Below are 72,089 nucleotides of genomic sequence, written 5' to 3'. Positions count from 1 at the left end.
TGTGGAGGTGGAGACAATGATATTAATGATCCTGAACCTAGGTAGGCCTAAGCTCCTGTGTGTGTGTCTTAGTTTTTAACAAATAAGCTTAAAAAATAGAAAAAAATTACACATAGAAAAAAGCTTAAAAATAAGGACTTAAGTAAGAAAATATTTTTGTACAATTATACAATGTATTTGTGTTTTAAGCTAAGTATGATTACAAAAGAGTCAAAAAGTTAAAAAATTAAGAGGTATATGAAGTTAAAAAGTTACAACAAACTAATGTTATTACTGAAGAATTTTTTTCATAAATTTAGTGTTGCCTAAGTGTACAGTGTTAATAAAGTCTACAGTAGTGTACATTAGTGTCCTGTGTATTCACATTCACTCACCACCCACTCACTGACTTACTCAGAGCAACTTCCAATTCTGTAAGCTTCATTCATAGTAAGTGCTCTATGCAAGCATACAGTTTTTTATCTTTTATACTGTATTTTTACTGTACCTTTTCTATATTTAGATATGTTTAGATACACAAATGCTTACCATTGTGTTATAATTGCCTACAGTATTCAGCACAGTAACCTGCTGTCCAGGTTTGCAGCCTAGAAGCAATGAGCTTTTCCATATAGCCTAGGCATGTAGTGGGCTATGCCATCTAAATTTGTGTAAGTACACTCTGTAATGCTTGCATAAGAATGAAATTGCCTAACAATGCATTTCTCACAGTGTATCTCCATTGTTAAGCAAGGCATGGCTGTATTCCTAAAACTTTCTCTGTTCCATTTCTGGTACAATACCTCCATAGAATCTAAAAATGAAAGTGATGCAATGCCCTTTATTTGTGCCACAGTGTTGCAAGAGTGTCTAAATGGGCTACATGGCTTAGGAGATAGGAATTTTCTTGGCCTTCATGCATTTTGGTTAGAAGAAAACAAGAGGTGTCAGAGCCCCGAGCACCCTCTCAACACAAAAGCTCCCTACTCTAGGCTTACATATGGATTCACTGAATCAAACACTCCTTCAATTATGTCTTCTTGCTGCCTTATTTGACCTTTTCATCTTCACACATAGATGACTTTCAAAGCACTTGTAAATAAAAAATTGGTAGGCAAGTATGAACTGGATTGTTATTGTAGTATTAAAATGAGATCCTGTCTCTGTTTCATCCAAGATTTTCAGACAAAAGATCTTAAGAACAACATTCTAGAGAAAGTTGTGAAGCAACCCCAAAGAGACCATGTGTGAGCTACAGGAAAGAGTGTTCACCGGGGATTGTCTTCAGTCCTGCCCAAGAGGCCACCTGGAGGGAAAGGAGGCGCTGAGGACAGAGCTTCTTGCAGTTGCCCTCAGGCTGAAATGTGAGGTTTTAGGGACCAGCTGGAAGATAACTGCAAGGAGAGATCATTAGTGATGGGAGAAGACCTTTCAAAGATCCCACAGAAGCATCCAGAAGAGAAAGAACCCAGAGAGTATTGACAGCAAATCCAAGAATACCAGTTGAATAAGGCCTTTCCTGCCATTTACCTCACATCTCTTTGCTCTCTCCATTCCTGGGGGAAGAAATCGGCAGCCTTGGCTCTCAGCTGGAGGAAGAAGGGTACAAACAGAAAGCAGGAAACTGGAGAAGACACCCACCGCAGTTCCCTTTCCCACTACAAGGCTTTGCCTGCAAAAGGCCCAAACTGGGAAAGGATAACTATAACTTTAAGTGAAATTTGGAGTTTTGACTACTACAAATGACTTAACATTTTCCTTACCGAAACAATACTGTTTTGTGGCTAGCAGCGAATTAAGGAATTTTCATTAATGGCAAGTGCATAAGGAAAGTCATGGACTGTGCCACATTTCATGAAAGAACAGGGAAGAATGAGTCCTGGGGAGCAGGTGTGTCTGGGGTGTGGTGGGTGGACTCAGGCCCCCTGGTTTAGAGCATTGTATAAGCACCAAGGGTTGTGAATAATGAGCGGAGCAAAGACATGGACTCAAATGCTGTCTGTCTTCTCTCTCCAATGGCACAGAACTCTTACTGCCCTGAGCACAGTGATTAACAGCAAACCAAATAGATGTCATCTGTGATGACATCTGCTGATGGTCCTTCAAGCAAATGAATGAAAGGTAAGAAAGCTATCTTGCTCAACTTCAGGAATGCCTCCTTTACACAGCGGCTCTCATTTGGTATTTTAAAGATTGTCGGCCCCAGAGAAATAATTCAAACACTGTCCGTTGGCCTTAGAGAAATAATTCCTTTTGAAAAGATTTCACAAATACCAAGGGCAAGACCTCATTTAGATGGAGTAAAAGCTTCCCAAACCCTAAGGGAACATTCCTCCCAGGGCTGTGATTTCTGCTGAAGAAAGGGAGGTGTCTGAGATAAGCAGCGCAGACTGTGCTGGAAGAAACAAACATGTTTGTTGTTCCCCTGGCGCATATATTTCCTAATATAGTCCTGGGCCTTGAGAACTCTGGCTGCCCCTGCGGCTACAGAGAAGCCCAGAGCTATGTCCTGAGGAACCCTGGGGCCTGTGGCCACTGAGAATCCCTGAGCTGCCAGGAAGACCTCCTGAGAACAAAAGCGATGATCCAGAATGGCCAGGGCAGGGGCAGTGCATCGCAGATTCTACGTGGGTGAGGACCACCGTGGCTCTCAGCACGGCTGAGGTTGAATTGATGAGATGACCATCTTGCTTTCTACCCCTTTCCTTGGGCCTTTAAAGAGGAAAAGCTTACTGCATTGAAATGCATTCCTTAACAACTGTTCTGCACTTTTATCAACTTTTGGCAGTGGGATGTGTTCAACACTCATGGAGCACCTGGGCACGAGATACAGCCAGAGAGGAAAAGGAGTGGGCATTGTCGGTAGATAATTTTAATACAACATTTTTAAAGATAATGCTTTTTGTTCTTGCCTTGTACCAGCAATTCTAGGCTACAATGATGACAGCATACTCCTTCCTGAAGCAAAACTCTCTGGGTCTAAATTCTAAATGATTGCTGTGGTTACTGTCGGATTTTAATTACATATACATATATAATTATATGTAAATTACATATACATATATAACTATATGTAAATTACATATACATATATAACTATACATTAATTAATACTATGTTTATAATTATCTATAATTTATATTTATTAAATATGCAACATGTTACATAATGTTTAACACATATTAGTCACATATGGTATACATAATATATAGTAAAAGTTTTTAATTTTAAAAATATTTAAATATAAAACACTTAAAATAATTATTTAATATTTGTTTACTTAAAATATTTAAAGCTATTTAAAAATAAATATATGACACATATAGTTATAAAGTTCATTTATATATAAAAACTTAAAAAGTGCATATTTATATTAATTATCCTTGAATAAACATTCCATTCTATGTACCTTAATTCAGAGAATACTCAGTTATAAGTTGGTGTTGATACACATACATTCAGCTACATGTGTTTGTTTTGAAAATCTATGAATTGAGACTCAGAATTGTTGGAATTCATTTTAGGTATAATTTGTGTCCATCTCCTGTAGTATTAGCCATTGTTGCATTTACATAGCAGATTTGAAATAAATAATGATAACCCATGATTTTTCTTACTTTTTTTTTGCTTCTTATTAATTACCTTTTTTTATTACACTTTAAGCTCTGGGATACCTGTGCAGAACATGCAGGTTTCTTACATAGGTATACACGTGTCATGGTGGTTTGCTGCACCCATCAACCTGTCATCTACATTAGGTATTTCTCGTAATGCTATCCCTCCCCTAGCCCCTTATCCCCTGACAGGCCCCAGTGTGTGATGTTCCCCTCACTGTGTCCATGTGTTCTCGTTACTCAACTCCCACTTATGAGTGAGAATATAAAGTGTTTGGTTTTCGGTCCCTGTGTTAGTTTGCTGAGAATGATGGTTTCCAGCTTCATCCATGTCCTTGCAAAGGACATGAACTCATTTTTTATGGCTGCATAGTATTCCATGGTGTATATGGGCCACATTTTCTTAATCCAGTCTATCATTGATGGACATTTGGGTTGGTTCCAAGTCTTTGCTATTGTGAATAGTACCACAATGAACATACGTGTGCATGTGTCTTTATAGTAAAATGATTCATAATCCTCTGGATATATACCCGGTAATGGGATGGCTGGGTCAAATGGTATTTCTAGTTCTAGATCCTTCAGGAATCACCACACTGTCTTCCGCAGTGGTTGAACTAATTTACACTCCCACCAACTGTGTAAAAGCGTTCCTATTTCTCCACATCCTCTCCAGCATCTGTTCTTTCCTGACTTTTTAATGATTGCCATTCTAACTGGCATGAGATGGTATCTCACTATGGTTTTGATTTGCATTTCTCTAATGACCAGTGATGATGAGCTTCTTTTCATATGTTTGTTGGCTGCATGAATGTCTTCTTCTAAAAAGTGTCTTTTCATATCCTTTGTCCACTTTTTGATGAGGTTGTTTTTTCTTCTAAATTTCTTTAAGTTCCTTGTAGATTCTGGATATTAGCCCTTTGTCAGATGGATAGATGGCAAAAATGTACTCACATTCTATAGGTTGCCTGTTCATTCTCACGATATTTTTTTTTCTTTAGTTTAATTAGCTCCCATTTGTCAATTTTAGCTTTTGCTGGAATTGCTTTTGGTGTTTTAGTCATGTATTCTTTGCCCATGCCTGTGTCCTGAACTGTATTGCCTAGGTTTTCTTCTAGGAAATTCAGGAGCTGTTTTTTTTTAAAAGATTAACGAAATACATAGACTGCTAGCCAGACCGATAAAGAAGAAAAGAGAGAAGAATCAAAGAGACACAATAAAAAATGATAAAGGGGATATTACCACTGATCCCACAGAAATACAAACTACCATCAGAGAATGCTATAAACACCTCTACACAAATAAACCAGAAAATCTAGAAGAAATAGATAAATTCCTGGACACATACACCCTCTCAAATCTAAACCAGGAAGAACTCAAATCCCTGAATAGACCAATAACAAATTCTGAAATTGAGGCAGTAATTAGTAGCCTACCAACCAAAAAAAGTCCAGGACCAGACGGATTCACAGCTGAATTCTTCCAGAGGTACAAAGAGGAGCTGGTACCATTCCTTCTGAAACTATTCCAAACAAGAGAAAAAGATGGCCTCCTCCCTAACTCATTTTATGAGGCCAGCATATCCTGATACCAAAACCTGGCAGAGACCCAATAAAAAAAGAAAATTTCAGGCCAATATCCCTCATGAACATCAATGTGAAAATCCTTAGTAAAATACTGGCAAACTGAATCCAGCAGCACATAAAAAGCTTATCCACCGTGATCAAGTCAGCTTCATCCCTGGGATGCAAGGCTGGTTGAACATATGCAAATCAATAAACGTAATCCATGACATAAACAGAACCAATGACAAAAACCAAGTGATTATCTCAACAGATGCAGAAAAGGCCTTCGATAAAATTCAACACCCCTTCATGCTAAAAACTCTCAATAAACTAGGCACTGATGAAATATATCTTAAAATAATAAGAACTATCTATGACAAACCCACAGCCAATATCATACTGAATGGGCAGAAGCATTCCCTTTGAAAACCAGCACAAGACAAGGATGCCCTCTCTCACCACTCCTATTCAACATAGTATTGGAAGTTCTGGCCAGGGCAATCAGGCAAGAGAAAGAAATAAAGAGAATTCAAATGGGAAGAGAGGAAGTCAAATTGTCTCTGTTTGCAAATGACATGATTGTATGTTTAGGAAACCCCATTGTCTCAGCCCAAAATCTCCTTAAGCTGATAAGCAACTTCAGCAACGTCTCAGGATACAAAATCAATGTTCTTACATTTTTTTAACTTTTATTTTAAATTAAGTCAGTACACATGCAAATTTTTAATCTGGGTATATTACATGATGCTAAGGTTGCATTAATAATGATCTCATTACCCAGGTACTGAGCAGAGTAACCAATAGATAGTTTTTCAACCCTTTTTCCCCTTCTTTCCTTCCCCCTCCAGTAGTCCCCAGTTTCTACTGTTGCCATCTTTATGTTCATGAGTACCCTATGTTTAACACTCATTTATAAGTGAAAACATGGCTTTTGGTTTTCTCTTCCTGCATTAATTTACTTAAGATAATGACCTCCAGCTGCATCCACATTGCTGCAAGAGACACGATTTCATTCTTTTTATGACTTTATAGTATTCCATGTTATATAGGTACCACATTTTCTTTATCCAGTACAGGGCACCTAGGTTAATTCCATATCTTTGCTATTGTAAATAATGCTGTGATGAATTTTTGAGTGCATGTGTCTTTTTGGTAGAATGGTATGTTTTCTTTTGAATATATACCCAGTAATGGGATGGCTGGGTTGAAGGGTGGTTCTGTTTTAAGTTCTTTGAGAAAGTTCCAAACTACTTTCCACACTGGCTAAATTAATTTACAATCCCACCAACAGTCCATTTTTTTTTCCCACAGCTTTGCCAGCATCTGTTGTTTTTTGACATTTTAGTACTAGTCAGTCCTACTGGTGTGAGATGATATCTCATTGTGGTTTTGATTCCCATTTCTCTGATGATTAGTGATGTGAAGCATCATTTTTTCAAACGTTTGTTTGCCAGATGTGTGTCTTCTTTTGAGGACTGTCTGTTCATGTCCTTTGCCCATTTTTTAATGAGGTTGTTTTGTGCTTGTTGAGTTTATAAATTCCTTATTAGATTCTGGGTATTAGACCTTTGTAGGACTAAGGTCTAGTTTGTGAATATTTTATCCCATTTTGTATGCTGTCTGTTTACCTTGTTAATAGTTTATTTTGCTGTGCAGAAGCTTAGTTTAATTAGGTCACACTTGTCAATTTTTGTTTCTGTTGCAATTGCTTTTGAGGACTTAGTCATAAATTATTTCCCAAGGTTGATATGTCCAGAATTGTATTTGCTATGTTTTTTCTAGGATTCTTGTAGTTTGAGGTCTTACATTTAAATCTTTAATCCATCTTGAGCTAATTTTTGTATATGGTAAAAGGTAGGAGTCCAGTTTCATTATTCTGCATATGGCTAGCCAGTTATCCTAGCACCATTTATTGAATAGGGAGTCTTTTCCCCGTTGCTAATTAGTGTCATCTTTGTCAAAGATCAGATAACTGTACGTGTGCTGCTTTGTTTCTGGGTTCTCTATTCTGTTCCATTGGTCTATGTGTCTGTTTTTATACCAGTACCATGCTGTTTTGGTTACTGTAGATATGTAGGATAGTTGGAAGTAGGGTAATGTGATAACCCCAGTTTTCTTTTTTGTTTACTTAGGGTTACTTTGATTATTTGGACTCTTTTTTCAATACCATATGAATTTTAGGACAGTTTTTTTCTAGTTCTGTAAAAAATGACATTGGTAGTTTGATAGGAACAGCATTTTTATCTGCAGATTGCTTTGGGCAGTCTGGCCATTTTAACAATATTGATTCTTCCAATGCATGAGCATAGAATGTTTTGCCATTTATTTGTGTAATCTGTGATTTCTTTGAGCAGTGTTCTGTAGTTACCCTTGTAGAGATCTTTCACCTCCTTCATTAGCTGTATTCCTAAGTTTTTTTTGTGTGTGACTATTGTAAACAGGATCACGTTCTTGATTTGGCTCTCAGCTTGAATATTATTGGTGTGGGTGCAGCACACCAACATGGCACAAGTATACATATGTAACAAACCTGCACGTTATGCACATGTACCCTACAACTTAAAGTATAATAATAATAAATTAATTAATTAATTAAAAAAAAAAGACATAAAAAAAAAAAGAAATGCTACTGACTTTTGTACATGGATTTTATATCCTGAAACTTAATTAAGTCATTTATCAGTTCCAGAGCCTTTTGGCAGATTCTTTAGTGTTTTCTAGGTACAGAATCATATTATCCACAAAGACTGACAGTTTTATTTCTTTTCCTATTTGGATGCTTTTTATTTCTTTCTCTTGCCTGATCACTCTGGCTAGCAGTCCCTGTACTATGTTGAATAGAAGTGGTGAGAGTGTTATCTTGTTCAGTTTTCAAGGAGAATGCTTCCACTTTTTCCATTCAGTATAATATTGGCTATGGGTTTATAATAGATGGCTTTTATTATTTTGAGGTCCCTTTGACACCTAGTTTCTTGAGAGTTATTATCATGAAGGAATTTTGGATTTTACTGAAGCTTTTTATATGTCTATTGGGATAATCACATGATTTTTGCTTTTAATTCTATTTATGTGAAAATCATGACTTTTAAAGGCAAAGAGACAAAATCTGAGTCATTCCTGTGACTGCTTGGAGTGTTTATTTATTCATTTATTTATTTGTAAAATTTAAGTCAATGGTCAGAATAGAAACTGTGAAGTGAGACATGATATTTCTGTTTGATAAGTACACATTAGTTCACCTACAAATATATAAATATTTTACTGAATTTAAATCGTATCTTCATAAGCTGTGAAGATACTTTATTCTTTAGCATTGTTCATTGTTGTAAAACAAAAGAATATGTACATAAAATCAAACGTTAATGACATGACTTAATTGTACCTTTTAAGATATTTTGTTTTTCTTAAAATTCGGTTATTGGTTATTAGATAATTATTTACACAACATTTTTATATCAGGCTGCAACCAAAGAACCAAAGTTCAAACTCTTAGGTACATATAATAACTGTTAAATAGTTATGCAGAATTGGGTTTTTTGAACTTTAAAATTAATTTATATTTTTAATAATATGATTAAAGATATGAATGAAATAAATTAGTCAGTGTCTGCTATTTTTGGCTCTTATTATCTTTTGCCTTATTTCCTGACCATAACTTAAAATAATTTTGTCATACAGAGGAAATGCATCTAAAAAATGATCTTCTCTGTGTCTCAAATGCATTAGCTATGCGACTGACCACAATATTATCAACAATGACCAATATTTACTAAGCAGATTCTGTTGGATCTAGGGTTTATTCTAAGGTTTCTGATACAACAGTAAACATAACAGACAAAATTCTTGTCTTTGTTGAGTTCACATCCAAGTGAATGGGGGAAAATAAATAATAAATACAATAACAATATACATCACATAATATGTTAAGAAGTGATACATGCTCTAGAAAAAAAGTAAGGCCGGGAAAGAGGATCAGCATGTGTTTTGGTGGGGCTATGATTTCAAAAAGGGCCAAAGTAAATCTCAATGAAAAGCTGACATTTGGCCAAAGAATGAAGGAAGAGACAGAGCGAGACTCCACTGTCCTCCTCACAGATCTCATGGTCAGTGTCCCATATGTCATCTCATTTACCAATCTCATCCTGTTTGCTGTAGTTGGTGTCCATGGATAGGACTTAGTTGAATAGCGAAGTATAGCTATATACTGTACCAAAGCAACACAGTGCTGTGAAGAGCAGAAGGAAGACTAAGTTAAACCTGGCATCTAGACATAGGAGGAAGCTTTGTGAAGGCAACTGTGTTTTGGTCTTAAAACATATCTAGGATGTGTGTAAACAGAGGTTAGTCCTGTGTAGAAGCTATTTGTGCTAAAGTACAGAGGTGGGAACCTTGAATATTTAGGAAGTCAGAATAATGCTCTGTGGATCTTCAGCTGAGACAGAGACAGGAAAGCGATGAAGAAGATTTGGGAGAAATCAAGGACTCTTGCTAGGTTGTTGGCATTAGGTCTGAAAAAGATAGATTGAATCAGAAGAGTGGGGTGTTCATTGTATAGTTTATCACAAGTAGACATGTGTTTATTCACTGATGAAAGTCAAAGGGTGGCTGTGCTTGAAGTTGGCTGAAATACGCTAGATTTAAGGAGGCTGAGGATAAATGGGTTGGGGGCAGGGGTGGTCATCAATGTGGAGTTTAAGTTCAATGAAGAGGACACCAGAGGAAAGGCAGGAAGAGAAGATTGCAAATCTAGCACTGGTATAAGTGAGAAAAGTGGGAAAATATCCTAATCTGTTTACGAGGAGTGAAAGTGAGAAAGAGAGGTAATTATAGTTCAACTTTTAATTTGTGGTTCCTTATAGGGTAAGACTAGTGACCAACCTCCTTTCTTTAGTTTGGTAATTCCACTGTGTTGATTTGAATTGGGAGGGAGAAGAAGGGGAGGGGGAGGAATCAGGAAACATATATTCTTCACAATATCAGATTCAGTAAATGTAAAACTCAGAGGTGAGGTGATGCCTGTAGTTAAACACCAATTGACTGATAAGCTCAGAAATCCCCGAATATGTACATATCATCCGAAGCTCAGATGATGATATGTACATATCATCCGAAGCTCAGAGATCCCCGAATATGTACATATCATCCGAAGCCAAATGACAAAGGATGTGTTACATAAACCAAAAATAGACATTCTCCACAAATACGACCCTCTAGGGAAATCCCAGGGGGCCCTTGCACAGGGCAAGGTTTACATAAGAGGCTGTAGAGTCTCTGCCCTCCTTCTTCTGGAAAGATGTGTAAGGAAGGATTGTCTCTGAACACTTGAGTACATTCCCTTGGCAGTACACACTACATGCTCTCCCCAAACATGTTGTTCTTCTTCCAGGACAGTTTAAATATTGTAATTTTCTTATCCAGCTGAATGATATCATTTAGGAGGACAGAGTAGGGGCTCTTGAACTGAGAACAGATGTATTAGGAGCTGAATTCTAGGCCAGCCCTCTGCAAGTTGGTAGGGGAAGAAGCATCTTATTTGCAGAAAGACCATTTATTTAGAAGTCCACCATTTGGTGAAGCATTCAATACACTCAATGTATAGATGTTTTATTAATATTTCTGAGTTGTATCAAAATAGCTATTTCAAAGCAATTCATGACCAGTTTAGAGGAAAGGTGTCATGTTATGAGAAAAAAATAGAAGCACGTAACAATGACTTTGAAAACTGAACTGTCACTTGGCATGAGCAGAGGCCTCAGAACATGTGGTTAAAGGAGAATGCTCTTCAAAGTACCAGCTCTCCCCACCCCAACACACACACACACACACAGACACAAACACACACACTCATCTCTTTTCTCTTCTTCCTTTATTAAGGCATGTCATTTAAGTGTCCTTCACAGAAGCAGAAATGGCTTTTGGTAGGGTGTCTCAAAACCTTTTCAACATCTCTTCTCTTTGATGTTGGGATTAGCACCTCAAATATTAGATGTGTAACATTTTCATTAAGACCAGATTCAGAATTCAGAAGAAACAATAGCAAGTTCTCTAGGGAACTCCTAAAGATCCATTTTTGGAAGAGAATGTCTGTGTTTATACTTCCAGTTTATAAAACATTTACCAATCACTTGGCCTCAGAACATGTTTACAGAGGGAAAATGCACCCACAAAACAAACAAACTGCTTCTTTCACAGTGTGGACCAATAGTCCTTGGCTCTTCCCTTTTGAGCATTATTTTTTCCTGTCTGATAGAGGGATTCACTCTCCCAGTCACGTGATTTCTGCACAGCATCCATTCTTATAGCCACAATTAGGTTCTGATTCCCTCCTGTCTTATGTACTGACAACTGGTTAAAATTAGAAAGAAAGCTTCTTACTGATGAGTGCCTCTCACTAACTAGCAAACCTTGGATGTTTCACCCTGAGGTGGCATCCTGGGCAGTGTGGACAGTTCCCTGAGGCTGTTCTGCAGAAGAACATGGAAGCCCTATTATCATGGTTCCAGTTCTCGGCCTGGTCCTCTGTTCGGATTAGCAGATAATTGAATTAGTAGTGCTCACTTTGATGCAGTCCCTCAAAAGGAGCATGGAATCCAATTTACCAGTAATTTCAACAATAACCTTAAGTCCTACTCTGTGGGTCCTAGCAAACAGATTATTGGGGGATGCATTAAGCTGGTCTCATCCAACAGTTAGTTTGTTTATAAAAACAAAGATATAGAAGAAGTTAACCTGTTTCTTTTCTGTGAGCAGAAAGTAAAGTCAAATCAAGATGAAAACTTGTGAGAAAGAGCTCAGGAATTAGTGACAATGAAGTTATGTAGTAAGAGAGTAAGGCCGAAAGAGAGAGTTGTGAGGACTAACTACAGAGGAATCAGAGTTGTGCACAGGAGAAAGTGAGGATGCCCATAACCTGGGTAGTTCTCAGGTCTTTCATGTCAGACTCAGCAGCTCTAACCTTTTCATTAACCAGAGTTAGAATTTTGAGCTTTAAGCATGCAGCAATCAGCAACTCCCCCAAATAAATTGCAAGGAGTCATGCTTTATGCAAACCTGTTACCTTCATGAGTCATTAGGAAAATATCTTGTGTCAACCTTGCTGGCTGTGTAGCTTCATATGAACTCACAAATCTGTACTATTTGAGACCAAATCTCTTCTGCAGTCATTGCTGCTGGGGCATGTTGTTAAAGTTTCAGAAACAACTGTTTAAAGCCATTCAAATTCAAGCACAGGGACTCATGTATAGTTGGGATTCAGTATATGTTTATTAATAAATTCATCAATTAAAATAATCAATTTCTTGGTGCTGGAAGAGGAGCTGTGTGTAAGTGGTGTGAAGTAGTTACCAATGTCTTTATATTTTCTACAAATATATCTTCTGAGTGTTGGTTTGGTATGCTACGCTCAGGTATCTATGAATTTGTTATTTATTATCAACTTGGATTTGTTTTACAGAAGTCCTGCTGAACTTACAAGTTACATACAGGAAGAAATTTGGGAAGACTGTTTCTTTCCATTTCCAAAGATGAATGTTATTGTCCTCATTAAGATAGAAACACTTTTTGGATCCTAGTCTTCTCCAGAACCTTTCTCCCATTGGAACACAAGCCTTTTGAAGGTAAAAGTCATGTTTGTCTGTTCCATTACTACCCTTATACTTATACCAGAGCTTTACACCTAATTGGTGCTTAATAATTTTTAGCATTTAACAGCATTTAATATATAAATATTTAATACTATTTGTTGAATGAATAAAGGAATAAATGAACTTCCACCCTTGTGAAACACAGCTCAATTGGATCTTGAAATTGCTTTCCTACATACTAAGAAATTATCATTCTAACTCCTGTGTTCATCATTTTCTTGCTATATTTTTATTACATCTCTATATATTATTTAAATTCTGTATATTTTTACTGCATCTCTATATGTTCTTTATTTAGTTCAATGGCTTTTAATTTCACAGAAATGTAGCATGCCATGCCATAAGAAAAATTTAGTGACTTATTTAGCTGCTGCTTAATATCTTAATATTATATTACTAAGGTGACTCCCTATTGTTAATTGCTATACTTCATCTGTTTAGATTGTTGTGTGAAAGTCCTTTGCTGAGGCCTTGTACATTTTTCTGTTGATGAGTACCTAGGCTTTAACCGTTAAAAATAGGGCTGTTGTGAACATTCACGCACACATTCCCTCTCGTGTATGTGCAACTGTTGTTGGGTACATATCTAAGAGTATATTTGTTGTGCTATAAGATATATAAATGTTGAAATTTGAAAGGTCGTGTAAAGCTGTTTTCCAAAGTGGTTGCACCAATTTTACAATCCCATCAGCAAAGTTTAAAATCTTCCTCCAATTTATCCTTTCAAACACTTGGTAATATCAGACTTTTAAAACATGTGCCAATTGCAAAATGTATCTGTTTGTTAAATAATACCTCAGTGTGGTCTTGATTAGTATTCCCCTAATCACTAATGACATTGATCAGCTCTTTATATGTTTATTACTCAGGAGATTGATTTCAGTGTTAATGCTTCCTTTCTGGATTCCCACGACTTGCAAGGTTTTGGTTGCTTTTGGTCATTCTTTCTCCCAAATCGTCCTAGCCCAGTTGATGATTGTTTGCCTGAGACAGGGAACAGACTTGTTTCAGTTTCTTTCTCATGTGGACAGTCCTTTCAAGTTCTGATTTCTAGTCTCAGCCCCGTGACTTCTAGCTTGAGTATCTGTGACAAATGGACAAGGATTTGGTGTCTTAGGTTTCTTATGTGTAAAATGGGGGTGATAATAAAACCATCAAGGTATATGATGGTCATATACTGATATCAAATGACATTTCTATCAACACTTGGTCTGTTTTGTACTTTGCTTCTAGCTCAATGCCAAGCTCTTAGATTTGACTTCTTCCATCCCTGCTTCTAGAATGGCCTATATCGAGTTTCTACTGGCCTGTTCCTCCCTATGTTTGCAACTGTTGGAAAATAATTAAGATACTATAATGATGATAATACCTAACAGTTTGACAATTAATATATGCCAAAGATGGTACTAAGCGTTTTGTAGATGTTACTTAATTTAATGCTTATAACCACTATATAAAGTAAATACAATTAGTATTCTTATTTGTGTGTTTTCCCTAGAACAGTGGACAGCAAACTTCATATATAAAAGACCAAATAGAAAATATTTTGGGCTTTGAAAGTCCTTAGTCTCTGCCATTATTCAAACCTGCTATTGTAGTATGAAAGCAGACATTGACAGTATAAAAATGAATATTCCAATAAAATTATTTACAAAAAGAGATGGTGGCAGACAGACTTGGCCTATGACCTATAACTTGCCTGCCCTAGAATGTTGCCTTCTATGCAGGAGTGAGAGCTACATCTCAAAATTGTCACCATGCCTGTAGGCTTACCTAAGGAATGGCATGATTTTTTAGAACCTGCAGCAAATGTTCTTTAACTTCATCAGATATGTATTGAGTATTCAGGGTGTGCTAAGCACTACACCAGGTGCTAAGGATACAGAAATGAATGAAGGCACAGTCTCTGCCCTCTAGGCTCAAAGAATCATGGTAGGAAAGTCAGATAGACAAACTGGAATTCATAAGTGCTATAATATAAACACACAGTCAGTGCCACAAGAAAACAGAAAGGTGGCTCCATGAGTTCACAGGTATCACAGGGCACCTACTGTGTTCCAGTCACTGAGATGGACCCTGAGGAAACAGAATACATGAAGCAGACACAACCCTTACCCTCACTTAACTGGGAGTTTAGTGGGAAAACTCTGTTTAAACAAATAATTTAGCAAATATTTTCAAGTGTGCAAAATGCTGAGAAGAAGTAGTAAATACTATGAGAGCATATTGAACATGTGGAATCTGGGAATAGGCAATTTGTCTGGTATGACCGGATTATGAGGTGGTGGAACATGAACTAAAAGGTGAATTAGGGCCAGACCAGAGGGTTTTGAACACCAGGTTAAAGAACTTGGGCTTTATTCTGGAGGCACCTGGTAGGCATCAAAGATTATTGAACAGGTGAATGACAAGACTAGTTCTTTTGAAAGAAAACTCTGGCAACCATATGTAGAGTAATTTGAAAGTAGAGAGAAATGAAATCAACAGACTCAGTCTCACCATGGCCTTAATGGAAAAACCATTTAATGAATGCATGAAGATAGCAGAAGAGAAGATGCTGACAGTTGTTTGGCTGTTGAATAATTCCAAAAAGAGAAGTGGGTGCTCCCTATAAAGGCTTTAGTAAACATTTTAATGAGTAGCATATTAATTGTCTGTATTATTTTTGGTATGGTAGTGGATCATTACTTATCTATAAATAATATTATTTGCCAAAATACACTGAGCTAAACCTTTAGTCTTTTAAATATTTCAACATAATACTTGCCGAGTATCGGCCTGTTAATTTTCTTCAAATCTACTTTCTGCAAGTACTGTTCAAGACCAAAATGATCGTAAGTCAGTGCAATTACAGACTACAAGGTAGTGACATCCAAATTGTATGAGGTTTGCCCTATGACATGACTATTTGTTATTCTGGGTCAAATACTTTGTAAAAAGGATACCAATAGTGTGTTTTCCTGCTCTTTCGGACTTAATAATGGAAAAGATTTCTAACGGTGCTTGTCTAATTCAGTGACTTCGCCATTGATATGATCACTAAAACTCAACCCTTAGAGTAACATTTGATTATTTTCTACATTTATTAATAGTTACCAAGTGTAGTTGATGGCCCATGTAAAATGTTTCTCCCCTTAATCTTTTCTGTTCCACTGTTACTTCCACTATCTCAAAGGATTCATAAATTTTGTTTCGGGAGCATGTCAGAAAAAAGAGATAGTGAGAGATAATAAGAGTCTTGACAAGGACAGTGGCTTCTGGATAAAAGGCCTTGGCCCAAGCAACGCCAAGGCTGTCATCTGCCTGCTGACACCAAAGTTTCACTGTAAATATATAGCAAAGCAGGAATCCTCTTTGGAAGCCAAAATATCTCACAGGCAGCAAAACAGTTGGAAAAGCTGTGAATAATAGAAGGTCTTACAGGACTGAATCCAGGAAAGAAGACTGAAATGCTTGTAGGTGAGGAAAGGGTTACAGGCCCCCCACGGCTCTGTTCAGCCACACATACAGGAACAGGGTATACACAAAAACACCATCCTAACTGACAGACAGCTGATCATTTCTGCAGCAGACATTGGCCTTAATATCTGCATCCTAATTTATTTGACATCTGCAGAACATCCAAAGACAATATTCAAGTATGGGATGGGCAATCCGGCTGCTTTCTGAGTTCATCAAATATCTCACACTCCTTTTTCAAATGTTTTCAGTTTTGCAAAACTCAGAATGCATTTTGCCAAACATGTTCTCTGTTAATGTTTATTTAGAAGGGAATTTAATCCGTATGCTGCTGGTACATTTACACTTAACTCATCGAAATGTTTTACTAGAGTCATTTGATGTCCAAGAAACCTTTTGAGTCTTTTTTATAAGCCTCTTCAAGCCCATTTTGCTTTGAAACAGGAAGTCGCCTGTTGCTAACCATAAACGAATGCACTCCCCAGAGGATTTGGTTTCATTTAAGACGCTGAGAGACCACAAGGTCTCAGCCTACCCTGAACTCTACAGAAAAGATTCTTTCCTGAACCTATCGAGAATGAGCCATGCACAGATGAGGTACTGTTATTATTTTCCAAAACAAAATCCTTTACGAAGAGGCATCTTTCATACAACTCCTGGGAAAGACGGTTACCAACTCAGAGCGCTAAATCACTGGCTTTGCGAGCTGCACCTGGTCAATGTCACTGTCTCCTGTGAATCCACTTACCATTCAGAGCTCGTTTGCCAGTATTAATAGAACAAATAAAATGGAATGGGAGATAAAGATACTGGCGTAGTGATTTCTTACTTCAGGAAAACCTTCCTGAGTTACAGACCAATACAATGTTCCCAACCACAAGCCAGGGAGCCAAAGCTGATATAAACACAGCATCCAAGCCACAGAACATGACTTGTTTAAGGCTTAATTCTGTGAAGTAAGGCAGGAAACAAGATTTATCCTTCTGGGAAACTTTTGGCATTTGCCTCGGGCTGGGCCTGATTACTCTCTGCCGTCCTCACCATCCATTACAGCTATCTGAAGGACATCAATTTTTTGCCCAAACTAAGGCAAGAGAGAAATGTCTCCATCTGAGTCCTGTAGAAATCCTTCTGTTTGACGTGGCATTAAACAACCAAGAGCGAACTGCCCTGTTGTGTGTTGCTGTGAGGATCATCGTTGCTATCTTAGGCCTTTTGGCTGTGAAGGGGAGTGAAATTAGTTGGGCGAAAGCCATTTTACAAACATAGTAAAAATAAATTACTACACTTAATAATTGAATCTTAAACTTGTCATTATGGCAAACTCTAAATTATTCCAAGAGCCTTTACTGAGACTTGGCAAAAATATTGGGTGCTGGAGGTCAGTTTTCATGTATGAAATCCAACTTAGGTTATAACTGCACAGGCTACAGAGTAAACGTTCAAAGGATGAATGGGCCATTGAGAAGTAAATCAGACTCCCTGAGACTCTTAAATGAGAGCTGGAAGATTTCAAGCCATCAGTGTGGTGGGCTACCAATAGAATTGAGTTGTTAATAGAAGATAATTTGGGGCTGTTTAATATCAAGTTTTTTTCTTTGTCGTGTATGTGTAAGAGTTTGTTTTTCAACGTGTCTTGTGTCTTTATGTCATGTTATTTTAGTTGTTTTAACTGCATGCTCATTGGGCAGTGAAAGCTGTGTGAGTTGGTCCTTGGCCCACACTGTAATTCCTGGGCACAAGGCTGGAGTGTTTACACTGGAGGGGGATGTTCAGACTCTGACCCAACTGGGAGACATTTCAGTTAACATTTGGCTTAACTTACTTGTCCTAAATACTACATTATTAATGGGATATTAATATTAGATCATTTCATTGGTTCCTTTCTTTTCTCTCTAAGATCATATTTAAAGGCCACTGTCCTTAGAATAAGGTTTAAACCTCTCTTTAATGTCACTGCCTCAGAATTTGGCATACATAAAACTTCTCAGGACACTCAAGCAAAAGAATTAAACAACTCAAGCAAAAAAATAAGAAATAAAAGACTAACAAATATATATCTTTTCAGTGAGGTTGGAAACACGAATTAATTCATTCTTCAAATTGCTTATGTAAAAACTTTTATACCCAAATTCTAGTGTCACTGCTAATAGTTCATTAGGCCCTGGGAAGTGACCTGATTGCATATAACCCTAATATAGTGGCTAGAAGTAAATATTTTACCATTTTTTTCCATTTTGGTCTTATGAATTGTTTTTCAAAACAGGTCTACACAGTCTCAATTGCCTTATTAATTTATGTAAGATCATTTGTGGCTCAAAGCTACATGTACACATATTTATTGATTCAATGCCAGTCTACTCTTGACAGAATAAGTCATGGAAACATCATGCCTAATGGTAGAAATGGTCTCAACTGGGAAACTATTTTATGAATTTACCAAGATCATCACAACACACATAACCATGATATCTAAATGCAACAGCTTCAGAAAGCACGTGACTGTCTTACATCATGGCATAGATGGTATATATTTTACTACGTGGGTATGAATAATTAGAAAATGACCCACTTCATTTTAGTGCCATTTTGTTCCCAGAGAAATCATCGTTTGCTTTGGGTGCTACTAGCAATTCAAGCTTGTGTCATTTTGTCCCCATATCTTCTGCTCCTATTGTGTCTTCAGTTTTTGTTAATGGTATCAATGCTGCCATTAACTTTGATGTCTCCCAATTTGAAGGTCAATAAAAGAAATGGTTCCTGTTGCACAGAACATTGAATCCAAAGACACTTTCTAAGTGGCCCCATTCAATATTTCATTTTTCTTAGTGGCTAGAATTTCTATTTTATCTCTCACTAGCATTATTAGGTAAGCAATTTTTGTATGGGTACATTAATATATATTATGATTTTTCTGTGCATTTAGAGATATATGTGCATAGAATGCCATACTTAAGCAACTGTTTTTATGAGTGCACTCAAAACAGCAAGCCAAAATTATCAACAACAAAAATAATAATAATAATGAAGTACTATTTAGGGCTGTTTTCTTATATGTAATTCTAATCAGTCCTCATAAAAAATCTATGATTATTATCTGCTTTTCTTTCCCCCCTCCTCCTTTTATTTATTTATTTTGTGTGTGTGTGTCTTTTCATTCTTATTATTCTACAGCTTTGCCAAATAATATGTAGAGGTTCAGTTAAGATTAGCTGGCAAAGAGTGAAGTTAGGCTTTGATGCCAATTAGATCTGACTCAGAGACAAGTTCTTTTCACCAAAGCCACACCTTCTTTGAGGTTGAGGAAGGAGGTGGCATCTTAACTCTACTATTTTTATGTTTTTGTCACCATTGTAGAGGGCCATCCTGGAGGAATTAGCCCCTTTGTATGCATACACACATGTTGATCTTGTTTATGAATAACTATGGGAGAAACAAAGCCAATGATTATTCCTATGGTGGAAATACAGATCCTGCAAACATGCTTCATAATACCATCCAATTATGGCAGCTTCTAGGGTGAGAGGAGCAAAGCATCTGGGACACAGTCTAAGGAGGCACTCACTCTTAGGGTCCCACAAGTGCAGGGTCCACAGCTGAGAGTGAGTGCCACCTTAAATTTTATACCCTAAGCACCTCACTTGCCTCATCCCTAGTCCTGGGTCTGCATTCACAATTACCGTATGCTCTAGTTCCATTGAAATTAACACTAACAACTTGGAGATTTATTAAACATTGAACATTTATAAACCATGTGCCCTCTCTTGTAGGAAAAGTAAAAATAGTTCCAATCACATTGCATAGGACTGTACTGGAGAAAAATGTCAGCCAACTGGACAAAACAAGGCCTGCACTTAGGAAACAGTCAAATCAGATATGTCGTCAACTCTATAAGCTAGCATGACTGCATGAGATCACAGAATGAGGGAGTCAGTATGGGGGATATGGAGGACTTTCTTGAAGAGGTCCTGAAGGAAAAACCATTGTGCTGCAAATCGGGGTGAGGCAGGGCCCTGCTGGGGAGACTATGGATCTCCAAGCAGAGGCTGATTGATGTTGGCTGTAGGAAGCCATTTATGTTTTTGAACAGGGGAACAATGTGCAGAAAGCTCTGAGATGGATTACGCATCATTTTGCTGGAGTGGGTCAGAGTGATGGATGGATGGTGGGTCCATCCAAAATAAGAACATTGTTTTAGAGTGGGTGCCTATTAGTTTAAAATTCATTTTAAAGTGATTACTGCTACAAAGTGCTTTTGAACTGTTACAGGGAAATTGAAGTTGGAAGAAAGGAAACAGTGGAGGTTGAAATATCCAAATCAGGCATCTTATTTATACCATTTTGTCATATTCCCATTTCTCTCGGAGTTGGCTGTACAATGCACTTAGCAGTTGTTGTTGGCTCTGAACTCTATTGTCTGAACCACATGGCTGGCAACTCTGTCATAGGCTGCCTTGTTCACTGAGCAGTTTGTGTGGGTGACTCTGGTCTCCCAGACTAGCTCACAACCCTGTAAAAGCTCATTCTGGATGGTCTGTCTGTAAACTCTGGCAGCAACTGGGTACACAGAAGGCAATTAATACAGGTTTCACAGCTGTCTGCTTTAGAGGAACAATGTGGAGAGAAATTGAACTTGATTACCAAATGTGGAAAGGTCTGCATTTGTTGTACTTTGCAGCATTTGGACTGACCTGAATGAAATTTCCAATGGCTAATTTCATTTCTAAGCCATACATGAGCCAGAAAACTCCACCTGCAGGGGAATGGTTTTTCATTGCCTTTCTTTTGAAAAGGGTCAGCACCCCATTTCCTGTCAACGCGAGTTGCAGTAATAAGCAGGGATTGGCTACTTCTGTGACAGTGGTGGTTGCTTAGGAAGAAGCCCCAGGACTCAGGCTTCTGTAAAAGGTTTTGGCTTAAGGTCAAACCAGAATGAACAATGCAAGATCCACATACCTCTCGATATATGGATATCTGAGCTGGGGACACCAAGGCCCAAGACAGTTCACCAAAAAGGTAGAATTATGTAATCCTGTCCCTCAACAGGGCTTCTTTCCAGTTCAAGGTATCCTGGGACTAAACAGTACACATAGCAACAAAACAAACTTAACGTGGACACTCTTTGCATTGTTAAATAAAATACGCTCCCCGTAGTGTGTGCAAATCAACAAAAGTATAATGGAGTGATGTGTCATTTATTTACCATCACTAAGTAGTGGACTATTTATTACAGATCAATATTACAGGTAACTAAAACCTGTGAATTTAAGTGCCAAAAATTCCAAAAATGTTAACCACATATGATGAAAATCATTGTAATCATTCCCTAGTGTCTTAAACATAGTCCTCAAAATATAGTTTGGCCTTCAATATGTTTAGAGGAGAAAAAATGGAAAAAGGAATGGCCAGGCACATGGCCAGATCTAATGTTTTAATGCTGAGAACTAACTAGGAGAAACAAACTTCTTCTAGTCTGATTCCATTTCTTATTTTCTATTTCAAGAGGAAGGTATCCTTCTGTTTTTATATTTATTTTTATATTTATTCTTTATTTCCCTCTGCTCTTAGCTCCTCAGTTATTCTTTCTCATGGGTGGTTTTCCTTTTACATTAGATGATTCTTGGCTGTCACTTCCTTCTTCCCCCTTCTCATAGCTGAGATTCCCTGCTTGTCTGATTATGTATACTGTTTCTGTATTGTGCAACTCGTTCTGATATTTTGCAAAAGAGGCAGAGCATTGCATTCTAAAGAGAGGGCAAATCAGTAGGGCCACCAGTATAAAGCTCCTGCTTGTAATAAATCTCTTGAATAATATCTCATGGAATGTGTTCCTCTGGTCTCTGAGCTGGCACCAGAATGCTCATATCCATGAGCCCAATTTCTCTGCTTAGACACTCCTTCCTTGCAACCTTCCTCCTCTCTGATTCCTCATGGTGACTCAGAGTTCCTGATTTCAAAATATCAGAGGAGAGTTCTGCAGTTCTGATCAGCAGGCGAAACAATTGATCTTTTCCTTTATATGCTTCACTTACTGCCCATTATGAAGAGACAGAAATGGGAATGGGTATACAGGAAACTTACCCTTGACATATAAAAGTATACCCTGAGATGATTTCCAAAAAGTGAGGACTCTTATTAAATAGACTAATTTTTTTTTCCTTTTAGAGTTAAGCTGCATCCAGTTCTTGTAGGTATGTATACATTGGCCTTCTCTGACTCCCTGATACAGGTTTTAATTCTGGACGACTTCTCAAAACCTCTTTCCACTGGTATCCTCATGTGTCTGAGTGATTAGGAACATTGGCTCTAGAGGCAGATCATTTTGGACTTAAATCTCAGGTCTTCCTTTAACTCATTATATAGCCTTGTGGAGGTCACTAACCATTCTTTGCTTCAGTCCTCTCATCTGTTAATTGGAAAAGAAAATATGTCAGTGACTACCACACAGGGTTTTTGTGAAGATGAAGTACGAAAATGCATGCAAACCACTTAAAACTGATTAGAGTATGACAATTGCCATGGAAATGTAGATGCCATTTTTATTTTTTATGTAAGACAAAGAAGGAGGTTAAAAATCATATATTGTCATCTAAATAAAATGCCAAATGGTTTTAAATACAATAAAACTTTTATTTTTATTGAGAAAATCTAAAATTAAAAATATACATAAAACATGATAAGTAATACTTTACTAACCTGACAACCTTCACTATGCCTAGTTGTGAAAATCTAAATGATATCCATGATATTTAGAAACAAAACACACATACATGCTCTGCCCTTTAGTACTCAATGGTTACAGAACTTGTGGCTATTACTATAAGATATTGAACGCAAGTAGGAATACAGTTTCCATAAGAAATAACAACTAGAAAACTCAAGAAAATTAACTGTAACCACTTAACATTAGTAAGAATTCAGTAGAGTGTGCGGATACTAAAAGTAATCAACAAGAAAATATAATGAGAAAAAATTAAAAGTCATCCAAAAACAGTAAAAGCATTGCAAAATCCAAAATATTAAGGAAAAAATTACATCTAGAAACATAAAGGCAATTTTAATAAGTCTTTAAATGAATCTTGCAAAGATTTTGAGGCAGCTTGGTAACTTTTAGAGGCAACATATCTCAGTGGTGAGAGAGCCCCAGATTTCTGAAGACAGATGGACTGAGGTCAAAACTCAGTTCCAACTAACCACTGAGTGATTGTAGCAAATTACATAACATATTATGCCACTTGGATGCTCTGCAAAAAAATGGTGATAATAATAGCACGTGCTTCATAAGGCTGTCATACGATTTAAGCTAATGAGTTACATCAGTCAACTCAGTGCCTGGCAGAAAGCAGACACTCAAAGAGATGTAGCTACAAGTTGTTTGTTTGTTTGTTTGTTTTCTTGTTTTTTTCGTTATGATTGCCATTGATGTTGTTGCACCAGTTATTCCAGACTTCATGTGTAGGTCCTAAACTGTCCTATGCAAAACTCCTACAAGACTTTTCAAGATATAGTACTGAAAATTTTACTAAATATTTCATGAGATGTTCACTGAAATCTCAAAATTACTGACTACATCGTAGTTAGTTGAAAATCAAATAAAAATTTAAATAAAAATAAATTAAATATGTCTCTGTACAGAGATTTATAATTGTATATTTACAAAACAGAATTTAAAAATAGATGTGAAGCTAGGAAAAATATTTGCAGCCCAATATGATAGATAAAAAATTAAGTTTCTTCATGACGGTCTCAAATATTGATCAATTTGTGCTATATCTGAATGTAAAAAAATAATTTACACAAGTAACTGGAAAGTACATTCAGTTGTATCAGTTTTACTAACAAGCAAAGAAATGAAAATCAGTAAGCAATGCTGTTTCCTTCCTTACAAATTTATTGATGATGATGATGACGATGATAAGAAGGTGAAGAAGAATCAATGCAGAAGATGGTGTGATAGCACAGAGCCATTCATCTCCTACTTCTATGAATGAATAGTAAAGCAATATTAAATTTCACAATATATGGCAGGTAGTTTTAAATGTTCATTCTGTTAATTTCACTTCTGAGACTCAATCAGAAACATAGACAACAAATGTACAAAAATAGGAAATAAAACATTACTTACAAAAGTACAATAATTTAGTCCAAGCATGGTGGCTCACACCTGTAATCCCTGCACTTTGGGAGACTGGGGTGAGCAGATCACCTAAGGTCAGGAGTTTGAGGCCAGCCTGGCCAACATGATGAAACCCCATCTCTACTAAAAATACGAAAATTAGATGGGCATGGTGGCATACACCTGTAGTCTCAGCTACTCAGGAGGCTGAGGCGGGAGAATCACTTGAACTCGGGAGATGGAGGTTGCAGTTAGCCAAGATTGCACCATTGCACTCCAACCTGGGCGACAAAGTGAGACTCCATCTCAAAAATAAATAAATAAATAAATAAATAAAATTTTTTTTTAAAGTACAATAATTTAAATATTGGGATGTGGTTAAGCAAATTATGGTTTATTCATATTATGAGCTCTCATTGAACTTTTAAGTTGGTATTTCTATAGTTAAAAATGCTTTGGTCCTATTTTTGTTATAAAAATAAGGTATATTATTACATAATACGATCTCAAATATATAAATATTGCATAAAACAACTAAATATATTAATTAGACCTTTTCTGATGTTATTTTATATATTTTTAAATTTTTTTCCTTTATGTGTATTTTCATACATTTTTAAGTGTAGAAAAAAATAAAATACTATCTTAACCATTTTTAAGTGTATATTCAGTAGTGTTGAGTATATTCACATTATGATGCAACATACTTCCAGAAATTTTTATTTTGCAAAACTGAGACTCTACATGCATTGAACAACTCCCCAGTACTGCCTCCCTGTAGCCCCTGAAAAATCACATTTTATTTTCAGTCTGTATGAATTTGACTAATTTGGAGAGCTCATATTAGTGAAATAATACAGTATTTGATTTTTTGTGACTGGAATGTTTTACTAAAAATAATGTCCTCAAGGTTCATCCATGTTGTAGAATGTGACAGATTACCTTCCTGTTTTAAGATTGGGTAAGATTCCATTTCTTATTTTGTTTTTCCATTAATACCCTGATGGACATTTGGGTTTTGCCTCTATAAACAAGGGCATGCAGATATCTCTTCAAGACCCTGCTTTCAATTCTCTTGGATATATACCCAGAAGTAAAATGACTAGATCATGCTGTGATTCTATTTTTAATTTTTGGAAGAACTGTCATACTATTCCATAGCAGTTGCACCATTTTACAAGCCAACTAACAGCACACAAGGGTTCCAGTTTCTCCACATACTCACCAATATTTGGTAGTTTCTGGTTTCTGCTTTGCTTTCCTCATAAGTTTGAGGTAATACCTCATTGTGGTTTTGATTTACATTTAATGATTTTTCAAGTTATCTTTTCATGTGGTTGCTGGCTCCTTTATGTATGTTTGAACTTGTCAAAATGTTTGGAATTAACATGGACTACTTTTATATCATATAAACATAATTGGTATCAGTTTTATGATATAGCAAGAGTAAAGAAGCTTCCTTCTTCTGGTCCCTCAAATCCCCATCTGTGAAATGAGGAGGACAGACTAGCTAATAATCCCATCTGTGAGTTTTTAATAAAGGAAATAGTTCCTGATTCCTATCAGTGTTGTAAAGATAGTACGTACAATTTCTTAAATTTTGGAGTTATTCTGAAAGGAACGGTGGGTGGGTAAATTAACAATTTGGTGGTGAATTTTCAGCATATACTCTTTTATTTAATATTTCTAGAGCTCCAACTTTGTGGTAGACATTGAACCAGGGGCTCAGAATACAAACATAATGCAGTCTGGATTTTGCCTTAAGTTGCAAGTCTATTTGGGGAGGCAGACTTGTACGTAAATAATTACAATAAGACTTGAAGTTGATATAGTACATGTATAAATAAGGTTTATTGGTGCTGAAAAGGAGAGGACATCTGCTTCTAAGTTGCTAAAAATATGAAGATTCATCTAATAGTCAGAAAAGGGTCATAATGGTTTTCCCCCAGACCTTGTTGTTTACAAAATCTGTGACATTTAAACTTAGTGAGAAGAAATTTAATATTCACTAGCAAAGGCAAAGCAGAATGTCCATGAGCATTTACCCATTATGTTTTCTTTTAAACTAAGAAATGGCTAACCTGTTTTCTATTCAATCAAATGGTATTTTAGAAATTGTGGTCTACACAAAGGATGTCTCTTGCTGGGCAGGGTAATATAATACATTCTGTGTGGAGTAGGAAGCTTTAATGATATATGCAGTTTTGTTATTAAAACTGAGTTATATATTTTGCTCTGCTCTGGAAAATTGTGACCTAGTATAACATATCTTCACATTGTTTATAACTTGAGGAAAATCAACATTTTGGGTTCCCAGTTCACACAGTAGGAATTACATTTGTTTTGGCCAAATATAATTTATATAACTGCAAGGAACAATAAAACATGAACTCTACAGTGTTTTCTTACCTAAAAATAATATAGACCTTGTAAAATGGAAAAGATTATTATTATAAAGAAGACAGTAACTTAAAAGGCTGAAGCTCATTTTACAATACTTTTTAATGCTTGTGCAAATAGGCAGACACCTGTGTCCCCATTTTTCTTGACCCCAGCCCCAGGAGTGAGATTCCACACAGTAATAAATAACCTTGCAAGTAAAACTTTGAAATAGAATTTGCTTGATCAAGCCGAGTCCTTCCATGTTCAAAAGTCATTTTCTATGTGACTTCTTAAAATGATTCAGTACTCTTTATTGCTCCGCCTACAAAGATTTTTTTTGTAGGTGATAAAAGTATCTGGTCCATCTTATTAATATAAGAACCCCATAGTGAAGGGGCCATTATGGATTTAATTTAAAAGTTGAAAATGAAATGAATGAATGAATGAATAAATGGGTATTTCTCATTAAAGTCAACTAGCCTATTCAGGAATTGACTGTATTACTTCATTATCAAAATAAAACTATGATGCCATTCTCAAAGATATGTGAATGACAAAATGAGAAAAATATTCAAATTTGTTTTTATGAAATATATGCGAGTCACATTGAATGCATATTATAAATGTATTGAATGCATAATATTAAATTGCTGATTGCAAAATCAATCACACAACTAGAAAAAATAGTAACATTTTGGGGACAAGTACTTTGTTCAAGGAACTAGTCCGTTGTATCCTATGTAATACTCTAAAGTCTAAACAATTCTATGAAGTTGGCAAAATCATCACAATTTTACATGTGAAGAAGCAAAGGCTCATAAATCTTTTGTGATGTGTTCCAAACCACATGGCCAAGTGACTAGTAGAGTTGACCCCAAACTATGAGTCTTATGATTCTACATACCATGCTCTTTCTACTGTACCACTTGATAATTTACTGGGTGAAAACTACAGGCTAGTATCAGTCACAGCATAATCAGATGGCTGATGGGTCTATGATTCCTACTAGACAACCCCTATCTACTCTTGCTAGTCTTAATTTTCCTCAGTTCAAAACCTTTTCACACACAAATCAGGATTCTTCTTCCTAAGATTTTAAATTTTGCTAATTCCAGTACAATTTTCGACATGTTATTTTAAACCCTATTATCTATTTTAAAATGGAATTTAAATTGCACTCAATATTATTAGTGTTTGTACCTGTATTAATTTTTCTACAGCAATCCATTTTTAATCCTTATTTAGAGAGACATTCCTAAGGCATCCTAAATGATGCCGACTTGCTTCTCAAGAGCAGACGTGAGTCTATTTTACTTTGAAAAAGTCTGTAGCTTCTCCAGGCGTTGAATCATCTGGCTTGGGGCCAGACACTAGAGGGTGCTTTAGAAATATTATTTGATGATGAACTCGGATGTTAGCCACTTGCTTTTCAGAATTCATTCCTGTAAATCATGGCTTTGAAAACTTGTCAGTATTTTGCTTTTTCTTTTGTGGATTTCTTCAAAGGGAGAAGGAATGTCTGAAAAGTAAATATTCAACAGTCATAACTACATCCCAAGGAGGGTAGAATAAAAAATATTATAGAAATGTATAGATATATAAATATTTCTGTGAGATAAAAAGAGAACCCTGTGGATAACTCACAAAGAGCCTACTGGAACTTTATCAGTCGGCAGGGCTTTGTCAGAAGAAAGTGGGTTTGTGAAGGGACAGGAGAACACGTGTTTCTCCCCATTCCAAACCCTCCTTTCCTGGAAGCTTGCTGTAAACGCTCACATTTGTATGAGACATTTTTTTTTTTTAAGAGGTGCTTTTACATATATTACCTTAAGGGATATTTACAACAACCTATGTGGTGAGCATTACTATTTTTATTCTACAGATAAAATAAAACAAAAACAAATGACAGGTTTAGTGACAATAATTAACTCACGTAGATCCAGAAAGCAAATTAACAGAAAAAGAATTTAATTATAGGACTTTATTCTACAATGTGCAGCAACCCCATCCTTCCCTCATATATGGTTGATATAACTCTATTAATTCATTTTCACTTTCAGATTTTGTCACCAATTGTGTCCTTCCCTTTTTATTCTTTTATTTTATCTTTAATGTCCCTAAAACTTAAAAAAATAAATAAGTAAAATAAAACACACAAAGAAGAAAAACCAGAGGTCATGAAATATGAAAATTTCATGCTTCCCCTGACCTCAAAAAACTAAGTTAAAATCTTCCATTTTAACTTAGCATAACCAACTACTGGAGCAAAAAAAAAAAAAAAAATCCTCTGAAGACTTAAATTTTGAACTCAGCAGTTCACAATTTTTTAAGGCTTATCTGCTCACATATGCTGTGTTTGAATAACTGAACATTCATTGCATCCAACTCTTGTCGCTGAAACAGAACTCTAAGTGAAGCACAGCTGAGGCACAAAGTGTGCTCTCAGATTCCAGAGGAGTCAAAGCTCTCACTGAGAAGATTAGAAAAGGCTTAATGGGTGCAGCACACCAACATGGCACATGTATACTTATGTAACAAACCTGCATGTTGTGCACATGTACCCTAGAACTTAAAGTATAATAATAAAAAAAAAGTGAGGGATAAATAAAGGCTGTGTGACAAACAGAAAAAAGGAAAGAAAGAAAAGAAAAGGCTTCGTAAAAGAAGGGGAAACAATTCTTTATTCTAGGCCTTAAATGACAATAGGATTTCAAAAGAACACTTGAAGCTTTGGAAATAGGAAAGCCCCCAAGTCAGTGAAGCTCAGAATATATGCAGAAAACAATGAATATTTAACTTATTGGAGACTCGCTTGCCTGAGGAAACTATGGGGAGAACAGCCTGGCAAGCGAGCTTTGAACTGTGCATTAGAGCAGATCTGTCTCAGAGCTTTCTGAGCCAGTGGAAATACCAGCGTCCTTCACCAATAGTAGCAATGGGCCATATGTGGCTGTAGGGCACTTGAAAGGTGATTGGTTTGAATAAAAAACTGAAAGTTTAATTTTAATATTAATGTAAAAGCCAGATGTGGCTAGGGGCTACCATTTTGGACAGTGCCAATCAAGAGAGATTTGAATTACAGAGTGACAGGTTAGTACAGGATTGTAGATCTACCCACAGGAAGCAGACACTGACTGACTGAAGAAGAGAGATGAACTGAGATAATTTGGAGAGGCCAAGGTAAGAAAAGTATAAGATAGATGAATTGGAAGTTGGTATCAAAGAAGATATTAAGGTTGTAACTGATAAATTTGTGAACTGCTGAGTTTAAAATGCAACTTAAGCTCATTTAGCTTGTATGACAAATGTTTGTTCTCCATCAAATTTATGAATTTTTCCAATGTCAAAATGATGTCCATTCTTTCATCTCTCAGTCAACATCCAGAACCCAGCATCATGCCTTACACAAATATATGTTGTGCATGTGATATTGTCTTACAAACTCAACCATAGCTCTGTGTTAATGTTATTAGATATTGTGTTAATGTTAAATATTGATGTTAAATGTTAATATTAGATATTTAATGTTAAATATCTAAGATGGATGAAAGTGACAAGAGTTGGATGTAGTGAATATTCATTTAAACACAACATATGTCAGCAGGTAAGGCTTAAAAAAGTATTTTTTTTTTCTGTATGTGTGTAAATGTGTGTGTGAGTGTGTGTGTGAGTGTGCAGGTGTGTACTGGTTTATTCTCCCTCAAATTTTTATCTCCAAAGCACTTGTAATGAAAATACATCATCTATATTATTTTAAACCCATAAGAAACAATGTTCTTTTTTCAGCTTCATTAGATTCTTAATTATGGATAAAATATTCTGTAAAGTTAGCCAGTGTCCACTCCTTCATTCTATAAGCTAAAACGATTGTTAAAACAAAAACAGAAAATTTGACTTCTCCAACTGTAAGGCTTGGGATCAAAATATCAAAATCACAAGTAAAATCTCACATTAAACTTGGTAAACCAACAAAATTATTTTCCTACAGTATTTTGCATAAGAGCAAAGAAAAAGAATAAAACAACAGCAGCAACAGCAACGCAACTTCTCATCTCCAACACAACCATTCTAATCACTAATATCTTTGTATCCACAAATGGACTCATCACTTGGGTGACTTCTCAAATAAATCTTAAATTGTTTTTGGCTCAGTAAATCCTCATATGAAGACGTTCTGGGGATGACTAGGCACCAAATAGCCTTCCATAAAATGTGTTATGGGCCAATATTCACTCTGACCTGGCTTCTCTTCTATATGCTCATATGACATGGGCAAATGCACAGGCAGAGTATCAGGAAAAAACATCAAGAAGTTAGTTTTTCCTTCACATTCATTCAAATGATGCCTGGGCTAACCATGTTTGATGAAGACAGAGTGAATTTATCCAGTTCTCCAGGCAAGGGCTATGTGTATTCTCTCTCTCTAAAAGTCTCATTTTGGAGAATCCTCAATTCATCAGTAACTCCTGCAGCTATTGCTGAAACCTTCCCCCTCCTTTATTTAAACCTGAAAAGAAAGTAAAGCCCAGCTGGTGAGGGTTATTGGGTTATCTGGAAGACAAGACTATGGAGATTTGTATTCTTATGCATTCTTTGTCTCACAACAATGGAAATCCTTGAACTTCCAGAGATACTATGTTCTAGCATCTTAATCCTCTTAAAAACTCATTTGCGTTATCTAACACTTACTTGAAATGTTGGGAGCAGAACTTTGGAAAGGGTTTTAGGTCTGGATCTTCCATTTTAACTTTATTGTGTTTTTAAGACTCATTTTTGAGTTTTCTTACACACACATACTGATCCCACATTTTTCTACATATATATTTAAATATGGGCAAATAGCTGTATAAACTCAGGAAAATAAAGCAGTTATTGATATTAGTATATTAATTAATGAATTATCCCTTCATTCACAGAATCCTAAAATCTTAAAATTAAAATTGACCTTAAAGGAAGCTACCTTAAACCATTCTTACAAACTACTGTACTACTACAAGTATTGAATGCCTGGGATCAGAAATGGGAAGAATGCTTCCTTTTTCATGTTTTGTTCCTTCTATTTTGTTTCCAAATGTCCAAGTAGCCAAGTCTCTGGTATGTATCAGAGGAACAGTCAATTTTCAGAGTGAAGTCAAGTGAAAAGTATGCAGATGGCAGTGTAAATGTTAGGAAAGTTTGGGGAAAAATATGCCAACTATGTGCTGTTTTGTTACAGTAACTATAGAACCGTCTCTCCAATGCCACGGACAAGACCCTTGCCAAATGGAATACCCTATTTATAACCCTATTGGGAAGAGGAAATGGTGCCAGGAACAAGATAAAACTATTATCTGTATTAAGAAAAATACTTAAAAGCATGTTTGTATTTGAAAATAAATGTTAGTGGTTAAGAAAAATAATAATGGTAGTTGTAGATCTGGGTGTTGAAACCTGTTGCAAGGCTATTAATTAGTCATCATCTTATCTTCACTGCCATGTCTCTGCCAACTTACCTGTTTGAAGTCATAAATGGAGCTCATAAATGGGCTGTTTGGGAGATATGTGGAAAATAAACAATTTCCCCCACTGGGTAAATAGTTAAGAAATCTCCCTGGGCTCATATGTTTTCCTCCTGTTGGCACTGTTGACTCAGTGCCCATGTGGGATGTACTCCCAAACTGTGCTGCTGCTGGCAATGTTTCCAGTGCCAAGTATTTAGCCTGCAGTCCCAGAGGCAATGAAAAAATAGCTAAGTCCAAGGGAGTGCCATGAGCATATGGACCCTGGTCACAAAAGTGTCACACTGGGAGGGGCTTGGACATATGCCACAGGCTGCATCAGGACTTATGCCATGGGCTGCCACCCCAAATAATTCCCTCTTCCCCAGGACCCAGAGGAACAGCTTGTTGAATAAACAAGAGACTGAGAGAGTGGTTGAACTGGCACCAGGCCAGCGTCCCTTGCCTTCCCCACTGAATCAATGAAAACTTGGCATATACTACATTTTCAAGGAGCAGGGAAGCATGAAGGCATAATCTCTTTGTCCCTCCTGTGCTTTGTCACTTCATCTTTTCTCCACCTACTTATCTGACTTGGTAGAATACAAACACTTGATATCATTTGGAATAAGACGAAATAAGGGTTGATTCCTGGCTCTTTTGCTAGCTCTGTGCCCCTAAAAGAAAAACAAAAAAGAATATTTAACTAATAAAAGCCTCAATTTCTTTTCAGTGAATGGTACCTACCTTGCTGGTTTGTGGAAAGGTTTAAAAAGGTGATATATAAAGTGCTTTGCACTGTTTCTAGCACATGATAGACAATAAATGTGAACTTGCGTATGACCAGATGCACACATTAAACTCTGGACAGTCCAGTTAATTACTCCATAATATTATTATTTAATGATCAAATTTATTTATTGAGTTATATTGTAATATAGACTATTGTCCTATAAGTATATACTTATTAAAATAATCTAATTTTTAACCCTGTATCAAAATTTCTGATAATTCTGTTATGCACAATTATTAAAGACATAATTTCCATGTATTATATATCATGTGTTGTGTATTGTATACAAACACATTATATATATCACAATATTATGTATTACATGTTTTATATATCATATTATGGCTTGTATTACATATTATGGATTTGTAGGTCTCATGTATATGTTACATACATATCACATTTAATATACTATATATTTATTTGTATTATCAATTTATGTTTATATCAATTACAAATTGTGATATATTAGCTTATTTCATGTAAATAACAAACTATAATCATATGATTAATATACTATTAGGGGCTTATTAGATTGTCATACAGATAATTAGATATAATTATTTAAAATAACATGATTTTTTACTATTGTATATGCTATTTATATAAATGTAGGTGTAAACATGCACACACAAGTTTAGTTATTTAATGATCTTTGGTGTGCTTAAGCCACAATTCTCCTGGTTTAGAATTATCACAAGGGAAGAAAATGAAATGTCATGGGACAACCATGTGTCTGAATGAGAAAAGTTTCAGTCGAGGTCCTGACAGGTGTGTGACCCTGGGCATGCCGTTCACCCTCTCTGAATCCTTATTTTCTTACTCTAGTAAAAAGGGAAGGGAACATTTACAGATTTAAATTGGAATAACATATGAAAAGTCTGCAACACACTTCTTAGCTCATAATTAATCAATAAGTGGTAGATGTCTTTATTATCAAAAACTAATTATCATTGTCTATCATTGTAATTATCATGAAGTCTCAGAAATAACATCTGAAAAGCAGCCATTCACTTATTGAGGATTTCTACATGCAGAGCCGGCTACTGCGATTTCTGTTTTGCTTGGGCCTCATTTGGAGAACAGGGCCAGTTGTTCTCACTTTCTAGTGGTTGGAGAATATTCAAACTGATATCCCTTGTGGAGTAAGATCTTGGGGACAAATATTTCTTCTATTTCAAGGTTTCTTAAATTTCACATGTGATTTTAAAAAGCAAATAAGCCCCTTAATTGCTTCGTTAAGCTAGTCAACACTAATTAAGAAAAGTCAAGTGGAAAAATATTAGAAACTGCTGTGCTTGACTTGAAGCCTCCTCTCTTTCTCCCAGAATATGTTTTGCTTTGCTAAGGAAAGGGAGTTTGTGATTTTCTGTGATAGAATCCACTCTGACCTCCTGGGTTCTGAGCTTGAAATTGAGCTTCAGTCTTTGGGGGTTGATCCTGTTTATTACTGATGAAACATGATTTCCCAACCCCATGAAAAAATGCCTAAGTGCCTTGTAAAGTAGCACAGGGGGTAAACCAAACTATTTTGATGAGTTAGAATTCAACAAGCTTGAAACATCAGTTTCTTCTCCTTTGATACAGCATAGGAGCTTAAGAACAGTGGGCAAGGGAGGTAGCTCAGTCTTGGAGTGGGAGCTCCATATGTGAATATGTGCACGTATGCATGTATGTCTGCACCTTTGTGTTTGTGCACTTCTGTGCACACATGCGGTGTTGAGTATGCCGTAGGGAGCTTCTACTTGTCTGCAAGACAAATAGGTCCTGAATTCAGCCTTTTGCTCTTCTCCAAACTTTAGGGCAGTTATTTCTCTTAGTTCTGCTGAAGCTTATAAGAAAAGTGAGTTTTGTTATAGATTTTCCTAGAACTAACTAGGCCATATGTCTGGTTATATCAGCTCCTTTGGAATCTCTCAGATCTAGAGAAAATGATGAAGTAATTCCAGTAACCTGCCTTAACTCTCCTTTATTGTAGTAAACAGCTTCTATATATTGAGCCCTTACTGTGTACCAAATGTTGTTTAGATATTTTATAACCATGGCCACATGTAATTCTCAGGGTACCTCCTCAAGATGCATATTATTATCTCTATTTAATTGATAAAGATATCAAGGCTAAGAGAAATAAATGGCTCATAGCCCCTGAGTTGGTAAGTTGTTGAGCAGGGATTAAAACCCCAAGATGCCTCCTGCAAACTCAGTCTGATTTCCTCTTTACCCCATTATTGAAAAGGCTCTCTTACTGTAATCCTCTGAGTCATACCAGTAATCTTTCCTGGTCCTAGATGAGAAAAACTCAAATTCCTCTTCACTCTAAAAACACTCCTTGGCACAGTGTCTCTGCTAAGCCTGCTCAGCATGCAAACATCCCCTGAAGCTCCACGGTTGGCTTTACCCACAGCCTTCAGGAGCTCAGCACATGTCAAGCCCTTCAGAGGATTTTGGGCTGCTTAAGGGAATCTACTGGAAAAGCAAGAAATATGGAGGACTTTGGGATTGGAATCAGAAGTAATTTTACCTATATTGGCACTTGTGCTGGGGAGACCAGACCTGAGTTATCGAGGGTAATAGGTGATCTCCCCTTGGGGCGTCAGCTCCCGTGGATGGCCTTTCTCCTTGACTATGGATGAGTGAAAAGGATAAGAACCTTGCCTTCATCAGAATAAACTCAACAGAGCCAAAACCATAAGACTCAGTCTATTTTGCAGGCATTGAAGCATGCTGTGACACTAGCATGCCAGACCCCTATTAACTTCAGTAGGGATGGCACTGGGTTCAAGAGGCTAGAGAAGAGACCTAGAGCCAGCAAAAGAGGCCTATGGTTTTATTTGCGGGAACTTACATACAGGGACGGTCCAGTGGTGGCAGGCTGGACAGGAAAACCAGAACTGCTGGAAAAAAAAACATGCAGTTTACATAACATCCTCACCGAGCACCCTCTCCTCAGCAACCTCCACATGAGCACCCTCATTTCTTAAATTATTGCTGTCAGGTCCATCTGCTGTACAGGGTCATTCTCAGGGTAGGCTTCAGTTAAGCTATTGCTCTCAGGTGTGTCTACCATACAGGCACCAATTGCATTGGCCCATTTGAGGGAAAAAAGCTCAGTATGTCTTGAGTGAGGAAAAAGTGTAGAAGCCCTTGTTGGATGTACTGAGGAATCCAGTTCGTAGGCTCCAAAGGGGTTCTGTTAACTCAGCACTGAGCAGTCCCATGAGATTGTGAGTGTTCAATCAGCTTGGGGAGGGATGGCAGTGGGCATCTTCTGCCTGTGGTGGGCATGCTTGTGGGGGTTGAGAGACCTGCCATCCATTAGACTCTTGTGTACTGAAGAGCTTCCTAAGTTTCCTTTCGGCCCAGGACTAGTAGATAAGACAATTCTAGACTTCTCTCATAATGGGTCTGAGCCAGTGGATAGTTCCCTTGCCTTGGACTGAGCAGGATGAAGTCTGCAGGGACGGGGTGGGAGCAGCGCCTGTAGCTCTGATGCTTCAGACACATGTACATTCTTATGAAAACAAATGATCTCTGGCCAGGAACTGAACACAGATAAACTAAGGCACAAAGTGTGCACAATTAAAAAGACCACAACTTTTGTGAAAATGCTGACTTTAAGTAAAATAAGCAAATAAAGGAACAAACAACCCTTACATATTTCCTTCAATTTCTCAGTGTTCTGGAGATTCAGAGCAAGTGATTATGAGACTAAAAAGTTTTATCAGGTAGTTATCAAATTATTCCCACCAAAAATATGAGATAGAATCATGACATTCTTTCCCAACATCTTTAATGAGAGTAGAATGAGGTCTTTGTAATAACAAACAGCTTTTGATATTTCTGTGGGGGGCTATTGCTCTAACTGCTCACAAATCAAGGACAAGAAATAAAATTTATGTAAGAAGAATGTGTGATGAATGTTTTGGGAATTGAAGCATGCAACATAAATGAGCGTAAGGATACAGGTGTGAGAGGCTGTTGCAACCTAGGTCACAGTTCAGAAGGTGGTCTACCCCAGAGCACCTGCCAGTCAGATAAAGAATCCAGGCAAACACAAGGCAGGATATTAATACTCATAGATAAATGAGCTGAGAACTGTGGTCCTGGGGGGGCCTGAAACACTTAACAAAGTAGGGGCTCATGACTAAGAAAAATACAAGGCCAGATCCCAGTTCTAGTGACAAGGTCAGAGGAAATAGAGATGTCAGCAGGGTGACCCAGAGAGTACTAAGTCTCAGACCTCACTGTGGCAAAAAGTGATTAGAATCTAACGAGAGTGCCTGGGTGTCAAACCCAGTCAATGGATACTAGCAAGGGTTCATGATAGTCTGAGCTCCACTGAACTTCACTGTCCCAAAGATTGAAGTGGTGGAAGGCTCCTGATAACTTTGCCAAGAGCAGAAGTGGTGTGAGTACTGGGTACCCTTAGGCCTCCTGGAAGCCCAGAAGATTGAGCCTTAAGAATATGAAGAGGGGACCAGGCATGGTGGCTCACCCTGTAATCCCAGCACTTTGGGAGGCCAAGGCGGGTGGATAATGAGATCAGGAGTTCAAGACCAGCCTGACCAACATGGTGAAACCCCATCTCTACTAAAAATACAAAAATTAGCCGGGAGTGGTGGCATGCACCTATCATCCCAGCTACTCAGGAGGCTGAGGCAACAGAATCGCTTGAACATGGGAGGCAGAGGTTGCAGTGAGCTGAGATGGCACCACTGTACTCCAGCCTGGGCGACAGAGCAAGACTCCATCTCAAAAAAAAAAAAAAAAAAAAAAGAAAAACTATATATATATATATATATTTATATGAAGAGGGTGGAAGATTTCGTATGTTAACACCCTGGAAAGTCATCACTCCCAGATTCTTTCCATGGAGGCTCTCTCGAAAGCAGAATGACTCCCATTCTAGAAGCAGAAGGTGAGTATGGCAAAGGCCTGTGGAGGAGCTAGTGTGAAAGGAACTGACGTGAGGACAGCTACCAACTGGAGTGAGAAAGTCAGGTCTCAGCTACAAGAGCACTAACTCGGCAGGCGAGACCAGTAGGGCCCTCATCAGAAACAGTCCAGATCAGCCACCTTTTTTGACATTTTGAGTCCAAAAATATTCCTATATACTACACTGAAGTGTGTCCCTGAAGGTGGCCCCAGAAATGGTCCAGATGAAGTCCTGGGAAGGCTGTGGAGGTTCTCCTCTTTTGTTTCCTTCTTCAACTTGCTCCAATTACCTTGCTCTCCCATTGAATTTCAAATCACGCCTTGTATCTTCACACTTCAGGTCTTTACCCTAAGCCTTCTCTTTGCTTGGAATGACCTCTTTCCTCTCTCATCATTCAATCTCCATCTCGCCTTTGAAATAAAGCCTACCTTTCTTGCTATTGTGATTACTTTAGCTTGCATGGACTTTTCCTGGCTCTAATATCTGAATCTTGTATTCAATAATCATTCTTTGGTAAATTTTCCTAAGAAAGCCCACTGGACAAAAGTCAGATTCACATTAAACTACAAACTAAAGAGCAGGAAGAGCCCCTAGAGATCCCCTAGCCCTACTATTTCTGTTTAGGTGAGGAGGCAAAAGTGTAGAAGGAAGGCATGATTTCCTTAAAGTCACAAGAGAGTCAAAAGCAGAGAATGCATAAATCCATGTCTGCTGACTCTCAATCTGGAATGTCTTCATACATTTTTTTAAATTTTTTTATGCCTAAGTAGTTTAACTTGAGAAGAAAATGCAATAAGAATCACATTTCCACAGAAGTGATAAGAAATTGGTCAGGGCTCCTTTCTGATGTTTCAGCAGCTATGAGTCTCACTGAAGGTCCCTGTTTTTGCACCTCAGGGTGAATCATGGGTTTCTGAATGGGCAGGAGGAAACTAAGACTAAGTGAGGCTACCCCTGGATGCACTGGAAGCCCTCCCAGGAGGGAAGAGAAAGAGACCTATAACATCAACCTTGAGCTTTCCTTCTTTGTTCCTTTTATGGCCTTCCTCACTTTACGTGAGTTCTGGGATATGAACGTGCTCAGGGGTAGAGAAAGCTGTAATCCCCAGGGCCCTGCACTATAAACTTCATTTCCTCCCTTTATTGCAGTTAACTGCCCATGAACTCTATTAATATTTTGCAAATTGAGATCCCTAAAACACATGTTACTGTTAATTTTAACCTCATGCTAACTAGGATGTGGTCAAATTTTCACAACAAATTCCAAGGATATTTTGATATGCCTTGGAAAAATGCATTTAAAGGTGGCTCTGGGGTATTATTTCTTCTAAGTCTACACATTTTCTTTCAATTCTTGCTGCTTAGGAGCAAGCAGAAGTAAACTGTCTTAGGTGAGGAGGAGCCATAATACAAAGTGATGCAGTTACGATACGGGAGTGACAGAAAGAAGCCTCTACCAGACCAAGAGGGATAGTCAAGGAACATCAACTTTCTGAACATAAACCTTCTGAACTTACCATAGTAAAAATCTGATGTCAACAAAATTGTTATACACTTTTGCATGCAGAATCAATTTACTTCAAAACACTTCACCATTCTGTAAACACAGTTCTTCCCTTAGGCAAAAGCCATGGGTTTTATAAATTTAATGAGGCAAAAATGAATTTTTTCCCACCTCCAGGATACCAAATACATTATCACAGAATAGTATCACAAGTGTGACCTCTAAGTCTGATGAGCCACAAATAAGAAACTCCCTTCCTTCCTTCCTTCCTTCCTTCCTTCCTTCCTTCCTTCCTTCCTTCCTTCCTCCCTCCCTCCCTCCCTCCCTTCCCTTCCTCCTTCATTCCTTCCTCTCTCCTTGTCTCCCTCCCTCCCTCCTTTCCTTCTTTGTTTCCTTCCTTCCTTCCCTCCCTCCCTCCTTCCTTTCCTTCCTTCTTTCCTTCCCTCCCTCCTTCCTTTCCTTCCTTCTTTCCTTCCCTCCCTCCCTCCCTTCTTCCCTTCCTTCCCTCCCCCCTTCCTTCCTTCCCTCCATCCCTCCCTTTTCTCTCTCTCTCCCTACCACTCTGCTGCCTCCTTGCTTCCCTCTCTTTCCCTCCTCTCACCTCTCCTTCCCTACCTTTACTTCCCTACCTTTTCTTCTTTTCTGCCTTTCTTTCTCCCTTCCTTCCTTCTATTTACTCATCAAATATTTTCTGAGTACCCATGTTGCCGGGAATTGCTCTAGCCATTGCAGATTCAGTGATAAACATATCCCTGGAAAACATTAATCAGTGATTCCACCTTTGAGATAGGTATTCTTCCCCAAGAACATCAATCTATTCAAGGCACTCACCTTAAAGAGAGGAGAAAATGTCCAGCTACAGAAAATAAAGCATTGACCATTTTATGAATCATTGAGTCAACAAGCCTGCTTTTTTAGTTTGTTTCCCCAAATGATTCTCCACTTTCTCTCAATCATAATGGTAAGTTCAAGTTCACCTAAATCCTTGTTGCCTCAAATAAGGAGATGGTGTGGTATAGTGACATCATTTTTGTCCTCACAACCAATTATTCTGAGAAAGGTGAGTGAGTGCAGAGCCATTGGAGAGAAGGACAGCCACCTTCCTCTGCCTCCTGCCCTTATACAATGCCAAGGTCACACCTGGACCTAAAGGAGAGACATTCCTCTTCCATATATGTTCAATTGATCTTATTCTTCAACTTCCATTGCTCTCCACTTTTTTCTTACCCTTGATTCTAATATAGGTGGCAGCATTCACAATACCTAAGTACCAACTTCTCTGAATACATTCAATAGGAATTCAGTTATTTAGGGAGTAGGGCATCTCCTGAGGAAAAAGTAAATATTCTTCCTACCCTTCCCTACCCTCTTTGTGAAATAACCATGCTTTCTCCTTATGATCAGGGTGTATTACAACTGCCAGTGCATGAACTCTTTTCTTTGCCGGCTGTTCTATGGGTACAGTGGGCCCAAATTGATGAGCAGTGGTCACATTTTTAAGTTAATGAGTCCTATATCTCATGGTAGAAACAGCCCTTAGAATCTAAGGTTTCAGGAACAAGAAACAGAAATCTCCCAAGTAGGTCACTGGGAGTAATGGTGAGTCCAGCCCCAAGAGTTCCCCCTGAGGAATCAATGATAATAATTCATTCTTCTTTTGAGAAAGCCAAGATCCCATCTTGTACCCTCAGCCCAGTGATTTCCTGGGCATACAGATAACCCAATCCCAGAGAAGGGCTGCTAAGGGCTGCTGCAGGGCTGGCTCAGATGCACATGAAGCTCTGCCCGAGAAACAGAAAGAGAGAGAGAGATCCTTGAGAGTCCACAGCTGTGTGGGGATCTGGGCTTTGAGCCCCCTCAGCTGAAGTCAGCAGCCCCCGGAGTATCTCAAACCTGCCGCTGGCCTCAAAGCTCAACTTGCTTGGCCAAGGCCCCATATCACTGTAGGACATCCAGGGCTTCAAAGGAGGGCCCCTCAGAGCAGCCTCCTCCTCCCGAATACTTCTTGCCAAAGCACAGCTGAAGCAGGCTTGAAGCTAAATATTTGGATTGAAAGGGAGGGAGGATGCAGCCCCTCTGAGGGGTATTTTACCCAAGCCATTGGGAGAGAACCGGCTCCCAGCGCAGGCATGCTGAGCCCCACAACATTGAAAAGCACTGTAATCGCTGTGCAATCAGCTGTACCATGTGCCTGCAAACCTCACAGAAACACAGGCCCTGCAATGTGCATAGTGATTCCCAGCCTGCCTCCCTCATCTCATTTCACCCTCTTCACGACCTTGAGAAGCTGCAGAATGCAATGGCTCTCTTCTTTGTATATGCAGAAATTGAGCATCTCCACAATGGGGAAATGACCTTCTCAATGTTGAACACGAAACAAGGGCCTAAGACTGGACTCTAAGTCGGGCCTTCTGAAGGCAGGATTGACCTCTTCCTTATAATCCAGGGTTGCTGTTGAATAATAACAATGCCCAACATAAGTACACAATGCTGTAGGGAGGTGGACAGAGCATGGTTTTGGAGAGAAAAGAACCGAGCTGAAGGTTCCATTCCAGTGTCTGTCAGTTCTGTGACCCCAGGACTGTCATGGTTGACTTTATTGAGAAGCAATGTCATCTGGAAAGTGGACACAATGCTGAAATTTGTCCCTACCCCCATCACTCATCTGCACTGGGGGTCACCTGAGCCAGTGTGCATTTAAAAAGTCCTTTCCACCTGCCTGTGCCCTGAACCTGAGAATGATGGTGATGGTGATCATGCCAAAGAAATGAACATCACAGCCTGAAAGAAAATGGGGGCAGAAGAGAGCTTCGACATATTGCCTAGCCCCTTCATTTTATAAACGTAAAAACTAGTTTGTCTAAGTCAATCTAGGAAAATGGTAGCAAAGCCAAGCTTAGATCTCCCAGACCTGCCTTGTATCATTATCCTTCTTTTTTTCTTCATGTTCCCAAACACTTAACAAGCACATTTATTCTCTAGGGGAGTAGATAGGACAGATGATATATCCCAAGTTTATGGGTGAGGAAATTATGACACGAGGGTTACAAGAATTACGTCAAATGGCATGATGAGTAAGGAGTGGGCTGGGTTTCACTCTTTATTTGGCCAAAGTAATTTTATTTTAAAATGAAAAACAAAAACAAAACCACTACACTCACACCAAACATTTGCCATCCAAACTGCTCAAAGGGCTTTCTTTATACAGATCTCCAACCATTGCAGGGATCCCTTTTACAGGATCCCTATCACTTTAGCAGCTCACCTTTGCTTAATGAACTCCTGTGTGGTCCTCATCAGACAAATAATTCCATCATTAAATAACCCTTATTTCAAGCAAATATTTACCAATTGCCTGCTGTATGCAGGGGACTAGATGTATCGATTGCGAGAAAGCTCTCCCATGTATTGGAGCAAAATCTGCCTCTCCCTGGCGAGTAGTCATTTTGCCCTCCAGCTTTACTACAATGGCTCCATGTGACTTTGCTATAGAATTTGATGATGCTAACCATTCCCTTCTTCCTAATGCTCTCTCCTTCCTTGTGTCCTGGTAATCAGGCCCCATGTTCTCCTATACCTCTGACTTACTCTTTTCAGTCTCTTTCACTGGCTACTCTTCTTCTCTCTTGGTTCATAAATATCAGCATTCTCGACAGGACTGATTCACAGCCTCAGAGACATGACTCCCAAATATAAATCAGCCCAGACCTCTATACTGAGCTGCAGACCTGTACGTCAAACAGCTGTAAGACATCTCCATTTTGATGTCCCACAGGCATTTCAATTTTGGCACGTCTAAAATTGAACTTCCACCCTCTAATCCCCAGGAAACCTCCTCTATCCTGTATGCTCTTTCTCTCTATCCCGTATGCTCTATTGTTCCCCATTTAAGCCAAAAACCTGGACATTGTCTTTATTCCCCCCTTGCCTTTGCACACATCCTAACGCCTTAGTTCTACACCACACCACCTCTTGAACCTGCCCTTTCTTCCATTCCCACTCCTATTGATTTAGGTTGGACCTAAATCATTTTAGTTCCCCTATAGTATACAATAGACTTCCAGTTTCCACTGTGGATTCCTTGTAATTAACTCAACACAATAGCACTAAAGTGTTCTCTCTAAAATGTGATACATTTGGTCACGCTTTCCCTGCTAAAAAACCGGCCAATGGTGCTCCTCCATCAAAGGATAATGTCCTGATTTTATATGATGGGCTAAGGAGTCTTTAATTATCCAGCCCCTGCCTACTTTCCAGGCTCATTTCCATTTGCTTCCTGCAAAGTTCTCTGAGGTCCTCTCACTCTAAAGTCTAGGCATTTCCTTAAACATGCTGTGCTCTCTCTGACCTCTGGTCCTCATCAAAGTCTTTTTAACTCCAAGATGTTCTTTCCTTCAAAGGATACATTTGATTATTCCCTGCTATCTTTGTGATGCCTTCCCAAACCCCAGCTAGGTAGAGCTGGTCTCTTCCCCTGACATACCTTGGCCATAGAATAATCTTATATAACATAGCTGGTTGCTGTGTGTCCCTTTACCTCACAGTGAGCATCTAGATAGTGCATACTACTTTTTATTGGTTTCTGTATTCTACTGCTTAGCATAGGCCTGGAATACAGTACGTGCAGTACAGTTGTTGGCTCAATGAATTAGTTAAATAAATGAATGTATGGATATGTGTATTTCATACCTTTACTATTTCACCTTTTCAAGCTTGCCCTAAAATGGTTGGCTATGACATTTTTTATAGTCATACAGCCCACTGAACCAGATTTTTATCATTTAAGTCTAACTAGAAAAATCTTTCTATTTACAGCAAGCAGTTCAGTGCAACCATGAGTGACCCAAAGAAACTGGAAGCAACTAAATTTTTAAATAGAGTGTTATCTCCTCTTCACTAATTCCGACTCCCCAGCATGTCATGTCTGAAAGGGGATTGTTGCCCTGCCTTTGTATCCCTACTGCAACCCTAGAAAAATGATGGCTGCGAAGGGACATTCACTTGCCATGGCCTCCCTTCTTCTTCCTGACAATTCCTTTCCTCTATTTCACCAAAGTCATCATTAGTGAATACTGCCTGTTTGCTTGAGCTGTTTTTGTTTTTGTTGCCATTTAGGATCTCAGATTTTTTCCAACTAAACGATGATCAGCTTAAGACTGGAAGAAAAATATGTTTTTCTACATTATTCTGTTCTCTGGTCTACAGCAACATTCAGAAGGTGTACCAAGAAAAAGAAAGTTTGCATTGGATTTGGTTTAGTTTTGGTCAAGTTCTAGCTAGATTCTTGTTATGATGTTCCTGTTATACCTGCTGACCTACTGTGTGGTTAAATGTCATAATGCAAGACATTAAGCAACATTTTTTTTTCTCCTTCTGGTTCCCCCTCATCAACTTGTATAGTTAAGACCATTCATCACAGGGATTATTTCTCATGGTGGGATCAGAGAGCAGAAGAGAAAATTCTTGTCTATTAAATATTAAAACATTGATGTTAAAAGACATAGATGTACAAAGCAAATGTGTTTGTAAGAATTCAGATCTCCTATCCTCTCCACTTAACCCCAGACAATCTGGACACCCACAAACTGGGGAGGAAAAGAAGGATTAGAGAAAGTCACTGGATTAGATATTGGCCTATGACCTGCCTTCCACCCTGAGTAAGCTCCTGAGAAAAGAGAGACACAGAAACTCCCCACATCAGTCTGAGCATTTCATGGCCATCTTTACCTTCCTCCCAGACAAAAATGGTGCATCGGTGAAAAGAAAGTAAGCATTGGAGAGAAGCTTTTGATAGCACATGATGCCTGAGCAGGCACAGTGACTCTGTGAGGCACACAAGTCAGCAAGCAGCCTCCCCAGGCCCTGCGGGTCCCAGGTGGCATGGAGAGAAGAGCTAGGAGCTAACTTTTCTGTGTTCCTAGAGGGAGTGGGAGTCAAGGGTCATGTGCTCCAGTGACCTAGATTAGACGCTGATCACATAGCAAAACATGTGGGCTGACCTTGCTGCCACTGATAGGAGCTCAAGCCCCCTCTCTGTGGGCCAATATTAGGAAGGTGCATGCATCTAACAATAATAAGGCAACAATATTCCAATATGGTACCAAAGGGCCTAGACCAAGATGGAGATGACTCTATCTCTGCCACCACCAAAACAAGGTTGTAGTTGCATAAGTCTCTGACTTTCCCACTTATTCCCACCCTCCCCTGTGCACTGCTCTGCATCTCACACCAGAGCTACCATTTCGTCTCAACGCTAGGGAGAATGATAATAAAGGAAGAATAGTCTTGCTGAGGAATAAATTTCCAACCTGAAGTGCTCCCCCTAACCAAAACAACAACAATAACAAAACTGAATTTGATCGAGTTTCTTCTATAATGGAGAGATTTATGTTTTACTGAAGAAGTCAAATTGTGGACAAAAATTTCAAAATTATATTGACAACTTGTAGAATATAACAATGGCAATAGTTTACACACCTAAACTTGTAATTATGAAGTTCATGTATTTTACATACAAATGGAAGTTTAGGTGGGACAACCAGTATGGGTCTGAAATTCTTACAGTGAATTTCCTTTCTCTGCAGCAAAACTTTCCAATCATTCAAACTTAAGTCTGGATTCATTTTTGACCCCATTCCTCCATGACCTATATTTAGTTAACCACCAAACCCTGGTAATTACACCCACACAGTATATTTCTATACTTCCTTTCTACTTCATCCCTACTGTCACTCAATTGGGTCAAGCCTTTGTCATTTCTTAATATTAAAATATTTTAAGTTGTTCTCTTTGCTTCTAGTTTTCCCCTGACCCTGTACTTATTTCCGGAATAACTTAAGAAAGGAATGATATGGTTCCAGAACTCTGCATAACACTCTCCAGCATCCACGGATTTGATTTCTATGTCCTTCATCTGACACTGAAGTCCACCCAAAGTGAGGTGCTCTACGAATGGGGAAGACACATTGCCTGACACAAAGCACAGGTGTTAAGAGCTCAGCTTTGGCATCAGACATCTCTGGCTGTGTGAATTTAACACTATTAAACCTCATTAAGTCTCAATATTCATATAGCAAGTGGGAAAAACAGTTCATGTGATCACAGAGATGATGGTGATCTCATGTCTAGCATAGGGTCCAACACCTTAGTAAGTGTTCCACAATTTTCCTATTGATCAAAAGTATGTATTTAGGGCCACTATGGCAATTACCTTCATTGCTGCTATTATTACTCCATGCCTGGCCAATACAAAGCAGCTTTCATTATGGCTCCATGGCATGACCTAAGCCCCAAGCCCCTCTCACACCCACCTCTCCCTCGATATCCCTCCCTAGGCAGCAGAATGAGATTCCATGTGCTTCTTTGTTTATGCTGACAACTTTGCCAAGATTGTCCATCAACACAGAACACTTTGAGCATAACATTTTTTACCTCTTGACTTTGACCCTGAGGACTTCGAATAAAATTATTTCCTTCAGAGTTTTGTCAGCACTGTTGAATTTCCAGTGAAGAAACATTTTCTTGAGTGAACTCCAAGCTAATTAAATTCTTAATCTGCACATTCCATTTTTATCTGCATTTTAAATTATTTTCAACTGATCAGTTAATTATCTCTAAATAATATAATTAGGGTGTATCTATTTTTTGTCAATAACAAACATCATGTATCATTTCTAAAATCATGGAGTTTTTGTGGTTACTATTTACATTATGGTCAATTTTCCTGGGTTGTATTTCATAGCCTACTTGATTATTCGCTTATCAACAGATTTTATCAACTCTATATTTGTATCCTTTGTCAGTTTTGTGTTTTGATTATTATTTGTACTGGTAATGTGTTTACACATTGGAGAAAATCCTGAGGATGTTTACTTTTTAGATAATCCATAGAAAAGTAAATGAGGGCAATTTTTGAGAAATGCTTAGAGGGAGAAATGCCAGAGAGATAACTAAGAAAGAGAGAGAGCTGAATAGATAGAGAAAGAGATATGGGGGCAGGAAAGGGGAAGAAGATTCTCCTGAGTTTAAGTTCCACAGAAACATCAAAAGCAAGACTCCTGGGTGAGTGATTTAATAAAGAAAGGTTCCCAGGGTGGACCAAGGAAGGAGAGGAGGGAAATTTTTATATTTACAAAAATGTTGAAAAGGCATCTGAAGGGATTTAGAGGTAGGATTGCTAGATATAGCAGCTAAAATAGAGGACTCCCAGCTATGTCTGATTCTTAGATAAATAACCAGTAATTTTAAAATATAAGTATGTCTTATGCAAGATTTGTTGTTTATCTAAGCTTTAAATTTAACTGACATTGTCCACTACAACAGCACAAGAGATGGAGTGTGGAGGAGGGAAGAGGCCCCAGTCACTCTTATATCCTGGTTGCTGAGTTCTTAAATGCACAGGGGCATTCAAAGTAATTTGGGGGCTAAACATTGGGATCATAATGGATGGTAGAAGCACCCTATTCCAATGTCATATGCCCCTCTCCCCAATCTTTAAGTCCAACTTCAGCTGAGGGTAATTCTTAGACATACTGTGATCTTTAAACACACACACACACACACACACACACACACACACACACACACACACACACATTACCGCCACCAATACCAACAACAACAACAATGTATTCCTTGACTTCAAAAGTAATGAATGCCATTTTAGAAAATTTAGAAAATATACAGAGTATTTATTAAAATAGATAAAAGATAATTCATTATCACTACAATGGTGCATTTTTTCATTCTTTTTTCTAGGCATTCTATGTATTTTTGCATGTATTCACTAGTATTTTTTTCTTTTTCATGGTTTTTTCAAAACTAGGACAACACTCCAAATATTGTTTTAAATCCTACTTTTCAAAATTAACATTATTCTGAGAATTTCTCATCCTTAAGTGTAATTTGAAAGCATAAATTTTAATGAATGTGTATTTTATCACATGGATAAATTATAATCTATTTATAAATTCCATTATTTTGGACACAGGTTATTTATAATTTGTGGTTAATATAAACAACACTGTGGATAACTATGTAAATTTTTATCAGCATAGCTTATCGCCTTGAGATTACTCCTCAAGCACTTTACACTCCATTGTGGACCTATTTTGCCAACCACTAGCTGGAAAGGTAGAGAGTTGTTTCATTACTCGATGCAACAGTTTATATCAGGATAAGATTATTTTCACTAACCACAAAAATAATATTCAGGTATGAATTGGAGGGTCAATTTATATCTTCAAATCTCTAAAGGTTGTTAAAAGAAAATAAGAAACAACAAGAACAAAATATTCTGGATGGATCTGAAAGTAGAAAAAGACCCAACTGAAGAATTATGGGCAGGCAGATTTTAGTTCAACATGAGGAAAGGCATCCTGAAATTTCTGTGAAGCGACAGAAATGGCTCCCTTGAGTGACAGTGAGCTCTGTCTCATGTATGGGGAACGGAATGGAGACCTATCCTTGGAGAAGTGGCAGAGCACTATGGCTGAGGGCAGGGACTCTAGAGCCAGAGGGTTGGGTTTTAACCCAAGTAATACAGCTTGAATGTTATGTTGCCTCCAAATCTCATACTGAAATGTGATCCCCAGTGTTGGAGGTGGGGCCTAGTAGGAGATGTCTGGGTCATGGGTGTGGACCCCTTATAAATGACTTCGTGCCATCCTCATAGTAATCAGTTCACAGGTAAGCTGCTTCTTTAAAGGACTCTGGCACCTCCTCCTCTTCCTCTCTTGCTCCCTCTCACCACGTGGCACTCTAGCTTCCTCTTTGCCTTCTACCATGATTGTAAGCTCTCTGAGGCCCTCACTAGAAGCAGATGCTGGCACAATGCTTCCTGTACAGCCTGCAGAACCATGAGCCAAAATAAACTTCTTTTCTTTATACATTACTCAGTCTTAGGTATTAATTTATAGCAACTCAAAACAGACTAACACACCTAGCTCTGCCATTTTCTGACTGTGTGATCTGGGGCAAGTGGTATAACTGCTTTGGGCTTTAGTGTCCTTATCTGTAGAATGGAAATTATTCCTAATGGTAGTTGTGAGGATTAGATGAAAAATGTCTGTGTAGTGCCAGAACTGTCCTAAACATTCAATAAATGTTAGCACTTGTTTTAAGTGTTGTTACTGTAGACAAGTTTGATTAGGCAATATAATTGGCTAACAGCTCACAGAATTTGGGAATCTATACTGATTCTCCCACTGTGACTGTACCGCTATAGTGATGTCACTCCAATAGACCATCCTGGCATTCTGCAGGGTACACTCTGGTTCTGTTTGTTTCCAGGTCTGTGCCTCATTATTTACCTTTTTATGAGTAAAAATAACTTCAGTGCCCTTCATTTTGCAAGTCACGATGGAGGCCAACTCTAGCTTTGTAGCTTATCCACACTGGAATCAAATAGCTGCCTTGTAAAAGGAGTGTTGCAATCTTTAAATGCCCATAAATAAGGATTTGAACATTTATCTCATATCATGTGATTTGGTAAAAGTAAACAGAAAGTCTTTTAGTGGAAGAGTGGAAGTGATGACTGAGTGCAATGATATAAAACAGGAGGGTTAGGTTGGGAAAGTGTGTGAACCGTAAATAGATGAAGGAGAAAAGTGTGGTTGGTACAAGAAAAGTCAGCTTTCTGTATGGCAGGCAAAGCCAGTTCACAGATGATGCCAGCTAAAAGAGAATGACCTGCAGAAACTCAGTAAATAGAGAAGGCTCAATAGTCTCCTCTGTTTATGTTACCCCTAAAAACTTCCCATGTCTGCTCTGCGACCTCCCTCCCATAAGTAGCCAGGAGGATATATTAAAATAAGGAGTTATCTTCCTATTTGGAAAACCAAATCTTAACTGGAACCAGGACTGAAGTCCGTGAGACATGGCAGGTCTCAGAAAATATAATCAACTGCTAACTCACTGAAGTTAGATTAAGGAAGGTAGAACACTAGAGCCAGACATGCCCCCAAACTGCCGAAGATTACAGGCAAATAGAGGACCCACGTTACAGAGTAGAAAGTGAACATTAGAAAATTGTGTAAAAGACAGCTAATTGTTGGAAATACAAGTAAAATTGTTGAAAATAAAAACTCAGAGAATTCATTAGTAGCAGACTACACCATGGGGAGTAGACAATAAGAACTGGAGAGGCTAAGGAGGACAGCAGTAAAGATAGGATAGAAGACACCTTGGTATGATCACGTTCCTCTGAAAAGTCTCCTGTGGCATCTCTTTGTACCATGTATCCCAATACTGCTTAGAATCAAGAAGAGAGGGTCAAATTCACTTTCAAAGATCTATAAACTTACCAGGGCCTCTGAAACTGACATCTCTTGTCCAAAATTCTAGAAACCCTTAGCCCTAAAATATGGATTGTTCACAAGGAATCTTTACAGTCTCTAATTTTGTTAGTGCTTAGAATGCTGAAATGCCTAAGAGATTGCAGCTGGGATTTTTTTCCAACTACACCCTCCATGGATAGGTTTGGCATGATGGCTGCTGAAAAGAGACCACCTGCTGGCCACTTAAGCTATCAGCTCCCATGACTAGCACCAACTCATGATAAGAATTCTACACTTTATTTTATCCTGTAATTTGGTCATAAATATGTATTAGAAAAGGCTTAGAATTTTTTTTAAGTAAGCTCTAGATCAACATGTGTATTGTAAGCTTAAAATCCACCTTGCTCTTAGAGACTTTCTTCTAGAAAATACCTAAGAGTTAGATCATGGAATTGGATATACCTTCAATTAAGGACGGTTCTACAATCTAGGAGAGGGGCTAAAGTCAAGTGACCCCAACAGCCCATGAAAAGATGGGGAGGTGAACAAGAGAAGACCATGGCAAAAGTAGTCATGATAGAGTGGACCAAATCAATGAAATGGTTGAAGAGCTCTTTGCTGAGATTGGTAGAAGCATAGGGAAGATGCTTGTGGGTGATTCAGGAGTGACCCCAGAGAAAGGGAGGACAAAATGGCAGTACTGGGCATGTGTTTGTTGTTGTTGTTTTTCTTAGCCTCAGATTCCCAGTTTGCTGAGCCAGACTTATCTAAACCACATTAATAACTACAATCATTCTTTCCTCTTCCTGTTGAGGTTAACCATTGATAGGTTCTAGTTAGCCTCCCTTCAACCCTCCAAAAACCAGTGGCACATTTAATGGTTACTTTCCTTCTCGAGAGGTAACTCTGGGAACTTCTCCCACCAAGTGAAGAATGCTGGAAATACATTTTAAATGAGGCAGAGAAGACTCCTAAACACATTGTGGGTGAAGATAGTGGGATTAGACTGTGGCATTACTATCAGTTCCTTTCAATTTAATTCGACCACTTATTTTAGACCTACTGGTATCGCAAGACTGTGCCAGCCTTAATGATTCTGACATGAATAACAACAGCAACAGTTTCACTCAGCACCTTTAATACTCTAAAATTTCTTGGGACATATGTCCTTTCAAGTATTCTCACTTTTAAGAGAAATTGTAATGTGGCAGGAAGACCATGGGCTTAATAGCGAATCCAAATTCTGCTACTACTTAACAATATGAATCTAAGCAAGTTACCTCCTCATTTTGAGACAGTGTCTTTATTTGCAAAATATGGATTATATATATTTTAAATTATAGATATGAAGGTTAACTATAATGTCTATTAGGCATCTGGCAACTTTTCATGCTCACAGTAGGTGTTCAGTCAATGGTGGTATCACCATTGCTGCTAGTTTCCCTGTGGGCCCCTAAGCCAATCTGCTGCTGCTCTTGCCACCTCTGAAACTGCTCTTGCTGTTGGAACTACCATTACTCTTGTTTTTGCCATCACTCAAAGGTGTCCCAAATCTTGGAATAGTTATCCTAGGAATTATAGTCGCTGATGAGACTTTGTAAAAGGCTTTCTGAACTTTCAGGTATTGTCATCCTACAACACAAAAACTTGAAATGAGTTACCAGGAATCTGCTTCAAGGATAACGAAGTGAAATTACTGTATTTCATCTCAAGCATATTTTTTCTCTGAAATTCCAGTGTTTCAGAATAGGGCCTCTGAACCTTACTTAATTATATTCCAGTTCAAAATGAGTTTACTAATTTCTAGGACTTCCTCAGACACTAAAGCAGATTTTTACCTTCTTTTGTTTCAAGATTGTAACCCCAGTGACATAGGGTCCCAGTCCTCAAGCCCCAGACCTCCTTTAAACCATTTCTTCCAGATACCTAAATCTTAATAAAAATTCTAGTAGTATGCAGTATGTTCCAGAATTTCTCTGGTTTAAACAGAGAATATTTCCTATTCCTTTCCACTGTGCCCCTCCATACCTGTGTGAGGTTCTACAGATAGAAACATGAACCATACTCAAGCCTCCTTCCTATGCTCATTCTTCAGTGGATGCATCAAATACTCACCAGCTACATTACAATTGATTTACTACACGTGTCAAAGCACAGTTGATTATAGGTTCCCAACAGGGATCAAGAAGGGAAAGGTAAATCAGGAAAGGCCTCATTAAGTAGGAGCCATTTGAGTAGTCTTGGGGTAAGATTTGATTGGCCAAAAAAGTATGACGGTACTTTCAGCCTTAGGGATCAAAATGCACAAAGCCATAATTCAAAATTGCATGGCACATTATAGGAAATGGCAAGTGCTTTTGTAATGAAGGAGCATAGGATGTTTGCAGAAAGGTTATTGAGATGAGCCTACAAAGAATAGTTGAATACAGATTGAAGAGGGCCTTGAGTGCCATAATAATGAGGTAGAGTCTTTTCAGCAGTGATGACTTAATAGGTTTTGAGCAAGACAGTGATGTGAGGAATGTAGGAATCAGAAGGGAACTTTATAAAATAGTGATTGTCCAAGATGAAATGAGAGACTAAATTGGGTGGGATAAATAAAGACTTAGATAATGCAGTTTTAAGCTTACTCTTGAAGAAAGATATAACTGAATTTAAGAGACAGTGGTGACTCAGGGAGAGAAGTTTTCTATGGCAGGCATAGTGACTGTAGTTGTTATTTTGCAGTGTCTTCTCTGTTCCAATGCTCCTCACTCTTGATATGGTCAATGTCTACTCTTAGGGCATGGAGTGGACACTCTGAGTGGAGTTTGCAGTTTTCACACATGACTCTTGGAAAGAGGTGGGAAATAAGATTGGCTGGAACTGGAATATGTTAATTCTTTATGAGAAATAAAATGAACTCTGAAGCTCCAAGAAGGTGGATGGGAATAGAAAGGCTGCTGGAGAAGGAATGAGCCCAGAGGATTCAATGGGACCAAGACTCTGGGGAGGCTGGAGCAAGGGAGCAAGTGAGAGCCAAAATGAGCAAAATTTGATACCTTCATGGGAGTAAAAATAAAAATAAAGTGGGTTCTATGATAATGATTCTTCCTACTATGAGCCCTTCAGAGCAGAAACTCTGTCTCCACTATTACAGCCCTTGGCACCCAAGCACAAGGGCCAATAATTATTAGTCCAGAAATGAAATAAAACCAGGAGAAATAACAAAATATTAGCTTTATCTTAAACATACAGACACCAAAATCATGGCAGAAGTTCAGTCTAAGTTGCTATGGAGGCTATATAATTATCACTAAAAAGTGCCACAGCAAAAACTCTTCCAGGATTCCAGTAGAAATCACCTCTGGAGCCATCTTACAAACCACTCAAGATAGCCCGTTACCATTCTTTATAGTCATCTCCGGCTTTTGAGCCCAACGTGGTGCCTGGTCTATGTCTTGACTGTGGTAACAGATACACAAATCTAAACAAGTGATAAAATTGCAAATAACTAAACACACACACACACATGCACATAAGTACAACTAAAACCAGGGGAGTTTGAATTAGACAAGTAGATCGTACCAATGTCAATATCCTGGTTGTGATAGTGTATTATGTTATGGTTTTGTAAGACATTGTCATTGGGGGAAACAGAGTATAAAGTGCCTAGAATTTCTGTATTCTTTCTTTCTTTTCTTTTCTTTCTTTTTTTTTTTCCTGAGACAGAGTTTCACTCTTGTCGCCCAGGCTGGAGTGCAATGGCATAATCTCAGCTCACCGCCTCCCAGGTTCAAGCAATTCTCCTGCCTCCAGAGTAGCTAGGATTACAGGCATGCGCCACCACGCCTGGCTAATTTTGTATTTTTAGTAGAGATGGGGTTTCTCCATGTCAGTCAGGCTAGTCTTGAACTCTCGACTTCAGGTGATCAGCCCGCCTTGGCCTCCCAAAGTGTTAGGATTACAGGCGTGAGCCACCACACACAGCTTGTATTATTTCTTTATTTTATTTTATTTATTGTACTTTAAGTTCTGGGGTGTATGTGCAGAATGTGCAGTTTTGTTACATAGGTATACATGTGCCATGGTGGTTTGCTGCACCCATCAACCCATCACCTACATTAGGTTTTTCCTAATGCCATCCCTCCCCTAGCTCCCCACACCCTGAAAGGCCCCGGTGTGTGATGTTCCCCTCCTTGTGTCCATGTGTTCTTATTGTTCAACTCCCGCTTATTAGTGAGAACATGCCGTCCTTGGTTTTCTGTCCTTGCATTAGTTTGCTGAGAATGATGCTCTTCAGCTTCATCCATGTCCCTGAAAAGGACAAGAACTCATCCTTTTTATGGCTGCATAGTATTCCATGGTGTATATGTGCCACATTTTCTTTATCCAGTCTATCATTGATGGATATTTGGGTTGGTTCCAAGTCTTTGCTATTGTGAATAGTGCCACAATAAACATATGTATGTATGTGCCTTTATAGAAGCATGATTTATAATCCTTTGGGTATATACCCAGTAATGGGATTGCTGGATCAAACGGTATTTCTAGTTCTAGATCCTGAAGGAATCGCCACACTGTCTTCCACAATGGTTGAACTACTTTACACTCCCATCAGCAGTGTAAAAGCATCCCTATTTCTCCACATTCTCTCCAGCATCTGTTATTTCCTGAATTTTTGATGATCATCATTCTAACTGGTGTGAGATGATACCTCATTACAGTTTTGATTTGCATTTCTCCAATGACCAGTGATGAAGAGTTTCTTTTCATGTATTTGTTGGCTGCATAAATGTCTTCTTTTGAGAAATGTCTATTCATATCCTTCGCCCACTTTTGATGGGTTTTTTTGTTTTTGTTTTTGTAAATTTGTTTAAGTTCTTTGTAGATTCTGGATATTAGCCCTTTGCCAGGTGGATAGATTGCAAAAATTTTCTCCCATTGTGTAGGTTGTCTGTTCACTCTGATGATAGTTTCTTTTGCTGTGCAGAAGCTCTTCAGTTTAATTAGATCTCATTTGTCAATTTTGGCTTTTGTTGTCATTGCTTTTGGTGTTTTAGACATGAAGTCTTTGTCCATGCATATGTCCTCAATGGCATTGCCTAGGTTTTCCTCTAGGATTTTTATGCTTTTAGGTCTTATGTTTAAGTCTTCAATCCATCTTGAGTTAATTTTTGTATAAGGTGTAAGGAAGGGGTCCAGTTTCAGTTTTCTGCATATGGATAGCCAGTTTTCCCAACATCATTTATTGAATAGGGAATCCTTTCCCCAATGCTTGCTTTTGTCAGCTTTGTCAAAGATCAAATGGTTATAGATGTGTGGTATTATTTCTGAGGCCTCTGTTCTGTTCCATTGGTCTACATCTCTGTTTTGGTACCAGTAACATGCTGTTTTGGTTACTGTAGCCTTGTAGTATAGTTTGAAGTCAGGTAGCATGATGCCTCCAGCTTTGTTCTTTTTGCTTAGGATTGTCTTGGCTATGCAGGCTCTTTTTTGGTTCCATGTGAAGTTTAAAATAGTTTTTTCCAATTCTGTGAAGGAAGTCATTGGTAGCTTGATGGGGATGGCATTGAATCTATAAATTACCTTGGGCAGTATGGCCATTTTCACGATATTGATTCTGCCTATCCGTGAGCATGAAATGTTCTTCCATTTGTTTGTGTCCTCTTTTATTTTGATGAGCAGTTGTGTGTAGTTCTCTTTGAAGAATTCCTTCACATCCTTTGTAAGTTGGATTCCTAGGTATTTTATTCTCTTTATAGCAATTGTGAATGGGAGTTCACTCATGATTTGGCTCTCTGTTTGTCTGTTATTTGTGTATAGGAATGCTTGTGATTTTTGTACGTTGATTTTGTATCCTGAGACTTTGCTGAAGTTGCTTATCAGCTTAAGGAGATTTTGGGCTGAGACAGTGGGGTTTTCTAAATATACAACCATGTATCTGAAAGCAGAGACAATTTGACTTCCCTTTTCCTATTTGAATACTCTTTATTTCTTTCTCTTGCCTAATTGGTCTGGCCAGAACTCCCAATAATATGCTGAATAGGAGTGGTGAGAGAGGGCATCCTTGTCTTGTGCTGGTTTTCAAAGGGAATGCCTACAGCTTTTGCCCATTCAGTATGATATTGGCTGTGGGTTTGTCATAAATAGCTCTTATTATTTTGAGATGTGTTCCATCAATACCTAGTCTATTGAGAGTTTTTAGTACGAAGGGCTGTTGAATTTTGTTGAAGGCCTTTTCTGCATCTATTGAGATAATCATGTGGTTTTTGTCATTGGTTCTGTTTATGTGATGGATTACATTTATTGATTTGTGTATGCTGAACCAGCCTTGCATCCCAGGGATGAAGCCGACTTGATCCTGGTGGATAAGCTTTTTGATATGCTGCTGGATTCTGTTTGCCAGTATTTTATTAAGGATTTTCGCATTGATGTTCATGAGGGATATTGGCCTGAAATTTTCTTTTTTTGTTTTGCCTCTGACAGGTTTTGCTATCAGGATGATGCTGGCCTCATAAAATGAGTTAGGGAGGAGTCCCTCTTTTGCTGTTGTTTGGAATAGTTTCAGAAGTAATGGTACCAGTTCCTCTTTGTATCTCTGATAGAATTCAGCTGTGAATCCGTCTAGTCCTGGACTTTTTTTTTTTGGTTTGTAGGCTACTAATTACTGCCTCAATTTAAGAACCTTTTATTGGTCTATTCAGGGATTAGACTTCTCCTCATTTAGACTTGGGAGGGTGTATGTGTCCAGGAATTTATCCATTTCTTCTAGATTTTCAAGATTTCTAGTTGATTTGTGTAGAGGTGTTTATAGTATTCTCTGTTTGTAGTTTGTATTCCTGTGGGATCAGTGGTGATATCCCCTTTATCATTTTTTATTGTGTCTATTTGATTCTTCACTCTTTTCTTCTTTATTAGTCTGGCTAGTGGTCTATATTTTCTTGATCTTTTCAAAAAACCAGCTCTGGGATTCATTGATTTTTTTTTTTTGAAGGGTTTTTTGTGTCTCTATCTTCTTCAATTCTGCTCTGATCTTAGTTATTTCTTGTCTTCTGCTAGCTTGTGAATTTGTTTGCTCTTGCTTCTCTAGTTATTTTAATTGTGATATTAGATCTTTCCTACTTTCTCTTGTAGGCATTTAATGCTATAAATTTCCCTCTACACACTAGTTCAAATGTGTCCCAGACATTCTGTTGCATTGTGTCTTTGTTCTCATTAGTTTCAAAGAGCATCTTTATTCCTGCCTTCATTTCATTATTTACCCAGTATTCATTCAGGAGCTCCTTATTCAGTTTCCATGTAGTTGTGCAGTTTTGAGTGAGTTTCTTAATTCTGAGTTCTAATTTGATTACACTGTGGTCTGAGAGACTGTTTATTACGGTTTCCATTCTTTTGCATTTGCTGAGGAGTGTTTTACTTCCAATTACGTGGTCAATTTTAGAGTAAGTGCGATGAGGTGCTGAGAAAAATGTATATTCTGTTGAGTTGGGGTGGAGAGTTCTGTAGATGTCTATTAGGTCCATTTGATTCAGAGCTGAGTTCAAGTCCTGAATATCCTTGTTAATTTCCTGTCTCATTGATCTGTCTAATATTGACAGTAAGTGTTAAAGTCTCCCATTGTTATTGTGTGGGAGTCTAAGTCTCTTTGTAGGTCTCTAATCACTTGCTTTATGAATCTGGGTGCTCCTGTATTGGGTGCATATATATTTAGGATAATTAGCTCTTCTTACTGCATTGATCCCTTTACCATTACGTAATGCCCTTCTTTGTCTCTTTTGATCTTTGTTAGTTTAAAGTCTGCTTTATCAGAGACCAGGATTGCAACTCCTGTTTTTGTTTTTTGTTTGTTCATTTGTTTGTTTTATTTGTTTGTTTTGTTTTGCTTTTTGCTTTCCACTTCCTCCATCCCCTTATTTTGAGCCTATGGGTATCTTTGCATATGAGTTGGGCCTCCTGAATACAGCACGCTGATGGGTCTTGACTCTTTATCCAATTTGCCAGTCTGTGTCTTTTAATTGTGGCATTTAGCCCATTTAAATTTAATGTTAATATTGTTATGTCTGAATTTGATCCTATCATTATTATGCTAACTGGTTATTTTGTCTGTTAGTTATGCAGTTTCTTCATAGTGTTGGTGGTCTTTACAGTTTGGTATGTTTTTGCAGTGGCTGGTGCTGGTTGTTCCTTTCTATGTTTAATGCTTCCTTCAGGAGTTCTTGTAAGGCAGGCCTGGTGGTGACAAAAATCTCTCAGCATTTGCTTGTCTGTAAAGGATTTTATTTCTCCTTCACTTATGAAGCTTAGTTTGGCTGGATACGAAATTCTGGGTTGAAAATTATTTTCTTTAAGAATGCTGAATATTGGCTCCCACTCTCTTCTGGCTTGTAGGGTTTCTGCTGAGAGATGCACTGTTAGTCTAATAGGCTTCCCTTTGTGGGTAATCCAATGTTTCTCTCTGGCTGCCCTTAACATTTTTTCCTTCATTTCAACCTTGGTGAATCTGACAATTATGTGTCTTGGGGTTGCTTTTATCGAGGGAGTATCTTTGTGGTGTTCTCTGTATTTCCTGAATTTGAATGTTGGCCTATCCTGCTAGGTTGGGGAAGTTTTCCTGGATAATATCCTGAAGAGTGTTTTCCAACCTGGTTCCATTCTCCCTGTCACTTTCAGGTACACCAATCAAACAGAGATTTGGTCTTTTCACATAGCCCCATATTTCTTGGAGTCTTTGTTCATTCCTTTTCATTCTTTTTTCTCTAATTTTGTCTTCTTGCTTTATTTCATTAAGTTTGTCTTCAATCTCTGATATCTTTCTTCTGCCTGATCGATTTAGCTATCGATACTTATGAACGAAGTTCCTGTGCTGTGTTTTTCAGCTCCATCAGGTCATTTATGTTCTTCTCTAAACTGGTTATTCTAGTTAGCAATTTGTCTGACCTTTTTTCAGGGTTCTTAGCTTCCTTGCATTGGGTTAGAACATGCTGCTTTAACTCGGAGGAGTTTGTTACCCACCTTCTGAAGCCTACTTCTGTCAATTCATTAAACTCATTCTCTGTCCAGTTTTGTTCCCTTGCTGGTGAGGAGTTGTGATCCTTTGGAGGAGAAGCTAGTTTTTGGAATTTTTGTTTCTCCCCATCTTCATGGATTTATCTACCTTTGGTCTTTGATGTCGGTAACCTTCATATGGGGTCTCTAACAGTCAGACCCCTCTGCTGCAAGTCTGCTGGAGTTTTCTGGAGGTCCACCTCAGACCCTGTTTGCCTGGGTGTCACAAGCAGAGGCTGCAGAACAGCAAAGATTGCTGCCTATTCTTTTCTCTGAAAGCTTTGCCCCAGAGGGGCACCTGCCAGATGTCAGTCAGAGTTCTCCTGTATGAGGTGTCTGTCAGCCCCTACTGGGAGTTGTCTCCCAGTTAGGATACATAGGGGTCAGGGACCCACTTGAGGAGACAGTCTGACCCTTAGCAGAGCTCAAACGCTGTGCTGGGAGATCCGCTGCTCTCTTCAGAGCCGGCAGGCAGAAACATTTAAGTTGTTGAAACTGCACCCACAGCCACCTTTTCCCCCAGGAGTTCTGTCCCAGGGAGATGAGGGTTTTATCTATAAGTCCCTGTCTGGGGATGCTGCCTTTTTTTCAGAGATGCCCTGCCCAGAGAGGCAGTCTGGCCACAGTGGCCTTGCTGAGCTGCAGTGGGCTCCGCCCAGTTCAAACTTCTGGGTGTCTTTGTTTACACTCTGAAGGTAAAACCACCTATTCAAGCCTCAGCAATGGCAGACACCTCTCCCCACACTGAGCTGGAGTGTCCCAGGTTGAGCTCAGACTGTTGTGCTGGCTATGAAAATTTCAAGTCAATGGATCTTAGTTTTCTGGGCTCTGTGGGGGTGGGACCTGCCAAACCAAACCGCTTGGCTCCCTGGCTTCAGCCCCCTTTCCAGGGGAGTGAACTGTTCTGTCTCTCTGGCGTTCCAGGCACCACTGGGGTATGAGGAAAAAAAAAATCTCCTGCAGCTAGTTTGGTGTCTGCCCGAACATCTGCCCAGTTTTGTGCTTGAAACCCAGGGGTGTAGACACCAGAGGGAATCTCCTAGTCTGCAGGTTGCGAAGACAGTAGGAAAAGTGCAGTATCTGGACCGGAGTGCTCCATTCCTCAGGCACAGTCCCTCATGGCTTCCCTTGGGTAGGGGAGAGAACTCCCAACCCCTTGTGCTTCCAAGGTGAGACGATGCCCCAGGCTGCTTCAGCTCACCCTCCATGGGCTACACCCACTGTCCAACCAGTCCCAATGAAATGAACTGGTTACCTCAGTTGGAAATGCAGAAATCATCCACCTTCTGTGTCAGTCTCGCTGGGAGCTGCCGAGTGGAGGTGTTCCTATTCGGCCATCTTGCCAGCAATCTGTATTGTTTCTTAAATACTTACTTGCATGCAAATCTCAAATTATCTCAAAATAACTTTAGTTTTTAAAAATGAGTCATTGAAAAATTTTTGAAAATCACCTTTCAAAAATTGGTTGAGATGAAGTAGCTACTTTGACAGACAAGTTCGGTGGTGCTGTCCTGAGAGTCTTTCATGGAAGTCTGCCTAAAGCCTTTCAAAAGTTTTCTAAGCACGCAGTTCCCTGCATCACATTCCTTTTGCTTGAGACAGCTAGAGTGGGTGTTTGTTTGTTTTGTTATCTGCAACTGAACCCTCATGCTGATGCCCTGTGACTTCATAGTTCCATCATGGCTTTCTATCCAAGTGGAATGTCCTCAGTTTAAAAGTCTAAAACTGTCCAGAGATAGTTAGCTAAAGCACAGAATGGTCAGTGGGTCTCTCTCAGCTAGGACCCTCACAGGTATTGTCTGAAAGTGAAAGAAAAAGCAGGAAGAAACAATGGGGTCTTGGTTATGGGACATTTTAAATTATTTTGCTGGTGCAGAGATTGGGGTATTGATGACAGTATAGATTAAAAGTCCCAAGGAAACTTTAGGAAAACCTGAGTAGTGTTTCAAATTTCTAAAACATTTAAACTCTTCGGAGTTTTAATGGAGACTTGCTCTTAGGGAAAAACTTGGTGAGATTGCGTTGTGTTTCCCATAGGAAATTAAAAGCAGCTGAGAGATTTTTTTAAGCTCCTATCTATCCTCCTTCTTTCCATTTCTCAAAGGCTTAAGAAGTTTCCCTCACAGTAAATAGAGCAACACAGAAGTGTCCCGGACCCAAGGTGAATGAATTAGCTAGGCCATGGTCAGGTGCCATTGCAGCAACTGGAGTTGGGCAACCGGGGGCTCATGTTTAGAGAGGGTGAAGCCACAGCCACAGAGCTCTAGGGTAGAGCCATCTTCTCAGTGGCCCTAGCCATCCTGTGCTTTGCCTCCTTATCCCTTTCTCCCCACCCACCTTTCATCATCCTCAGAAGCCCATGTGTGTGAAAGGCAGCAGAGGAATGTGGGTGGGTTGACTTGTATAATTAAATCCATGTTGCATCATGTTCTTTAGAATTAATAAGGAATTCTTCCCATTGAAACTCACCATGACATCTTCCCTCTCACTCAGATTTCTTTTTTGCTTTTCTCTTCTTTCCTTGGCTAAAAGCATTAGACATGGGGCTGTGGTTTAAATTAGCATCCTACATGTCTCTTCTCTCTGTCTTTGCTTAATTAAGCTTTTCTGTTCAGGGAAAAGTGTAGTTTGTTTATATTTCATTTTTCTTCAATTCCACTTATCTTTGTCCCTTTTCTTTCTTCTTTAAGAAAACTTAGGAAAAGAGAAAACAAGAGAGCTTTTCACCTTGCATGTGACTGTAAGGTTGGAGAAAGTGCACTGCCGGCCAAACCTTGACAATCCAGGTGTTCTTTGAGGTTCTTTGTTCCCTGGATCTTCATATTCTGACACCAGGAAAACTGTGCTCTCATATACTTATCCGCTGAGGCCACGAGAGCTGTGAGACAGGGAGAAATAGTGAACAAATGGTCCTTCTAAATTCCTGGGTCATGTTGCGAAACACCTTTTTATTGGGGGTAATAATTTGACTTCATTTCCTTATAAAAGTGGATTTATGTGATGGATATGTGATATATATTTTTTTGCCACCGTTTTTGCAGGATAGTGGTTGTATCAGTTAGGATTAGATTCAACTGTGAATAACATAAACCCAAAATAACAGTGACTTAAACCCGATAAAAGTTTTTCTTTCTGCTCATGTAGAAGAACAGCTGTAGCTGTCTTGGGCTAGTGTGGTGGCTCCACTCCATGAAGGCTTTCTCGGAGACCCAAAAGAAAGCAGCTCAGGGTGTCACCCTCAGCTTCATGGTCCATGTCGGCAGTTATTATGTCATCTTCAGAAGAGTCTTACAAACCTTCTGGAAGAGTCCATCTCCCTCCTTTACAGGCTTCTGACTTTTGACCACGAGGAGGGTCTCAGTTTGGTTTCATTCATGAGATTCAGGGTCATGGCACATATTTGAGTCTGACCTGTGCTGCCAATCAGATATGCAAATCTGGGCAAATCACTAAACTTCTATGCGTCTGTATTTTCATCATATGGAAAATTGAAATTATAACGTATAACTCTTAGAGCAGTATAGTATAAGGATAAAAGACAATATGTAAAGAAAAATTGGTCTGCTGATTAGCATGAAAATGAATATCATTTTACAGTTTTTAAGTTCTGTATTGAGCATTTTTTTTTTATTTTTAAAGAAAACCAATCCCACATTTAGAGACTGGAAATTTTTTTTTCCTGGTGAGAACATCCTCAAAAAAACGGGCTGTATGTTCCCTACAAGCCCTTCTCCCAAGTGAAAAGAAACATGATGTGCAGCGGGACAGCTTCATTGTTTGTTCCACCTCCAAGGAGGCTTTCACTATAGGTTTCATCTATGGGCGATATGGTGGATTTATGGTTAATATGCACTACCCTCTCCCTCCAGTGGAGTGTTTTTTAAACTGCAGATCAAGAGATCTATCAGATGATAATGAAGTCATTTTAGTGTATCATGGCCAGTATGTTTGAATGAAAAAATAGAATGAAATAGAATACAATAGTATAGGTTAGAAAAAAATTAGGCCATATCACAAATAATCAATGTAAGTTTTTCATGAAACATGTTTCATGTATATGTGCATACACATGTATGTGTATTTTGGGTTATGAAGTAAAATGTGTTTCTTCAAATGGATCATGAGTTTTGAGACAGAATAATAAATTGGGAGGAATTACTCTACCTGACATAAAAGCTGACTATATAATCACAGTGTTTAACACAACGCATTCTTGGCAGAGAGAGAGATAGGCACATTGATCAATAGAACAGAATAGAGAACCCAAAAATAGACCCACACATGTAAGCCCAACTGACTTTTAACAAAAGTGGGAAAGCAATTCAAATGAAGAAGAAATCAACTGGCCTTTTCAATTCAACTTGGCCTTGACAAAAAGTGGCCCAAATGGGTAGACCTCTCATTTGCATTCTAAGTAGCAGCAAGAAGACAAGAGATGCCTCCAGGCGTGTCAGAGGTCTTTTAAGCAAAACCTCCAGGAGCAGCCACAGTCTTCAAGCTCATTGACTGGAACTTAGTTTCGTGGCCATACCAACTGTAAGAAAACCTGAGAAATTCATCCTGCTTCTGAATAGTCACATGCCTGGCTTGAATGTCTGTTATTATATATCAGCAGAATAAGATAGATATTGGGGCATAGTTAACTATCTGTCAGTGCTACACTGTTGTTTAGATTTATCCAGAGATGTCGTGCAAGTGCAGCATTCCATCTCTCCAGAACACCCAAATAATCCTTCCACAGCACATATTTTATCTCCTGGTTAAAAACCTCAGATGCCTCCAATGTACATAGGGTAAAGACCAAACTCCTTTGTACGATACTTAGATTTTTGAACATTTAGCTCAAGCCATATTTCTAGCCGTCACCTGCCCACTGCATTCTCCCAAATACTAAGACTCTCTGCTACCTAAACGTTCCTGCTCAAGTTCTCCCCTCCCCTGGAATGCATTCCAATTTCTGCCCCCCTCCATATATCTGACCGATGACACCTCATCCATGCAGACCTGTATCAATCATCATCCTCTCTCTCTCTCTTTCTCTCTCTCGCCTGCCCTTCCTGACTCCTCAAGCCAGCAGAAGTACCTGTTTCCTTCTCTAGGCCTCATTAATTCAGACGTACACTGATGATGGCACCATCCCGTGTCTTTGTTATTGTGATTTTTTTTTGTTTTGCTGCAGACTAGAGGCTCTTCCAACACAAGACCTATCATCCCGAATTCTGTTGCCACAGATCTTGGAGTCCCTCCACACCCTTACAATTAATTGTTGAATTATTGAGAGGTTTCTCAGCATCAAAAAATTGACGGAAAGAAAACAGTATCTATCTATGACAGGTGTGCTCTGAATGGGCAAAGCTGTTATTTCACGGGTTCGGTTGTGAAGAAATGATCTGTGATGAGAAGTGTTTGAAAAAGCTAAGCTGAAAGAATGATTTTTGACATCTGGAGATCCCTATTTCGTTGTCATGAGTGAGTCACACTCACAGTTGACTACAGCAAAGTCAATCTCCTTAGACCCCATGGCCACTTATTAGGAATATCTGCCTGCTTGAAGGAGGGAGATGTCTTTCGATTTCAGCATGCAAAGACACAGTACCAAGGACAACTTTAACAATATCATTTCTCTATTTATGTATTTGGAAAATAAATCTTCTCTCTAAGGAAAAATATACATTCTGTTATTGGAAACTCTACCTTTTTTTTTTGAATGAAATGGCAAGTGACATTCTTCAAGTATGGTCCCACCCTACCCACCCCTTTTTTTTTAGACAAGTCTCACTCTGCCACCCAGGCTGGAGTGCAATGGTGCAATCTCGGCTCACTGCAAACTCCGCCTCTCCCAGGTTCATGCCACTCTTCTGCCTCAGCCTCCTGAGTAGCTGGGACTATAGGCACCCGCCACCATGCCCGGCTAATTTTTTGTGTTTTTAGTAGAGATGGTGTTTCACCGTGTTAGTCAGGATGGTCTCGATCTCCTGACCTTGTGATCTGCCTGCCTTGGCCTCCCAAAGTGCTGGAATTACAGGTGTGAGCCACCACGCCCGGCCAGTCCCACCCTACTCTTAATGGGCCTTCCTGAGCTGCAGTTTCTTAAACTGTGAAATCTAGCTTCTCTACTGTGAATGATTTTGCTCACCAGATGTGTATATCTTCCTGTATATTTCCCTGCCTTTCAATTAGATCAGGTTATATGATATTTTAACCAATGAACTGTGAACAGAAGTGTCGAGATAGGTATCATTCAGAGTGTCCCTGTCTTTCTATAAAGAACATGTGTTTCAGACGGCATAGTTACAAGGTGAAGGAGGATTTTATATATGCAGGAAATACATCTTTACTTTGTTAAGCACCTGAGATTGGGGAGTTTGTCTGTTGCAGCGTCTAGGATTAATAACCATACTAACATACTGACAGTGTGAAGTTCTTAGTAGGATTAAACAGGTCATTTACATACAAGCATGAGCACAGTGCCTGAGAAAAACAGGCATCAGTCACTGTGAAGTAAGATTTTTTCATTAAGATGGATAAATAATTTTACAAAATCCAATAGTTACATTGAAAGAAAAAATGTCTGGAAAACAGAAAATCTTGGTTCTAGAGTTGTACAATTTTAGACTTGGACTTAGAAGCTATTTAATCTAGTGTTTTCCAAACGGGTCTGATTATAAACATCAGGTTCTTAAGCAGAAAATACAGATTTCTGGGCCCATCTCCACTTATAATGAATCAGAATCTCTAGGTAAGAAGTATCAATTTGAATTGTTTTGTTGGTTTTCATATGGAAGGAAAGTGAGGCCCAGGAAGTTGATGACTTTTCTAGGGCCACAGAACTGATTATTGACAGGTTGGAACTAGAACCCAGCTTCCACAGAGCTGCGTGCTTTCCTTCTGGGATCACATAATAATGTCCTAGTAGAGTGAGACCAGGACTGACCCTTTGTCCCTCTATCTCTGATAAATCATGTCAAGACCTGCAAATGATTTTACCCCTTAACAATGAAAAGAAGATGTAATTTTAAAATTACCTTGGATGTACAGTAAAAGCAGCATTCCCATAATCAATCATCCAAAATCACGGGGTTATTTGGAGCTATTTGAAGGAAAGTAAATTGAAAACATGTTGTTAAACAATGCACCAAAGAGTTATCAAATCATAAACATCTAGATTACTTTAACATGTTGATTATTCCACATTTAGGGTCTCCTTACAAAGCAACTCTGGCCATGAAGAGACCTGGAAAATTCAATGAATCCCTTTCTAAGTTGTTAACTGTACTGAGTTGAATCATTTGGCTATGTGGGAACATATGTTAAAGTAAAAAAAATCTATATATTATAAATATATTCTTTTTGGAGCTATTATTCACACTTTTCACTAAGCAGAAGACACAGAGGCCTGCTATTCGGACATGTCTCTGAGGATACAGAAATAGTTTGGGGAGTACAGTGGTATAATATTGAACACATTAAAATCTATCTGGAGCTTTGGAAATCAAATATACAGACATTCCATAATGACTCTTGGGTTTTAGCATAATTCCTGAACCTGAAAATTCATAACTAAATAATGGCAGGACATTTATGACATAAATGCCTTAAACCATTTGTTTATTATTATATGTGGATTTTGAGTTATGTTTAAGAAAATTGAAAGCCTACCCTTCCTTTTTTTTTCCATTTTGGGAGAGTGATATACCAATTACCTTTGAGAGACTTTGTTTTTCTCCCTGGAAGAGAGCTAAACCAGGACTGAAGTATACGTCAAGGCATCCATTTGGTTATCAAATCTGTGATCATGCGCTCTTGTTAAACTAAACCAAATTAAATTAATATTTGTTGAAAAATAAATGATGTAATTCGTGAAGAACTCTGTTTTACTCCCAGGATGGTGGCCTGTTTCTTCAAAGTAGCCTGTGAGAAAACAAAGTCTGAAATAGTTCTTTAAACTGAAAAGAGGAAATTGTTTTGAGTGTGGCAGGTGTCTAGAAGGATCACTACCCTTGAGTGATCTTTGATCTCGGGGTCATCGTTATAAGACTAAATTATATATGCAATTTTCCTGAGACCAAATTCAATGACTGAACTCTAAAATTAATCTGGATATTATTTCTTCTTGGAGTTCTAAAACAAGGCCAGGGAAGATTAGAAGCCACTCCTCTGACTGAGATGCATCCTCTGACTTTTCTTGGAATGGATTCCTTATGTGGACACAATGTGATTTGAATTGCATCTGGTTACTGTTTTTAGAAAATTTTGTTGAAATTCAAATGGAGCCTGTGTACTGTGAGCTGATTTATCAGTGCCTGCCCATGTGAGAACCAGAAAGGAACTAGGAGGTGTAACTGTGGGGAGGCCGCTCTGGGGGTCTTTCATCCAGGTTACCTATTAAAGAGGCAGGTCCCCAGGCCGGAAGGAGCAAATGCAGTACACTCCCAGAGGGAAAAGCCTTCTCTTGAGGCTCTGAGAACTGCTAGAGAAGAAACAGCAGCAGCATAGTGGAACAAAGACAGAATTTGAAATCAAACACAGCTTAATCTTAAGCCTAACTCCACCATGTATGAGATATATGACTTTTTATTAAGTTTTGTAACCTCTCTGAGCCTCAGTTTTCCTACTGGAAAAATAGGAGTAATATTGCCTGCTTTGTTGCAATATAAGAATTAACAGGGGACTTTATGTATCTGACATCTGGTAGGTCCTCAAAAATTGAAAAAAAAAAGCACATCTGCAATCACCTTATCAGCAATGAACATATATTGAATATTTATTATGGGTCAAGCACTATACTCCTTTACCTCCTGTTGATATCTACTTGGACACCTAGCATTAGTGGATACTCAAAAATAGGTCATAAACTGACAAAACGATGGATGAGTCTCCTTTTCCTATTGACTTTCTTTGGCCATGAAAGGACAAACAGGCAAGACCAGAGGGGAAACGTCCACGTGTTCTGCTGCGGATCCCTCAGTGCACGCAAAGATGTGTGTTTCCGGAGGAACGATCCCCTCATCACTTCAGTTGCCTGCTCTTGGGTGGATTGCAATGCCCTGCTACTGGGGTAGTAGCCTTCATTTCGTGTACTGTGATCTTGCTTCTTCTGAATTCAGAGGGTAAAAACTGAAACACCATCTAAAAATGTCAGGTTCTATTTTGCTTCAAGAGCTCCTGAGGGCTGGGCAGAGGTTTTGCAGTTTCACCACAGGCATTTACAAGGGCCGCACACTTTGGCAGAACTAAGTCTCCAGATAGCCTAACCTCTCCAGACCTAGAATGCAGCTGAATCTTAGGGGTCGTGAAAGGGGGAGTTTCTGGGGGGTCCTGAAAAAGACTAAGTCAACCTTGGTTCATCATCATACTATGCTCAAATCACCACCCCCCACCCCCGCCCCCGGCCCCATAGTCAAGGCTTGCTTGGTTTCTGGTTTCAAAATGAAATTTTCACACGGCCCAAATCTCAACCCACCCTAATTTAAAGAAACAGGCACTTGGCATGTGATACAGATAGATCAGCAGTTGCTCATATACAGCTGTGCACATCTGGCACACAGGTATGTGATTTTGCATGAAGATAAATTGTGTGGGGACCAAACGCACAGTTGTTAAACTAAAAATGAATCGCTTCTTGGAAGCAATCTTCCTGCACAGCAGGGACTCTGTGTGAGCTTGATCCTTTTCATTAGGCCTTTCTCAGAAAGCACAGCCTTCTCCAGAAGGCCTAGGATGGAGGAGGGGGCATGCCTACACCTGCAGTTGGCTCTTTGTTGCTCCCCTCAAACAACACTTGGACATAACCTCTGATTGCCATGATTGGACAGCCTTCCCAAGGGAGTTACTCAGAGCCCAGGAGAAAGGAAGAGGCCAGGTCCTTCATTGTACTGCTTCACTTTCCATAAATAATGTTGCATTCAGGAGCCTATTCTTCAGGGAGAGTTCTTTTGTACACCATTGCTGAAGGATCCAGGTGTATTACCAAACTTGATGGACCAAGAAGTCTTCCTCCCTTGGGGGCCTCTTGGAGTCAGTGGTGTCTATCCCTGTGTGCACATCTTGCCTGTAACTCACATACTGGTAACTCATGGGAGCACCGCATGCTCAAATGCTGTTCAGATCAGCTGGCTCCACTTGAAGGTGCTTTGCTGGCACTTTAGGGGAAACAGAAAGAATGAATCCTGCTCTAGGCAATCTCCTGGATTCCATGAAGCACCATGCTGAATCAATGGGATCAATGACTAAGGCTGATATTGAATGTTCCATTCCAGGCTTAGTTTCACAATTTCAATAATAGGAAGTTGCTAGGTGTTACTAGGGGTTCGCACAAATGAATCAGTGACTTTGAAGGAGATTTTTCTTATCTTTCTTTTAGTGTGGTAATAATGTAAGCAAGGCTCTAGCAAATTTACTTTTATTCTTATTTATCTCCCTATCCCACTCTGCCCTTAATTCTTTCCTCCTTATCTATTTATTTCTCAAAACAAACAACAAATCCAATAGGTGAAGGGAAAATTGCAATGGCTTCAGAGGGAAATATAAACTACACCTTATCCCACTTGAGTTAGAGTAATAGATTAACTATAATATGTATTCTGCAGTATTGCATATGCTGTGTCTTTTGTCTGTTTATTTTTTTACCCTTTCCTAGATTGGTAAACCCTAGATTATTCCTTATAGCTCAACTCAGTTCTCACCTCTTTTATGACTCCTTCTCACATGGCAGATGATTTTATTCTCTATGCTACTATTATACTGCATGCATACCTGTCTGCTAGCAGCACACCACTTTGTCATTGCCTGTTTCCGTGTCTGCTTTCCCACCACAGTGTGGGCCTCTCCACAGCAGGGATTATCTATTTCTTTCTATTTCCAACACTGAGCCCTATTTTAATAAATATATACCTGGCAAATGAATACCAGTGCTATTCTTTCTTTTCCTGAATAACTTTGTTAGAACACGAGGTATTCCTCCTTTGTGAACTCCATGATAACCCAGGATGAGAATATAAAGGGTCCTCCATAAAGCTGCTCTGGACCTGACCCAGACAGCAAACAAAAAACAGCCGTATTCCTAGGTAGCCTGCAACTGCCAGAATTACCTGGGATCTGCCTCAGGGGGTCCTGGCAAGGGATAAAATAAGAGGAAACATGTGAATAAAAACAGGACTGATTATCTTTGTTCTTAAGGAAAAGAAAATGCAAGTATTTTCAGGCCTCAATGCTGAGACCAGGGTGAGAGTACAGAGGTGCATGTCATTGTGGGAGCTACCAGAGGTGTTTGAAACCAGCCACTGCAAGAGCTCCCTGGTGGGACTCTCAGTCAAGGAATTATCAATAGCAAAGTCTCCCAAAGGTCTGTCTCTATCAGCGCTCTTCATTTGCCCATTTGTCCAGCCTTGCCTTGCATTGGTAGTTTGTAATACTCTTGAATCCCAGAATGAGCAAAAGCTTTGAGTGGGGAGGTTTGTCTTTTGCAGAACCCAATATAAATTCTATACTCACGTGGCAACAGAAAGCTGAGCAGAATCAAGAAGTATATATACATATAATATATATCACACATATATCATACATGTGATATATATGATAAATAATACACACACATACACACACAGACACACACACAGTTTGCCAGTTGTTTTTCCATCTAGTCTAGTTTTTATTATATGAATAAGACTCAAAAATACTTACCAAAATTAATGACTGATAAAATAGTCAATCTCCCTCTTCCTGGTAGAAGAATGTTATCTTAGGGCCCAACAGTATAATAAAATCGCATTATTGGGATAGCTCAGAGAAGAGGGTTTCTAAGATGGGCTTCTCACAGTTTCTTGCCTTGACTCCGAAAACGCTGGTGCTGCTCTACCTTGCTCTCTTGTCCCTGTTCTTCACATCGAGCTCCTGTTCTCTCCCACCCAGCCTCTGTGGCAGGATTCCCTGAAGCAGCCTGCCTCTCTCCCCACATGATCTGCGTGGTGGCCAGGACCAACACGTCGGAGGGACTGTCCTGTTCCTTACAATGTGTGGGAAAGACACAGACAACTGGACGGAAGGGAAGAAAGAATCACACCACAGCTCTACGATGGCTTCTGTGGAAAAGTACATGTGGGAAATATAACCCTCTGTAGAGGTGACCAGAATGTTTAGTCATATAGAATTTTTTAATTGCTATGTCACCCAACTAAAAAACAGCCTGCATTTTCAACTGAGGGAATAAAAAGCCTGGTTGCTTATGTGCAGGCAAATGATGACTTCCTGTGCACTTTCTCCTGGCCTCGTCAGTGCCTCAGTACAAAAAAACTCAAAACTGTTACCAGTAGCAGGAAG

Source organism: Macaca mulatta, chromosome 13, assembly GCF_049350105.2.
Source record: "Macaca mulatta isolate MMU2019108-1 chromosome 13, T2T-MMU8v2.0, whole genome shotgun sequence".
Lineage (NCBI taxonomy): Eukaryota > Metazoa > Chordata > Mammalia > Primates > Cercopithecidae > Macaca > Macaca mulatta.
The sequence above is the reverse complement of the archived record's forward strand: the minus strand, read 5'-3'. Positions refer to the sequence as shown.